The sequence below is a fragment of the Sorghum bicolor genome, chromosome 3 (assembly GCF_000003195.3).
Source record: "Sorghum bicolor cultivar BTx623 chromosome 3, Sorghum_bicolor_NCBIv3, whole genome shotgun sequence".
Lineage (NCBI taxonomy): Eukaryota > Viridiplantae > Streptophyta > Magnoliopsida > Poales > Poaceae > Sorghum > Sorghum bicolor.
The window spans coordinates 47,344,723-47,416,811 of NC_012872.2; the positions used below are offsets into that span (position 1 = coordinate 47,344,723).

Here is a 72,089-nt window from a genome sequence, read left to right on the forward strand (position 1 = left end):
AACCCGAGCATTAGCCATTTCTTCCAGTTCTTCCTGGTCCCTGGGAAAATATCCAACACGATCGCCAAGCCTGTCGTGCACACTGAGTCTGCCCCCCAGCCGATCATGGACAGATGCTCTCCCTCTAATCGGCCCATTGAAACGCCGATCATTATCACGATAGTGCCGATCGGACCTGTCGTATCGGTCATAACCGTTACACTCAGGACAATCTCTGATAGTTGGAAGCTTGATATTCTCCTCCCAGCAATGGATGAAGAACGGAAAATTCCAGTGATCCCTATGCCGATTCCACTCCTGTCGGCATCTTTCTTCTTCCCGACGATAATCTTCCTGCTGGCGCCGATATCGGTCCTCACATTGCTGCCAAGTTTCCCGAGGTCTCCTGTGAGTTATCACAATACCAGACCGGGGAGGCCTTCCTAAGTTAGTTCTTTCCTGGATCAAACCTCTTCCTTTGGCATCGGCAGTAGTGACCTGGTGCTGAGGATCCACCGATGCACTTCTTTCAGCTGCTTCCGATGTCAAGACCTTGGCCTTTCCCTTAGCATCCAACATGTTCATTGGGAAAAGATGTTGATCAATCTTCATCGGCTTCTGGGTCTTGGAACTGTTAAACTTGATTCTCCCAGATTCTATAGCCGATTGCAGCTGCTGTCTGAAAACCTTGCACTCATTGGTGTCGTGAGAAGTTGCATTGTGCCACTTGCAATATTTCATCCTCTTCAATTCTTCGGCCGATGGGATCACATGATTAGGGGACAGCTTAATCTGACCTTCCTGAAGTAGAAAGTCAAATATCCTATCGACCTTGGTGGTGTCGAATGTGAACTTTTTTGGTTCTTTGTGCCCAAAAGGGCAAGACATCGGCTTCTTATTCTTCACCCATTCTGCCAAGCCGATGACTGGTTCCTCATCAGAATCTGAGCTTGTTGCTTCATCCACGAATGATACCTTCTTGTTCCATGCTCTCTTGGGCTCAAAAGGCTTGATATCTTGATCAGAAATTCTCTGCACCAAATGACTTAAGCTTTCAAACTCCTGAGAAGCATACTTGTCCCTGATGTGTGGCAACAAACCTTGGAAAGCTAAATCGGCTAGCTGCCGATCATCCAGAACCAGACTATAGCATTTATTCTTAACCTCCCGTATCCTCTGCACAAAACTCTCAACCGATTCATCATTGCGTTGCTTCAACTTGACCAAATCGGTGATCTTCTTCTCATGGACTCCAGAAAAGAAATACTTGTGAAATTGCTTCTCCAGATCGGCCCATGTAATCACTGAGTTGGGAGGTAACGATATAAACCAAGTGAAAGCCAATCCCGACAATGATGATGAGAATAAACGAACCCTTAACTCATCCCTATTACCAGCTTCCCCGCATTGGATGATGAATCTGTTGACGTGCTCCATGGTTGACGTGTCATCCTGCCCAGAAAACTTGGTAAAATCTGGTACCTTGTACCGGTTTGGAAGCGGGATCAAATCATACGCGGGAGGATACTGTGTCCGATAAGAGTAAGTATTGACTTTGGGTTTTATCCCAAATTGGTCTCTCATTACTTCAGCGATCTTATCAGCCCAGTAAGCATCGGCATCCTGCCGATGAGGTAGTTGCAGATCCGGCATTTGCTAGTAAGCTTCCTCGTGTCTACGTGGCGCACGATCTGCATGAAACATCGGGTTAATCATTTGGCCCCCAATCTGCGGACCACCAAGCTGCTGCCCACCAATGTGCTGTCCGCCGACCTGCTGCCCAAGATTCATTGGCTGGTTGGGAATCTCTTGATTCTAGAACCCGGAATAGATTTGTCCTTGCTGGAACCCTGTAGCCTGATGATTCAGTTGGGGCGTTTGTGGAAAGACTTGCTGCCCAAGCCATCCACTATTAGCGTTCATCGGCATAGGCCCTGCCGATGACTGGTAATTGGGCATTATCATTGAGTTGACATACCCTGGTTGAATCATAGACCTCTGTTGCATCAGCATTGAGTCTGCCGATGCGTTAGGCATCTGAAACGTTGGAGCTTGAGAATTCCCAGTGTAAGGTCTTGCGGTAGTAGTTATGATATACTGGGGACTCTGATTCATCGGCATGCTTGGGGGTGCCGATGCCATAGGAGTCTTGCCTCTCAGATCGGTTGTCTGCGACGTACCCGGCGTTAACTCTGGAGGCATGCCATAACCCCACCAGTTAAGAGGAGGAGTCAATCCTGACATTGCCGATGCCAACAGATCTGTAGCGAGTTTAATCTACCCATCCAAAGTCGGTGGATTGGTTGTCATCGGCGTAGATTGTGCATTGGTGACTCCTAACGTGCTCGGAGGAACGGCAGTCTGTGCTCCCGCAGCGGCTGTAGCAGCCGATGGAGCTGTAACCACTGGTGACTCCGGCTGGTGATAAGTAGGGCCCACATAATCTAGAGGCAACTGTCCTTCCTTGAAAGTTCTTGCCACGGCATTGAAAACCGTATTAGACAGTACGCCAGCTTGGTTGATCAAAGCACGGTTGATAGCGCTGTCAACCATCTCTTGAAGTTTGCTAGGATTGGCTTCAAAAGTAACCTGCCGAGGTGCCGGCAGTGCATCCTTCTGGATCACCTTGCCACTCCTGTTCATGCTGAAGGACCTTAGGCATTGCTGCTTATAATCCTCCATGGCCTTAGCAATAGCTTGCTTCTGCTCATCCTTGAGATTGGCTTCCGTCACGGGGATGACGTTCTCTTGATCAAACTCAGAAGTCGACATGTCGATCTTGATCTTGAATCTGTCCCACCGGGCGTGCCAAAAGATGTGTTGGTGCAAAAGCTGATCTGCAAACACAAAGGGCTAATACCCGATTCAAACGTTAAGGCGTGCCAGCCGATTTGACCTTACTATCGGCAAAGGTGGTAACTTGAATACTTTGGTCCTGACAACAGCGATGTGCCCGGATGTCACGGCCAAGAGGTACTCACGCGGAACTCGAGAATACGCCGAGCTTAAGTCGACGAATTCCTAAGAACTCGTAATGAAAAGGAAAAAGTATGACGAAGTCGTCGAAAGGTAGATGCTAGAATATGAGTAAAAACTTGTGTTTGATTGATTGATAGATGTCTCATTACAAGGCCCTAGGGTCTATATTTATACCCAGCTCAGAGCTACAACCAGACACGACTAGAACTCGAATTCCAAATTACACAGAATCCGTATACAAAATGATTTAAATAACTAAGGAAAACATAAAACTATCCCCCCGTGACAAACTGGAACACCTCCATAGACGGATCGGCAGCTTCCAGACTCTCTCTCTATATCATCGGCATACTCCCTTGTCATAGTCATCGACAGACTTCCTTGTCGTAGCCATCGGCACAGACACATCACCACTTATGGACTTAGTCACGTTCAACCCCTCCTCCATCGGCAACCATCCTCATCGGCAACTCATCCTGTAGATTAAACACCGCTGTCTTATCTTGCCGGCCTATACTTCACCAAACATGGACACGTGCCCAAAAACGGCGTCAACAACAGTCAATTCTATGACCCAAGTATCCACAATAGTTCTATCGCAAGCATCAAGTTATGGGCCATCTAACCCACCTATCTGGTCTAGACCTTCTTGCTAGGACTGCAATATATATATATATATATATATATATATATATATATATATGAAACACATTGGTTAATAACTGAATTGAAACACTAGTTCACAATTGGAAGTGAAGCACTACTTATTGCAATAATTTTGGTGCAATGGTGGGCGAACCTCATTTCTTCCTGCCCCTTCTTCGGCTTGGGTTGGATATTGACAAAAGCACTACATGTACATGAGTTGTGTTTTCTCATTCTTTTATACTTTTACTAACATATATAATTAAAAAATAAATATATGGGTCTTAGGTTACAAAATACTCACTCATGTGTCATAGATTTCAAAGAGCACAAATCAGTTGTCTGCTTGCCTCTATTGTAGTCATGGTACAACACCTTCTTACTCTTGGGAACGATGATAACAGCAAGCCAGTGCCCTCTTGGGCTATGCAAAGAAATCACAAATTTATTGCTGACATATTTCTTTAGGCAAAACTATACATATGTCACTATAGTCTTTATCAAGGCTCATGGTCTTTATTGACAATGGTTCTAGATCAAGAAGGACAACTGATAAATACTTCATCCTACCTTCTATAATCATGCATCTAGAAATAAAGAAGCATACAAAGGCATTTAGCAAGAAAAATGTAGGAATAACACATCCCTAGGTATCAGTGAATGAGTCTAGAATAGCAGAAATTGTACTTACAGTGTCAAGCAGCGAAAGATGCCGATATGCAATGCATGGAATCTTAAGAGGCCAAACAACTCATCTAATCCCACCTATAAAGGCTCAACTTCTGATTCACACCAAAAATCATGTCGCTTGATCAATATAGTTAACCCCACCTTTCTACGCTCTTCAACTCGTTTCATGTAGTAGGCATGAAGAACAACACAACTACTAGGTCGTGCATTCTCAAGCTCTCTAGGTGATAGCATTGGTTATCCAAAGTTAAACATGTTGTTGCCTCGTGTCTATATACAATGCTTAGGGCCAGTCTTACCTAATTTGGTGGGTCTCTGTTGATGGTAGATAACTCCTAATTTTAACCATCAACTAAACATGAAAATGGACCTATTTGCAAACACCTAGTAGATATAGGGTTATCACTAACAGGATTCTACGAGTTTTGGTGAATGTTTTTGCAGGGTGTCAGCTAAAAACAACCAAAGATGGTCGACATGTTGGATTTACATAGAGAGAATACCACGAACAACAAGTCAAGAATAATCTAGAAGACTCGAGGAGTTGACCCTGCAAAGCTAGGGCCACCTGGCAGCTGGCCAGGGGTGCCCGCCCCTATACCTCACCCAATGAGGCTCCACCTTGTGATAGCTCCTCCATACTCTCAATTATAGTGATAGCGCTGGATGCAATCTCTGCACATCATCATCATATAGTTCCTTATTACCAAAGGGTGCTTCGTCATTGCCAAAGGGTGGTGCTTTCCTCGTTGCCACTGGCATGAAGTCCTTGCTCACCATCTCCATTATTAATACCTTCTTCTCCATGTTTGTTACAACATATGTAGTACTCTATAAATCCTCAAAGAATTAGATAGCGATGTGATGACTGTTGACGGTCCTTAAGTATCAAATTTAATTATCAAATAAACAAAGAAAAGGATCCAAATGAAATCAACATCCAGACTTAGGGTTTTATCTGACAGAATTCCACGAGTTTTGGTGTTTGTCTATTTCTGTAGCGGGTTATCAGGAATTATGGAAGAAAGGCCTACACGTCGGGTTTACATAGAGATATTAACGTTCCGCGCAATTATCTTACATCTAGAAGACTCCAGAAGCCACGGGAACGAAGTGGAGGCAGAACGGGGCCTGGCCCAGGGCGCCCGCCCTAGAGACCAGGGCGCCCGCCCCCCTCTGGTGTCCAATCAAGACCCGTCTCGCGGATTACGCTCCACCGACCTAAAGGATCAAGGATAACCATTCAATCAATGTCGGTTTGATCCAGTGACCCATATTAACTTGGAGGGACTATATAACCAGACCCCCTGGCCCCTAGAGGAGAGCACCTCTCAACCCTAATTCATTATTCATAAGGGAGAAGAAGCCTCTGATCAAGCCCTAGAGCCACCACATCAATTAGATCCCTAGATTAGCATAGGTACATAGGATAGAACTAGAAGGAGTCAATCTTCGATTGGTTTCCGGATCTGTCAAGAGGATTCTTGGTAATTCTCTATTGTTCTTCAATTGTTCATCTTTGTTCTTTGATATTATGAATATGACTTTGTTCTACTTCAATATATTGATTATGACTTTGCTCTACTTGTTTATATTCACAATTATATTGCTCTTAGTTTATCATAGTTATATACTTGGCTTAGTTAGATTGGAATTATATACATGTTTAGGATCGTATAGCGTTTATCCATCGGATCCATGGGTAAATGATAGATATTGTGTAGGCGTGGTGCTTATGCCGTATTTATCTGCGATTGTACCCTATATGCCAGATCGCGGGGTAGTTCGTGGTAGTGACAGCTCCATTGATTCTTATATAGTCCCCCTCTCGTGTATAGGGCTGGCAGAGCAACATTATTAAAGGGGAGTGATTGCGATGTTTCTCATATTCCTTGATAATATCACTATGCATGGGTATAGTCCTGTCTCACAATGATTGCTAAGTATAATTGCACTAACTATGATATGCTAGACTGTATAGTTAAGAATAACTTAGGAAATATTCTTGTAGTTCATCCTAATTCCATGCTAATGACTTGCTAGAATATCTAATTGAGGTGCTTATCATATTTATATGTGGCTAATTTATGCTGATCAAATTAATTATCTTTGTCACCATTCATTACTTTATATATATTTTTTATGTGACACTTATTCCTGTATGAAAGAGATAGATAGATGCTTTCAATTATACATGCAATGATAGATACTCAATTCTATATTCCATTCTATAATCAATATTGATGTTTAGCAATCCCTTCCTAGTGGTAAAAATATGAATAACGATACCTGGAATACTTCCCGGTTAAAATGCTACATCGGTATTAATCTGTGCGCTTGCAGATCCCATTTGTTATTTATTTAGATGAGCAATTGCATATTTCAATACCGCGTCTCTTATGTCATGCTGGGGATGACAACTTGGCTTAAGTGACATGAGGGATAGGTTTTGCATTTTTGGCACCGTTATCAGAATTAGAAAACTAAGTCTAGTTTTGGTAGTGACGTTAAGAATGCCCAACAAGCATTTTTGGCACCGTTGTCGGGGGAGGTTGATTACTAATCAGGAATGAATATAGAATTTTGAGTCATCATTCGCATCACTAATATGATTGAGATTATGAATTCTCTCATACAGTTTTACTCCGATATTTTTCTATTTTATCTTATGCAGGGTAATGTATGAATAGAAGACATCTTGCAGGAAATTTTGTTGACAATCCCAAAGCGTTATTTAGAAAAACAAGAGCCAAGCTCAAGAAGATATTATCAACACTTCAGCACGAAACTTCATCCAATCAAGAAGATCACCGAAGTTTCACCCGGAACTTGTCTTCAGTGTTCGAAGTCATGGCGAACAAATCGATCTGTGAGTTCTCAGCTCCCACTACGGACAACATCCGCACCGGACCTGCTGTAGAGATCGACGGCAACTTTGAGCTCAAGCCTGGACTTATCAACATGGTGCAATCCAACCAGTTCTGTGGGAAGGCACATGAAGATGCTAGTGCTCATCTCCAACACTTTCTGGAGATTTGCAGCACATTCACCATATCAGGAGTCCCCAGAGATGCTATACTACTTCGTCTCTTTCCATTCTCACTGTTAGGGAGAGTGAAGCAGTGGTTCTACGCTACAAAGGAGCAGAATACTACGTGGGCACTCTGCTCCATGAACTTTCTAGCTAAGTTCTTTCCCATGGGCAAGACCAATGCTCTCCATGGAAAAATTACAAGTTTTCAGCAACAACATGACGAATCTGTTCCAGAAGCATGGGAGAGCTTCCAAGACTACATTCTAGAATGTCCCCATCATGGAATGGAGAGCTGGCGACGTTTTATCATGGGCTCGGCAACAGTGCCCGAGAGACCAAGGATGCTGCAGCTGGAGGAGCATTCCTATCACTCACCATATCACAAGCTACAGCTTTTGTGGAGAAGATGGCGTCCAACCAAGGCTGGAATGAAGAGAGGACCCAGACATGCAAGAAAGGTGGAGGTATGCATCAGCTCAAGGAGGTAGACATGCTGTCTGCAAAGCTAGACCTGCTCATTGAGAAGCTCAATGATAGAGTTGGAGATAAGAAAGAAGTTATGCACATCTATGACTTTCACATGACTTGTGAGGAGTGTGGAGATACTGGACACTCAGGCAATCACTGCCCTGAGATGCTTGAGGATGTGAACTACATCAACAACAACAACTACTACTACTACTACAACCGTCCTCAACAAAATCAAGGTTGGAATCAACAAAGGCCTAACTACTCAGGTAATTATCAAGGTAACAATTCTTACAACAATAATGATAATTTTCCACCTCTGAGAGAGTTAGTGTCTAATCAAGGAAAGCTAATGGATAACCTATCTAAGAAATTGGCATCTAATGATAAAATGCTAGAAAATATAAATAATAGAATGGATAATTTCTCTACTGCCATCAAGAATCAAATTAGCTTTAATAAAATGATTGAATCTCAGTTAAATCAAATAGCTGCTGCTGTTCCTGCTACTAACCCCGGTATACCATCACAACCGGAAGGATTAGAATCTGCAAATCTTGTAGACAAGTTTGATGCAGGTAACTACTGGAGTAACCCCGTCACTAAAGTTACTACTGACCTTCTGTCGGTCAAGAGAGGCGATCTAGGACGCCCCGTCATCTCGATCTCCATCGGCATGGTGGACTTCCCAAAAGCACTCTGCGACTTTGGCTCCAGCGTCAACATTATGTCCAGGGTACTCTATGAAAAATTCTTTACATATCTTTATTATAAACAACCATGTGTTTGCAGTTTGCAGATCAGATGTTAAGTCTCCCAAAGGGAATATTGAAGAACCTCTACGTCCGAGTTTGTACCTTGTACGCCCCAGCAGACTTCATGGTGATAGAGACCGGTAATGATGAGAGGGCACCTATCATCTTAGGGAGGCCATTCTTAAACAGCTCGGGAGCTGTCATCTACGCTAGTGCTGCCAAGATCAGTTTCTACATCAAAGGGAGGAAGGAGACGTTTTCCTTCAAGAACAAGACTACACAAATCCCAGAGCAATCTCGACATGAACCAAGGAAGAGGACCAACAGGAGGAACAGGAACAAGCAAGTGTGGACCGAGTCAGCTAAGATGGTCACTGCAGTTCATGGAGGTCAAGATCATCGACTTAAGTCACCGTTTGTGACCAAGAAGGACGACCCAGGAATGCCAAGCATCTTTTGCTCCATAAATGGATACAACTTCTACAAGACGTTTTGCGACACCGGATCGGGCGTCAACATAATGGCCGCAGTCACCTATCAGCTCTTGTTCGGAACCATGTCCCTAAAACCAACATACATTCAGCTCCAGATGGCAGATCAGACATTTCGAGAGGTTAAAGGTATAGTAATTGATGTCCCTGTCAAAATAGACGATCATTTTGTCTACACAGTCTTCAGGTTATTGACATGGGAGAAGACGAATACGATCCACTCGTCATCCTTGGAAGACCGTTCCTCAGCACCGTTAAAGAAATCATCTACATTGGAACTAGAGAAGTCTATATGCACTTCCCCTCAGAGAAGGTACGCCGCTATTTTACTGACCCTAATTATATAGTTGAAGACTTTAAGCAGGTCGGGACAAGAAGAAGACGACGCAACCGCAACCAGAGGAGGGAAATCATCAAGGACGGATGGGCAGACTATGAAGGAGAAGTGATAAGATCTGAGGACATACAGCTTGAACAAGATTATCCTGAGGAGACCGTAGCACCGAGTCAGGTGTGGAAAGAGAAGATAACTATACACGAAGAGGAGGCGCCACTGGAAGCGCCGACTGCGCCACTCAACGAATCCTAGGACGACTGAGAAAACGGAGAGTCCCGTTCGGAGGACTTAAAAACAGCGAACGCCTTGCCAAGAGGTAAACTTGGTAGTTATCCTTTCTCTTTTAATTATTTAAAATAGTTTACTTAGTTAATTATGTTTATACTATCTTAAAAGGAAAATAAAAATGTTAAAAAAATAGTAAGCCCCATGTGAGTATATGAGTGGCATAAAACCCATAAGTACATTCACTGTGGTGGCATAAAAATAAAATAAATATTTCTTCTCTGCTTTATAAAACGATAGAGAGTAAGGAGGCTCAACATGATAAAGGCTAGATATTTATGCTAACACCTAATCAGTTCCACAAAGCTTTTTTGTCTATTTGAGCGCCACAGAATTTAAGAATCAAGAAGACTAGCACACGTAGGACATTCTAATCGCTGTCAGGATACTTTCAAATACACCTCTACCATCAGAAGAAATTACGTCAAAATTCAGCTTGGGGGAGAGCACCCCCATTTATCCCGCTAAGTATTTCTATTTATCTTTATACTTATACTATATTAAAATACAAATATACATAACCATGAAAAACCAAATAAAGATTTTGTGCTTATACATATATATATATGTTTCTGCTTAGTGTGCTTAATAAATAAATACAGTGGCTATGCTAAACTGAATCTTAATAATAAAACTCTAGCATGGATGTGATGAATAGTTGCTTTGCCTAATTTTCAAATTTGAGTTCTTTCTCAAGTTTAGACATAACTGTTATAATTTAAAGCTTACTCTAAACCTGAACTTGTGGGAAGAGAACTTGATCTGAAGTCTAAGTTGTTAACGGATATGATATGGGAAGGTTGAGCTGCTGTTTATCTGTTCCTATAGATACTAGAATTCTGGAGAATTTTTATCTTTTAAAATCTTTAAAATATCACATGATGAGTTCCTGTATGACGAGAGTTTAAATTCCTACCACAGCCATATATACATGCTTGCTAGACTTTGAACCACACATTTATTACTTTTTACTGCTTATGAGCATTGAGTGTGGTCAAGCTGTGTAGACCCTTAGGATCTTATCATGTGGTTAAATCAAGATTCACTTGCACGTTCACTCATACATGCTACTTCTACTCCGGAAGTACGCATCCACATATATTCCCTCATTTTCATCTCCAGAACCACCCAAAAATATTCTACTCCTAATCCGGAAGAGAATAGCTAAAAATATTTCTGTTTTTTCCTGTGAAATAAATGCTCAAGTTATCTTGGTTACCACCACTTGCTATATTGTTTCAAGAGATGAGTGTTCTACTTAAAAAAATACGAGAAAATAAAAATGGGCAAGTGCCCGGAACCTCGAAAGAAAAGAAAAAGTGAGACGAGAGGTAAAAATGGACAAGTGTCTGACAGTAGAATTAGGGGCACAAGATACCCACCTGAGAGGAAAGAAAAAGAAAATGTAGAGCATCTCATTCTCCTCAAAGTTTCAAAGTTTCAAAAAGCAAGAAAGGTATGTATCCCCTCAAAAGAGCACAAGTAGAATTAGACTTTCACTATTGTTATCACCATCATCACCATACACCATTCATTCGCCACGCATGCACATCTTGATTTGACTTATTGACTTGTTTTTTGGATCTATGGTTTGACTATGCAATGTCTTGTAAGTATGTATACTTTATCTCCCACCTATGAGCTCCAGATATTAAAAGCCTTATTAGAATAGGGTGAGAGAGAAGGCAATGTCACTATGCCTTATACCACAAATACTACATATTTTGAGAGAAGACATATACCATCACTGCCTTCGTAAGGATCCAGAAATACCACAAAAGAGAGATCTGAGAGAATCATACAAGGAATCTCTGAGTTTTATTTGAAAATCTCCAAAAACTCCAGAGCTATAGCTGATCAAGAATAAGAGATATAGCGCTTGACTAGACTGTTCTATCTTTTAACTACTCAACACAGAAGTGACGGTTACAAGTCCCATGGTAAAAGGTAAAATGAATAAGTTTTAAATCTTGACAGTTTACTCTAACTCAGAGATGAGACCTCATTTAGAAGCATGTGTACCTTCAGTTTTCAAAGGTATTTCAGCAACTTCTGATCCATCGCTGAGATTATCCTTGCTCAGGGACGAGCAAGAGGTAAGCTTGGGGGAGTTCGCTGACGGTCCTTAAGTATCAAATTTAATTATCAAATAAACAAAGAAAATGATCCAAATGAAATCAATATCCAGACTTAGGGTTTTATCTGACAGAATTCCACGAGTTTTGGTGTTTGTCTATTTCTGTAGGGGGTTATCAGGAATTATGGAAGAAAGGCCTACACGTCGGGTTTACATAGAGATATTAACATGCCGCACAATTATCTTACATCTAGAAGACTCCAGAAGCCACAGGAACGAAGCGGAGGCAGAACGGGGCCTGGCCCTGGGCGCCCGCCCTAGAGACCAGGGCGCCCGCCCCCCTCTGGTGTCCAATTAGGACCCGTCTCGCGGATTATGCTCCACCGACCTAAAGGATCAAGGATAACCGTTCAATCAATGTCTGTTTGATCCGACGACCCATATTCACTTGGAGGGACTATATAACCAGACCCCCTGGCCCCTGGAAGAGAGCACCTCTCAACCCTAATTCATTATTCATTAGGGAGAAGAAGCCTCTGATAAAGCCCTAGAGCCGCCACATCAATTAGATCTCTAGATTAGCATAGCTACATAGGATTAGAACTAGAAGGAGTCAATCTTCGATTGGTTTTCGGATCTGTCAAGAGGATTCATGGTAATTCTCTATTGTTCTTCAATTGTTCATCTTTGTTCTTTGATATTATGAATATGACTTTGTTCTACTTCAATATATTGATTATGACTTTGCTCTATTTGTTTATATTCACAATTATATTATTCTTAGCTTATCTTAGTTATATACTTGGCTTAGTTAGATTGGAATTATATACATGTTTAGGATCGTATAACGTTTATCCATCGGATCCATGGGTAAATGATAGATATTGTGTAGGCATGGTGCTTATCCCGTATTTATCTGCGATTGTACCCTATATGCCAGATCGCGAGGTAGTTCGTGGTAGTGACAACTCCATTGATTCTTATATAGTCCCCCTCTCGTGTATAGGGCTGGTAGAGCAACATTATTACAGGAGAGTATTGCGATGTTTCTCATATTCCTTGATAATATCACTATACATGGGTGTAGTCCTGTCTCATAATGATTGCTAAGTATAATTGCATTAACTATGATATGCTAGACTGTATAGTTAAGAATAACTTAGGAAATATTCTTGTAGTTCATCCTAATTCCATGCTAACGACTTGCTAGAATATCTAATTGAGGTGCTTATCATATTTATATGTGGCTAAGTTATGCTGATCAGATTAATTATCTTTATCACTATTCATTACTTTATATATATTTTTTATGTGACACTTATTTCTGTATGAAAGAGATAGATAGATGCTCTCAATTCTACATGCAATGATATATACTCAATTCTATATTCCATTCTATAATCAACATTGATGTTTAGCAATCCCTTCCCAGTGGTAAAAATATAAATAACGATATCTGGAATACTTCCCGGTTAAAATGCTACATCGGTATTAATCTGTGCGCTTGCAGATCCTATTTGTTATTTATTTAGATGAGCAATTGCATATTTCAATACCGCGTCTCTTATGTCATGCTGGGGATGACAACTTGTCTTAAGTGACATGAGGGATAGGTTTGGTATTTTTGGCGCCGTTATCAGAATTAGAAAACTAAGTCTACTTTTGGTAGAGACGTTAAGAATGCCCAACAATGACCACTTATTCGGGTATTGCTTCTCATTCTTATAGTCAAAACATGGGCACAACATAGATGTCTTATCTCCATTCATCATGTCTGCCTCTGCAACAACTAGGAAATTATTGAATCCTTCTAAGTACTCATCAGAAGTACGGTTTTTATTACATCCAGTGGCTTCGATTCTCCATAGTCTACAAAAAATGAAAATGGAAGAATAAACAAAATTCATCAATGTCTTAGTAATAAAAATCACATTGTTCTCACTAGACTTAGTTCACATTGAAGTCATTCATCATAAATTCACACAAGGTCACCACTGTTCATAGAGAGTTAGCACATGACAGAGAATAGGAGGCCAAAGACGAGAGCAGAGAGGAGAGCTAAGAACGCCACCAATGATCCCCTGCAACTGCTTGAGAGATGGTGACGCAAGTTCGAAGCACAAGATCAAGGATATTGCAGAGAGGAACAAGTTAGTGTTAGACTTGAGCTTACCTACATACAACTGTTCCGGCAAAGAAGAGGGAAAGAGAGGAGTGCTGGCAGCTCAAGAGCATACCTATGCGGTGAAAGAGCATGGCCTGGCCACCGGCATTCTGGACAACAACAATGCACGCCTTGCCATACTAGCACGCCCCTCTGGTCTACGCTGCAGTAGCAAGACACTCTGGTCCATCGCCCACCATAGAAATGCCCTCTTCGTCGGCCGCCACCTGTGCACCATGCATCTGCCTCGCCCGACATGCGTGCTACGCAACTACTTCACCTACCAACTTCGCCTGCGAGGCTCAAAGCTAGAGGCCCGTGCCGCGAGCGATGACGGTAGGTGCCGCCGCCATGAGAGCCGTGTAAGAGCTTGTTGAGAAATTCAATACACGTGAATAGCCTTGCTCTTCCCGCGCATGAGAAGGCCAGCTAAAGTACCCAGGATACTACAAACGCGTGTATGGAACTCATGTCTGCAAGTATCAATACGTCTTCAATAAGACACACTACTGCAGACTCGTGTCGGTAGACTTTGCTCCCGCTATCTTGTACTCGGAAATCACACCACACGTATGTATTAACTACTGCATATACAGACGTCTTTCACGAATACACATGTGAAGCTATATCTCAGACGAGTTGTGTCAATACGCGTCTATAGTACACATATACTACATATGCGTATTGATCTCGTCGGGCCCGCGACCTCGCTGGCGACTTACTATAGGCACACGTCACTATAACACGTATGTAGTAGTGCTACGGCAGATGTGCGTACGTCGTAGAGTCTGTAGAGGGGGTGTAGATTTAATGCTTTTTCACATAATGCTATGTTATGTGTAAGCGCCGGCTTAGCATACCACGTCAGCTAACGAGTCAGGTAAACGTCTGAAATGAGACTTAATAAACTAATTTTAGATACCACAAGACGCTACTATATAAAATATTTATCGAGGCGGGTAAAATTGATTAATCGAGGAGCTTATCACAACCGCCCTGGACGAAAGGTAACAGTAAATAGGACCTTTTCCGAGGCGGTTATTTGCCCGCCTCGGTTAATTGCATAGAAAAAAACAAAAAAAAAAGAAAACACATGGATAAGCCCGCTAAGCCCATCCACAGGTCCGCAGAGCCCATCCATGGACCGCCGCCATCATTTCTAGCTGGAGGAGCGTTGTTGGCCTCACCCGTTAGATCCGCCTCCCGGCCACCAGATCCAGCAGCCTCGCCGCTGGATCTGGCTTGGCCTGCTGTGCATCTGCCACAGGTAAGTGGCCTCACTAGAGATCGGGCCACCCTCCATTGGATCCGGCCACCAGCAGCATGGATCCGGCCACCACGTATGTAGTCGGAGGAGGAGATGGGGGAGCAGGGCACACGTTGCTGGTGGAGGAGCACCAGGGAAGGAAGGAGCCCGCTGGGGAGTAGGGCGCGCGCTGCCACTGGATCACGCCCGCGCCTGCGCTGCTCGCTGTGTCCGCCTCGCCTCGCCCGCAAATTGTGCCAGCATCACCTCACCTCGCTTGTGCCGCCTCGCCTTGCCCGCGACCACGCTGGCGCTATGGCCTGCAACCGTTGGCCTAGGAGCGCCTCTCACCGCGTGTTGAGGGAGGTGCGGGTGAGGGAGAGAAGGGGAGTGCAGCCGGGATGAGTGGGAGAAAGCAGCGTGAGGCCGAGCTAGGGGAGCGGCCTGTGGAGGAGAGGTGCGGCGCGTTGGTAGGAGAGGGAAAGGAGAAGTGTGTGACTGAATGAGAGGAGAGTTAGGGTTTGTATCATTATCGGGCTTTGTCTAGGCTGGTTGGGCCTCGAGAATATTAACCGAGGCGGGTCTTATAAGGCGCCGGCCTCGTTTAATAAAGCTATTTCTGGAGGCGGTCCCATTTATAATAATCGCCTCCATTAATGGATTTTACGATACGGTTTCTTATAACGCGTCTAAGTTAATAAAGAACGACCGCCTCGGTTAATGCGACATTAACCGAGGCAGTTTATATCTCTGTCCGCCTCGGAGGTGGTTTTGAAAAGATCATGGTAAATAATTTTTGTAGGAGTGGGAAATACATTTTGAGACCCCATCTCTTCGTATCATCTGCATTTAGTTCTCCCCCTTCTCTGACTTTGGCCATAGTACTACGGAAACTGCCTGTAACCGTCCCCGAGAGCACCAATCGGGGCCTCAAATATCCCGAATCCCTGACGACGGCACAGCGGATTGGTTGCGATTGGGGCTGTGGGGATCGCGCCCGGCCCGCCCGTCGGGTACATACGCCGGCTCTGGTCTGGACCGCGCGCGCATAAACAAAGCCGCACTACTACTATATATACAATACCTATTCGAGAGTCCAGGAGCCCGCCAAGGTACAACCACGCCGCAGGCTCGCTCCTTCCGCCGTCATCCCTGGTGTGTTCTTTGTTCCTATGTTTTTTTATTTGTCTTTCTTAATTTGTTTCAAGTTCGATGCGTTCAGGACTTCAGGTGAGGTCTGCAAGTGTTGGATTTCGGATGGGTTCTGTTTGCTTTGGTTTTTGGTGCATCTTTGTGCAGTTTTATTTTAGGCAGTAACACACATGGTAGTGCTACGGTTTGTACTTCATTATTGATTGAAATATATATGTGGACCTTAATTTACACAATGTAAATATATAGTCGCCACTTTTATTTGGCAGAAAGAGAAAGTACAGGGTGTATAGACGATTGACAAAGTATAGTAATGAACAATTATATATGACCTGTTCTGGGAAGATAACAATCTAGATAGCAAGATACTTAATTGACAGATATTGAAGTTTACACTGTTTATTAGTCTACTAGAACTTTGGATTCCACGTTTTACCATGAACTGTTGTCTGTCTCATGCTTCTGCTGGCTCTCGATCTCTTCCGAGGGCTGAGGGCTGGTTTGTTCTTGTTCCTGTTTTTTTATTTTTCCTTCTTTAATTTCTTTCAAGTTCGATGCATTCAGGTGTAAGTCTGCAAGTGCTGGATTTCGGATGAGTTCAGTTTGCTTTGGTCTCTGGTGCATCTTTGTGCGGTTTTATTTTAGGCAGCAACACAGCAGAATCTGATTTGAGTTGATGAAACGACAACGCACATGGTAGTGCTACGGTCTATACTTTATTATTGATTGAAATATATATATGGACCTTAATTTACAATGTAAATATTTAGTCGCCACTTTTATTTGGCAGAAACTTAGAGAAAGTACAGGGTGTAGACGATTCACAAAGTATAGCAATATGTGAATAATTGTGACCTGTTGTAGGAAGATATATATCAATCTAGATAGCAAAGGATACTTGACAGAAATTGAAGTTTACACAGTTTAGTTTGGAACTTTTGATTCCAGAGTTTTCCTTGAACTATTAAATATTGTTTGTCTTATGATTCTGCTGCACTTGAATGTCTCTTACACCAAAGAATCTCATAGTGTGTTATGAAACTGAAGTTTCTTTCCTTTCAGCTTGTTGTACTATTGCTCAAGTCATACGTTATTTAGATGCTTTATCTGTACATGTTAGTTTATTTTTCAGTACGTGTTATAGAAGGCTGATTCTTTTGATGTCCTCACCCTTCTGTACTTCAGTTCAATTGCCACTTGCTTGGTTTGTACTCCTATTGCCAACATATCTAATTGGAGTTGCTTTGCAATACTCATGCAGCGAGGCTCACTAAATGGAGTCTCATCATGGCGAGATTCAAGAGTTGGCACGTCCAACTTCACCACCTCCTCCTCAAAACATTGGCGATGAGCCTCCTAAAACTGAGGAAACAAAGAAGGACTACCACAAGGGGTGCCCCGGTTGTCAGCTGGAAGAGGCGAATGAGATCAGAACAGGCATCCCATACCTCAACTTTTTCTACATCTGCATCATCGGCCTCACCTCCAGTAAATATCTGGCATCCGCTTTTTGTTTCTCTTGGTTCTTGAAAAATACTATGTTGTACATGTTCTAGGCATGGCAGAACAGATGCCCTCTGTTTGGTGCTACTCCTACAAGCAATGAACCAAAAATCTTGTCAAAATTTTGAAACTTTGATGGTTCATATATTTCAAAGCATTTAGTTTTGAAACATTAGAACTATATATGTAGATTTTTTTCTTAATTAAAAACAATTTTTTTGATTATCTCATAATTAGTATAACTATAGGGTAACAAGAAAAACAGTGGTAAAAATGCTATTAACACTCAAAAACTATAAAAATAGTGGCGTGACCATATATATATATATATATATATAATATTATCAATATCAGTGTATTATCATTTCCTACATATAGCTAGATCAAACGCATGCATGTGACATGGACATATAGGTACGTATCAAGTTCTGTCTACCACTCTTTGTGAGGAAGAAGCGCTTCAGGTGCATATTAAGCTAATGGGCTATGGGTAGTTATGGATACGGCCTTGCTCAGTTGTTGACTTGGGCCAAAATCAGGCCTGCAATCACACTCTCTCGCCTTGAATCCTCCTAGCTTAGTAGCCAAGGATATATGGTGGCCATGGAGACACAGGATTGCGGCATGCCAGGGCGCAGGGCGGTATGCGGTTCAGTGGCTTAAGACTCGAAGAAGGCTTGCCATCTATTATGTTTGATGGACCATAGTTGTGCTTAAATTGTTCGAAATGCTGATGGGTGGTTTTCAAAGTCCATGCCATTACTTGGTCTTGTCAACAGTTCTTACAGATATTGCAATAGAAAAGTTACAAGAGAAAATTAGTTGCATTAGTGCAAGTTGTACAAAGTAGTAGTACAAATTAGCATTCAGCCCTTACTTTTGAATAATTGATATCCTCTATCAACACATGTTCCAGAATATGAGAAAAATTAGTCGCTTGGAGTACAAATTTTTTTGTATGTCTCAATATTTATGTCCTTTTTTCTTGGAAAATTTTACATCACAGTATTGCTGTAGAAAAATAAATTGTATACTACAAAATTGGATTGGCTTCTGACCTCGTTAAATAACTTTGAGATCACAACTATCTATAAAATGTAGAGGTTATAGCACTATACTTGTCCAAGACATATTTACAATTACAATGATGTTATTTACTTTATTATACCTTACGTAAATTTTTCTATTTCCAAATCAATCATATCATATTTGTTTTATCTGTTGATGTATAACATCTCATTTTTGTCCATCCCAGCTCTGCCAATCCAATCATTGTTCCCTTATCTATACTTCATGGTATGTATATGGTTCAGAGAAGAGACTTGATTGCATTATGAAATTTATTGATTAATGACTCTGTACTACTGTTGTAATACAACAGATTAGGGACATGAATATTGCAAAGCAAGAGGAAGACATCGGGTTTTACGCTGGATTTGTTGGTGAGTAATGTCTCTTTGAGGTTTTCAGAACTTGTCTTGTATATGTTTATACTCTTAATCTTAATCAGGTTGCATGTGCATTTTACTTAAATAATATGGAGAGTTGGAGACCCTAGTTATTGACTTATTGTCCCAATTCGATGATACTGCCATCACTAGCTACAGTCAAGCTAACTATATTCTCTTTTAGGGGCATCTTATTTCTTCGCTAGAATCTTCAGTTCGGTGCCATGGGGCATATTTGCTGACAAGTATGGAAGGAAGCCATGCATCGTGATTAGTATGCTCTCAGTGTAGGAAATAATCGGCCACATTGTGCGATCTTACTCAGCAGTTACTATGCCATCATCACATGGGAGTAAACCAAGTTTTGATTTTCAGGATTGTTTTCAACACATTATTTGGTCTTAGCACAAGATACTGGATGGCAATTGTATCTAGGGGATTGCTTGGGATGCTTTGTGGTATATTGGGACCAATTAAGGTAGCTTATTGTCTTTGCTTGCCCCAATTAGCAACTGAGAGTAGGCATTAGATGCTCATGGATACATATGTAGGCATATGCTACAGAAGTCTGCAGGAAAGAGCACCAAGCTCTAGGAATGTCTCTTGTAAGAACAATCCTTAATTTTATCTTTTGCATTTAAAACCTTCATCTTATTCAACAAATCTTTAGATTGTGATGATGTCCATATTTACTTGTATCTAACTTAAGTCTAACATGACATCCTAGGTTACATCATCACGAGCAATAGCTTTTGTTGTTGGACCAGCTATTGGAGGGTTTCTTGCACAGGTGAAAATAATAGCTGCACTTTAATTGTATAATAAAATAATAAATGCAAAAGTGTATGACTAACATCGTCTATCCTGTATCATGTATTAGCCTGCAGAAAAGTACCCACATATTTTCTCAAAAGAATCCATATTTGGAAGGTGAATTGCTACTCATACTATTTTTGTTATATGATTTTTTATCATTTTATGCACATGACAAACCTTTGGAATTTGCTTCTATCTCCAGGTTTCCATACTTTCTCCCATGCTTTACCATATCAATACTAGCAATGGGATCATGCATCGCGTGCATTTGGCTTCCCGTATGAAACATCTTGCCCTTTATGATTCTTTCCTTCAAAAATACAACTTATTAGGTCCCTTCAAAATACAATAAATGTATCAGGATTGTTAGGCTACCATTAGCACAAAGTTTGACTACATATCCACACACATGTAAAGAACATTCTTCTAAAAAAATCATAAGATTTATAGAAAGATGCTTAGTATATATCCGATTTTCTCAGGAAACCCTACACTTTCACAATGATGGAAAGGTAGGAAGTGCTGATGAAGAGGCACAAATTTCTGAGGAAGTGGAAGCACAAGTTGGTCTCTCAAACATAGAAGCTGGAGTATCTAGTGACACATCTTTGAAGAACCTGTTAATGAACTGGCAATTTGTGTCATCAGTAATCATCTACTGTACTTTTTCTCTCCATGATGTAGCTTACCTTGAGGTGATTTTTTTCTTATATATATGAACATGAGGGTAACTTTTGTAGTAGCAGTTCAATATGCAAGGATGCCAATAATATTGTTGTGGCCCCTGAGATTGATGATAATCTGTATGTGTCCAATCCTAATATGTTCTCTCTTACTATTATCTTCAGTCATTTTCATTCTGGGCTGCGAGCAAAAGAAAATTTGGGGGCCTCAGTTTGACATCGCAGGATTTGGCTATTGTGCTAACCATCTCAGGTATATAGTATTTTTTCCAAACTTTTATGCAAATAATTATTGCATATAATAAGATAATTTCCTTGGAAAAAAAGAGAAATAATGATCTGCAAAGTGAATTAAAGTAACATGGAAATAATTTTTGCATTTAACAATTCCGGTAGTGTTGCCATCAAATTATTTACCTTACAACAACTTCATTTGATCCTTGTAGGTGCTGGTGTTCTGGTATATCAATTTGTTGTTTATCCTTTCATTGTCAAATATTTTGGACCAATCAGGCCATTACGTCCTGCTGCGGTATGTGAGAAATACAACTTTGTGAGATTTGCTTCAGTATTCTACTTGTAAAAAGAAAATCAAGGATCTGAAACAATGTAGTCTAATGTTAAGTGGGAAACAAATATGCATCAACCTAGTAAAATAAATCAAAGTGAAGCTATAGATTTGAATATTAGATGGGGAATAATATTTGACTTCTTTCTAGAAAAACATTGAGGTGTGCAAGATGAGTTCTTTCTATAAAAACAATGAGGTGGCAATGACAATTTCTAAAAGCGGTGTCTTGATTCAAATCCCTATTTTTGTTTAAATGCTTGCTTAACTTCTTTTATCTTTTGAAGAACCATGCTGAACATGCTGTTTGATTTGTAGATCTTGTCCATACTTCTCCTCACAACGTATCCCTTCATGCACAACTTACAAGGGCTAGAGCTCAAAGTATTAATCAACATAGCTTCAATTTTGAAGAATGTATTGTCGGTGGGCCAACTTCTTTTCAAATGCATAGAACCTTCTTAAAGAAAATAAATTTAACCATTTCATTTTTTTTAAATTTTTAATTTTGATCTATATTTCAACAAACAGGCTACAACAACTACTGCATGCAACATTCTACAAAACACAGCAGTGGTAACCGTTAAGGGCTCATTTTTCTAATACATTCTATCGTTGTTTTAGATTGTGACTTATCCTATGGTACAAGTGCAGCCACAAAAACAAAGAGGTGCTGCAAATGGCATCTCCGTGACTGTACTGTCATTGTTCAAAGGTGTAGGTCCAGCAGGAGCCGGAACTTTGTAAGTACTACTTTTTATTGTCTAGGAAAAAAATAACAATTTTTTGTTTTTTCTGATTGATGAACTTCTTTTCTTGCTGTTTTCAAGGTTTTCATGGACTCAAAAGCATGTGACAGGGTTGTTCTTACCAGGTATATAAATAAACAACATGTAAATGCAGCCTTATCAATGGTGGCAGGTAGCTAAAACACAACAAATTACTGAGTGAATATTCTTGTTTGACTTATGAAAAATGCAGGTGACCAGATCCTATTTCTAGTGATAAGCATGGTTGCAGTAGTAGGGCTATTTATGACATTCAAGCCATTTTTCTCCATGTCAAATGCGTTGGGCCGTTCATAAACATGCACTGTACATTTAGGCTTCATTTGTGGGTTAAAAATCATGGGAACAATTCGATTGCAGGCCTCAGGTTTAAAACTCCTAAGTTTCAGGTATGATATCAGCCCATAATTATATATGTAATAATAAATAGCCCATTTCTAGTAAGTAAATGTGAGATAAGTGTAAAAGCTTTGTAATATTCTAACTATGTGCACTTGCAAAGGCCGGTAATGCTACATTCTCTAATAATATTGGCCCATAACTTTAACCTTGTGTTCAGATGTGTAATCAGTGTAAAGATGATCTTCAATGTTTTTGGTGTAAACTTTGGATCACCAGATGTTGCATCAATATAGGTCATGAAGTGTTTAGATCGGTCTTCTTGTCTATTATCTCCTAATTTCCCAACCTGTTCGATAACTTCACCAGCTCTGAGAAAGATAACAGAGCACTAACATAGGCCATGGCAACTCATTGATTGTGTGCACGACCAAAAACTAAAGATAACAGAGCACTAACATAGGCCATGGCAATTGATTGTGTGCACGACCAAAAACTAATTTTGAATAGTAAGTCTGATCTGATTTCAACTGGTTGATCGACCATACATGCTGGATCTCTATAGATCCAACAGAAAGAATCCATTGATCATGCTTCAATACAGCAGCGGAGGCTTTGGTACGGTGGTGAGACCACTAGTGTGAGCAAGAACAGATAGAAATCAGTGCTACTACCTTGGTAGAGAAGGACGGGTTGCTTCTGACCTGAGTTCATCTTAGTTTCTTAAATGTCTTCCACAAAATAAAAGTTCAGAAAATTGGATATTTGCCATTTTTTCACGAGGTTCCACAGTCTGCACATTCGCTGCTCCACAAAATTGCTACATACATTTATTTACTATATATATGCCATACATTAGCTTCTCTTCTATTCATTTTTTCCTTTTCAGCGTATAACAGGCTAGTGAAAGGACCAAACCAAAGTATGGCCCTTCTCTACTGGAGGCTTGTAACCTTTTTTGATTGAGACTTTTTATTTTTTTGAACCGGTGGCATCATCCCCCATTAATTTCCATTAAAGCTAATGGAAATATAGCTGTTATCAGACTGAGAAGAACAGAAAGAAGAAAAGCCAGCAGACTTACGACTACAACCTATACTAGTATAGTGCCCAAACACCACGGTTTTAATTTCAAAAATACATTTAAAAAGAACCAAATGACAATACTTTTCCATAGTTCAACTTTGACACAATTGCACATAACCATGTATAGAAAATACTTATGCATAACTTGGTATAACAAAGTTATGTCTTGCCTTAACCATCTAATGTACAATCTGCCTAAGACCCTAAGTTAAAACATTCATTTGCATGACTCTTAGTGAAGTTGATAGTTGTGTATGACAAATATATAATAAGTTAACTCTTATTACTGCCTATGTTTATGAGATACTATATACTGTAAATCCCCTCTAGCTCTACTTCTCGTCCCTCTCCTCTCTTCTCTGTCTTTCCAGCTCCCCTCATTTGCCCAAAAATGCAATGGGGTGCAAGCACCGCTTGGCTCAACAGAATCAGCTAGGTAGTCATTATTGTTGTCTGCTCTGCTGCCGCCATCTTGATGAGGACTTGGCATACCACTAAAACCCTCAGATGGCATTGCCACTAGTACAGAGAGATACTATACTGGCGGTTCGCAACCCCTTTGTACAGGCGGATTGACGAACCGCCAGTAGCTATAGGCCTCTGTGGAAATAAAAGTTTCCACAGACGGTTAACTGAGAACCGCCTGTAGAAACCGATTTCTACACGCGGTTCAGTTATGAGATCCGCCTGTGGAAATCAGTTTCTACAGGCGGTTCTTTTATGTAAACCACCTGTAGAAATAAAAGTTTCCACAGGCGGTTAACTAAGAACCGCCTGTAGAAACTGATTTCTACCGCGGTTCAGTTATGAGATCCGCCTGTGGAAATCAGTTTCTACAGGCAGGCGGTTCTCATAACAGAACCGCCTGTGGTAAGATTTTCCAATTTAACCCTATTTTCCAGCAAACCCTATTTTTAATATTATATATATATATATATATTATATACATTAATATTGAAACTATGTTAGACTAGAAGATTCAACCAATGCAATATGCAATATATTTATATATACCATTACTTTGTACATAAAATTATATTAATTACAAACATCACACATCAAAGGTTTTTGTTTACAGACATACGAGGTTTCACATCTGAAACCTCTGCTCTAATAATCCGATCGAGATAGCTTTAGCTTACTAATATCTCTTAGCGCTCTAAACTCAGGATTTGCTAGGACGCTGGTCGGGTCGTGATATTTCCCTTCGGTGGGAATGACTTCTCTCAAGAGAAAAGTGCAGAGGTCCTCAACTATGTTGTATAGAACAGCTTGAGTCACGCTCTTCGCCTTTTTCAACTCATGTTGCTGCATAGGAAGTTAGAAACATCATAAATTTATAGTTCATATAACACATGCTTAGCAACAAAAAATGATACAATTATATAAACGACTATTAGAGCAATACCTTAGAAGGGTTAATTACATATCTTCCGATCTCTTTCATGAACTCGCAGACGTAGAATCCACAGTGGACCGATCCGACTGGTTGCTTATGGCACTGATGTATGACAAAAATATGGATATTTATTAGTTGCAACATCGTCATATGCATATTATATTTATAAAAGATATCTTGTGATATTTTGGTACGTACCGGCCATTTATAAAATAATCTCGATGGCTGCCCAGGTTCTGATGAATCGCACCTTCTACCTTTGATCTTATAATACCTATAGGCCCTATAGTATCGAATACACAATCCTCAAGTTATTCTGAAACTCTTATAAAAGTAGGTATGAATATTAATGTACTCAGCTTACCGTTCCAAGTGTGTAATGAATTTTGCATAACTTGAAGAATCATAGTCTGCAGGTCTAGGACTAGCACACGTCCTAGACTATGATTAATGAGGAGGCAGATCCAGTGGTCTCTGAGAGAATCGAATTTATGATGCAAGTGCTCATTGAAATTACTAATACGACGATGAATACAAACTGACACTTACCCAAAGTTGTATGGGGCAACAACACATTCTCGATCTTGATACTTGAGCAGTGCCAAGGCTATGTAGAGGTCATATGTACATTCATAATCTAGTCAACTTTCATCTATTATCTTCTTACGCTCAGTGGGATCCAAACCTAGAGGAGTCGTGTTTGTCTCCGATTCTGAAGTTGTGCTGCTCCTCGCATATCTTCATCGGGCTCAGATACGCAACCCTTTTACTGGCAGACCTATCCGGATCCGAACCGTACCGCATCTCTTGTTGTTCAAAATTCATTCTGCAAGGAGCAATTGTATGTTAGATGTTGAAAATTGATGCAACTCATGAATAATAACACAAGCATCATTTTTATACCAACTGCTCTCATATACTAGTCATGCATCCTTTTTATACCAATTGAGATCTTTTTGAGTTTGTTCCAACTAAGTAGTGGTCTGCCTGGCTCATATTTAGTAGGGACAAATTTGTAATCATCCTTCGTTGGTGGCCTGATATTGACAATACACGTTTCAAAGCTTTTTGACCCCTCCTTCTCATGCTCTGCCAAGTCAACAAGTTTTGAAGTGCGGCTCCTTGCAATTCTGGACAAAAATAGGGCCGTACCAGCGGCCTTCTTCTTTGGCTCATACGGGGAAACCAATTTGGGGACCGAGAATTTTGTTTTCTTTGGTTGCGGTGGTGTCTTATCATCATTTTTGGGTGCCGGTGGTGTGGAAGATTGCGGTGTTGAAGCATGGGGTTTAGGTGATGGTGGTGAAGCCTGGGGTTTAGATGATGGTGGGGGAGTGGCTTTTGATGGTGGCGGGGATGGTGGTTGAGGAATTATTGGTGGTGGTGGTGGTGGGCATTGTGGATGCAAGATTGGAGAGGTTGGTGGAGTGGGAAGAGATGTCGGATGGGACGACTCCTGAGTCTATGGCACTTCTCGGGGTGATGGTTCTGGTAGCTGAGACAGTAGGACGTCCTGTCGAGGCCAAAGAATAAAATTCTTGATAGCTTGTCCCAATTTCTCAATGCCCTCGGGACCGAGAATGTCTAGCATGTCGTCCTCATATCCTTGGACAACTGTCAACACTTCCACCCTGCAGTAGTCCTCAGGGATCTCACTACCATGGAATTGACGCCCCGGGATCGCAAGTCCTGTACTACTTCCCTTGTACGGTTATTGTTAAAACCATACCTTATGACTAGGGAGCAAGGCACAAGACTATCGATCTCATCAACTAGATAGCGGACCTTGTCTCTGGTAGACGCAATACTGCTTGGGACGACCGGAGCTTGTTCTGTTGTTGTCGGGGCGACGACTAGCTGCATTTGAGGAGGCTGCTGGCCACTTAATTGGCTAGACATTGCGGTCGCCAATCGCTGCATCAACTCAGGAGGAGGATTGGAGAGGATTTTAGACACCACCTCTTCAACTTCTCTCTTAGCCTCCTCCTTAAAATAATTAGACATTTCTTTCTTGTAGCGATCCTGTTTCCTATACATTGCTTCCCACTCTGGTCTGAATCCTTCTTTCCATCCTTCTTTTGATGAGATGCCTCGTACACGACCAGGATAACCCAGAGCAACAGTAAGAGCGAGCACAAATCATACTCAACAAGAACAATTAGAGGTTCATGAGGCTCAAATAATTGACACTAGTTTGACTGTATTTTGCTTTATATATTATGTTTATCAAGTAGTAGCTGTTGGAGCAAAAAATCGCTTCTCGTATAACACACTCGATGGCTCTGAGAGGATGTGTAGAAGTTAGAGTTCTGGACCTCCTGAGCCTCAACACACGAGCTTAGCTTGGTGACTTGAATCCGTGGCGTGCCAGTCAATTTGACCTAAAATTGACAAGGAAGAGAAATAGACATTAAATTATAGAATCTGCCGGGGTTCCTGCCAGACAATGTATGGCTCAAAGTAGCCGTTAATTTACAGAAAGTGACTAAAAAGTCAACTCCTAATGATAATCTAATGATGATGTGTCATGACATTTCTTATTCAATAATTTCATATGGATTAAGTAATCAGTTTCTAATAAAAGTAACTAGATCGACTATTTCGTCGATACAATATTCGTGTAAAAGAGATAGTTTACGCATGTTTATTCTTTTATTCAATAGGTAGCGTATCCGTGCGTTGCTACGACATAGCTAATATTTTATACTTAAAATACAGGGTTCGCATGATAAGATAAGGATTCTATAAAATTAAATACTAACGCTAAGATGACATTTAATCAAAAAACAAAATAATACTTGGCCGTCTCAACACGTGCTGAAGTGAACGCAATTTGATCAACAGACACTCACATAGATCAACAACCATCGACTCCCGACTATACGCTTTGGAGTGTGAAAAATAATACTGTGATAATTTATTGTTACAGAAAAATGATATAATTTTATCAACATTTTATTTAGCCAATCATCACTGTTACATGAAAACCATAAAGAGTAAGCATCAATTTTACCATTTGAGCTTAAGAAATTTCAACATGAAGAGCATCAAGAAATTGACATTTTGTCACCAGACACACTAAATCTACTTTATCTTAGCAAAATGTTGTTTTGATCCAATAGCTTAAAGATGAGCATCAATTTTACATCACAAGGATATTCAAACAAAAAATTCACATAATTCAAGTACATAGTTCAAAATAAAGATCGCAGGTGAGCTAACGCCACTACAAAGATCAGTATAAGAAAGGTATCTGCAAAACAATAATAATTACAATTAGTTACTACAAACACACATTCACTCTTTAAGCTATTACCATGAGTAATGGTAATTTAAGATTGCTATAGACAGAGCATATAGCAAATCTCCACATTGAAATAAAATATCTAAAATATCATTAGAATACTTTGATTGCATTATAAGGAAGTAAGATACGTATGAAAACAACTATCTAGCTCAGAAGAGACAAACCACCTTTTTTTACAAAAGTGAATATATGAGAAAATAATAATGTTCCATAGTATTTTAGAGTGAAAGTACTATAGTGTTTCAAATATAATTTACACATTTTTTAAAATAATCAACTCCATGTTCTTATCAGACCACAAGACCCGGTTCTAAAACAAATGGCATGACAAGCAATTAACAAACTGTACCATTCAAAAAATCAATAAGAAATGCTCTCACTGGAGAAATGAAAATGAAAGTAAGTAGTTCTCTTTAGTATGCTAAGCATCACCAGTAACATCTAAGGAAAACACCAAACATACAAGGAGAAAAAATGAGCTCCTTTTGATCATGTACACACAAATTGCAGTTTGTTTCATCATCCATGTGTATATTCAAGTAAATATTTTCATCCTCCCTTTAGATATTAATAAAGACATAAGACATAATAATAAAAAACTGAAGACATCATTAGTTTGTAGCTAGTTGCCTACACTGTATACATGTCGCTGACACTTAACTTCTAAGGTCTCCAGTGATGTTTGATCCTGAATCAGAGGTTTTTTCAGGTTTTCAGCAACCGAAGTGAAAATCCATATGCAATTTATCAAATGACAAATGACCTATGCAATTTGTCAATGTTCCAGTGTTGTATTTATTTCCTAAGCACAAATTCAATGGAAAACAAAGATGCTCCAGAGAAAATATTGTCCATGGCAGACCTACACTCCAAAGATTATTCAAAGAGCAAACATACAAGACCTGAAATGCCTTGATTAATGTCTAAGGTTGCAAGCAAATATAGTACTTGATGACTTATGGCACCAAAATGATCAAAGAAATGAATTTACCTGCAAAGGCACTCAATATAATCATTGTTACTCAGATACCATGTTACTTTTGTTCAGCGGAGGTTAGTTCAAACAGAATACTATAAGAATGCACTTAACAAAACCCCCCAAAAACAAATAGGACAAATGACCTATGCAATTAATTTATCAGTCTTCCAGTGTTGTATTTATTTCATGAGCACAAATTCAGTGCAAAAGAAAGCTGCTCCAAAGCAAATGTTGTACTCATTCCCATATAGTATTGACATGGCCAACTAACTATGTCTTAAATAAATAAAATGTAGTTCATGAAGAGCAAGAGTAAACCTTTAGTGTGGCCTCCCTTCTCTTCTTTTCTTCCTTAGATATTAGCAATGTCAAGCCATCTCTATTATCTAGCATAATGGAAATTTAGTAAATTTTACCAGAAGATTATAACGTTTCCAACAATAACAAGCTAAAATAATTTGAACCACATCAAAAGTGAACAACCTGGAAAGAGTGTCACATCCGCTTTTAAAGAACAAAACCAGACTAGCCATATGTGTGCCCAGGAAGTCCACACATACAACAACAGAAAGAAACAGTATCAGAAAGAATGTTATATAGCGGAAACATACTTATAATTAACACTTACACCAGAGAATCACGGAATGGTAACTAATCTTCGGGCTCAATCTTCACAGGGACGGTTGACTGGGGGTAACATATGCTTAGCATTTCTTGTATCCTATGAACGTCCTTCGTAACTCCATCGCTCTTCTGATAACTCTTACTAGTAAACTGGAGTGGTGGGAAATAGCAAGGGTGAGCACATGTCGTACTCAACAAGTAAAACCAGGGGTTCATGAGGCTCAATTAGCTGACACTAGTTTGACTGCAATTAGCTTTTGTAGGTGTAGAGCATGTACATATTTAGATAGGAAATTTGAAGGTAGCATAGTAAATCCCATAACCACATGTTGATGCAAAAGTGGATCTGCAAACACAAAGGGCTAAGACCCAGTCCGATATCCAAAGCGTGCCAGTCGATTTGACCCGTTAATCGACAAGGATGATAACTTGAGTACTTTGGTCCTAACAACAACGATACGCCCGAAAGCCACAACCAAGAGGTACTCACACGGAACTCAAGGATCGTCGAAGGTCGCACTGAAGCGATGTAGCTCGTCAAATCGATGAGAACTCGTAAAGAGAAAATATGCAAATTGACGAAGTCGCCGAAAAGTAAGTAGATATAAATAAGATTAAAAATTGATTTGATATTGATTGATGATTTTTTACATTGTCCCTTGGTCAATATTTATACCCTGATCCATGAAGTATAGACACGACCAGAACATTGAGTCCATACCTAAGGAAAAGCATGACTCTTACAGAGTCATACTCTAACAAATACAGAAAAGGAAAACGACACCTATCTACTTCCTTGTCCGCCTTAATTACAATGAAACCTTCATCGACTTCTGCTCCCTCCGCATGCTTTCCATTATCATAAACTTTATCAGCAGTAGTCTTCAGATCTTCCTTCATCGACATCGGCAATGACGCTTCATCGGCAGTAGTCTTCAGATCTTCCTTCATCGACATCGGCAGTGACAGCCCCGATCTTGCCAGCAACGCTTCCGAGTCTAAGTCAAACGACAACCTTTCCATTGGTCACCACCACTCATCGGCAACAATCCTCACAAGCTGATCTTCATCGGCACCCTTTTACCAACGTAATACAATAACTTTCCTTCTGCCGATCAGCCCAGTCTGATCATTTTTGACATGTGCAAAAAACAATGTCAACACATGCCCCCAATTACGGAGTATAAAATTATTAATGCTCTGAAATTTACTCCAGATAATGATTGCCTTCACCTAATTATCTAGCTCATCCTCCAAGCATGGTATAATATGTTGCCAAATCCAACCGAATCTAGCCTTTATTCACGCACCTCAGTAAATATTGCACGAATCTTCAATCACCCTTGTTCCGATTATGGTCAAGACATAAAAGCAACAGTCCATCGGCAAGAACCTAACACAATGTCATGTTGCCGATCTGGGAATCAAAATATCCTGTACACCAAGATTTATTCTGAATCATGATTGCTTGCCACCAAACCAACTACACAATCCCTTGATTATCGTGCGAACAGTTACCATATGCATCTGAATAACCTCGACCTACACGCGCACGCTAGAGAGATAAGTCCAGAATGCCCCTACCCCAATCGGCCTAGAAATACATCTCTCCCAAACGCTCGTCTTCTACCCTCAGACTCCAACCTTCAACATCTCCTCTCTCCGGCGGCGACCCCGACAAGCAACCGTGCGACCACAATCAGCAAGAATCTTCCCCATAAGCAGCCTTGAGTCTTTAGCTACGTTTGCGTCCTCTTCAAGAAAATGGCGATCAACTTCGACGTCCCTGCGGTTTGCTTCGCCTTCATCCCCTTTTACTGCAATTCCTTTTGCCCTTGCAAGTTCATATAGTTAGTGATTTTCTTTTTCTTTTCCTCTGTCCTTTTGATCTTCCAAATTTAGGAACTATGCAACAAGTTAGTCATTCCAACCGATCAGCCGCACATCCAATGTTTAGGTCCAATGGGTGACTTAGATCCAACCGATTTGATCAACGCAGAGATCAATAGAATTCCCTTTAGAGCCCAGAACTTTTCTTTAGATTTGTGGAAGGATACCTATCGATCTTGGCCAAAAACCACCAAGGTGTGGAAAGATTGGTACCTGAGAGTAATCGGGTCGATGCAAGTGTATTGGGCAGAGCGGAAATTAGACCAATGCATCATACTGTCGATTGCCGATATGCAAAAGAATGAGTCGATGATGATTGCTGCCACTTATTTCTGGTCAGATACAATAAATGCTTTCATGTTTGGACACGGCCCAACTAGCCCCACTCTTGCCGATGTATGTATACTTACCGGCTTAGATATTTCAACTACCGATGATGTCATCGTTTTTAATAGGAAGCCTAAGCACAAAGTGAATACCCATAACATCGGTGGTTGGATAGTGTATATCCAAGAATACAGGAAGACTGGGGCAGTTGGTCAGAGGGAACACGCCACATTCTTAAACACGTGGTTACAAAAAATCATTTTCTGTGGCAGATCGGTAGGGCCAACCAATGTTTACCTCCCCGCAGCTGAGCTGCTAGCCAACGTTGTAAGGCTCCCTCTTGGTCGATATCTTCTGAGCTCCACTTATCACCTATTACATCAAGTGTCTTAGAGGCTTCTACTTGGTGAACCCATCGGCAACTTAGGAGATCTGTGGTGGTTTGTTAACATGTGGTTGAGTGCCCACATGCACAAACGCTTGCAATGGGATTTCTTTGCTCAACAATTCCCACGAGATATCACGGAAGACCATGAACTTGAGAATGAAGAATCGGCAACACGCCCACCCCTTAACTTTGGTGAGGCCATAATAGTACTCCCTGGGACAGAGGCCAACAAAGACCAGATCAGCCGATTCTTCGAAAGCTTTTACAATGGCATCTCCCGTGATCATCGGGCATGGATGCCCTACATCGATGAAGAAGCCAGATTCATTCTCTCCTTTTCAAACTTGTTGATGAGGCTTTGAACAAGGATGATGAACTTATGATGGCCATCATCACTCCCAGGCAATCCCAGTAAATATATTTAGCAGTGGGAAGAACACCAGCATTACCTATGAATTCTACAATCCACCGGCAGTATCACGTCAATTGGCCTTTGGACAGCTACCGATCAAGCTCTGCTTTGCCGATGTAATCAAGCCAAGAGAAACAATCACCAACAGATTGGACTCGGACAAGATAGTGCAACTCCCCCTGATGTCAATACTACAAATTTTGATCTATCCACCTAGGTGCCAACTTCCTTCATCACTGAGTCATACAAGTTATGGTGGCAAGAGTGGAAGGGACAATTATTTGCAGCATCTTCCCGTACGTATCGGCATCAGATCGACTCTGAGCACATCGTCCCTGATGATGCAGTAAGTTTCTTTTAACACTAGTTTTTTATTCACTTTTAATTTCATCGGCAACTAATTTTCTCATGACAGATCGATGACCCAGCACCAACCACGAGCATGAGTGGGAAAATCTTTGACGTTCGACTCATATCTCTGATATCACCGTTTGGCTATAATGCTTCCACCTTGGTTACTCTGACTCATTAGGGAGCCCGCGCCAAGAAAGTCATCACCAAACTAAAATCAGCTAAGGCTAAGGTCACTCTATCGGCTGTCGCTGCGACTCTGGTAGAAGCGTTCAAGGTAACAACCCTATTAATTCCAATCCATGCCGATTTCAAACCCTACTAACACTAATTTCCAGGACGCAAGAACTGCAACTGGATCATCATCGGCAATTCCTCTTGCATCATACACCACCATCCCCGACAAGCCTTCAGAGGTATTCCTTCAACTTTACATTATCCTATCGTACACCTGTCTTGCAGCAACAAACGAGTACATCGGCAAATGTCCCAGATGCCCAACTTTTACAACCAACAAGTGTCGATGCCCCCAGCTCGCCGTTGCAAAGCGCAAAGCTCCAATAGGTACTAAAGCATAGTCAAAACGGTAGAAGTCCATACCGATCCCAACACCTGAACCAGCACCTCCGAGCCAGCCAGAACCGGCTGATGCACCTGGGCAAGCAGTTGATCTATCTGTGCAAGGCGCATCATCGACCGTTGTACCCCAAGAACCAACTGCCGATGAGACTATAGAGGAATTACCATCAGTCTCGGCACCAATTAACCCTATAGCTGAAGACATCTCATCGGCAGGCACAACCAATCCCTCACATGGCATACTCCAAATTGCTTCCTCCAGTCAAAGGCAAGAGATTGCCTTGAAGCAAGTCAGCCGACTGACTTAGCCGATTTATAATATTCATATTTGTCTTCAACTGACCCCTTTTTCTTCTTTCAGGAATAAGACTCCCCAGACAGTTTATTCTCCTTCCCCATCGACGTTTCTCACGATGAGGGGGAGGAAACAAGCTCTGCACTCGCATTCAGGACAGTATTGTTAGAAGTCAAGTCCAAGTTGGAGGCTCTACTAAATCTGCTGCAGCAAGACAACGCTCAGTTGGTACATGATTCAGACCCTGCAAAAGCAATTTTTGAAACAGTCCGTGGCCAAGTCCCTGCCAACATCAAGGAGGAACTCTTCCCGACTGCCCACTTAGAAAGCCCACAACTCCAATATCACAGGGCTGTCCAACGCATTACCGACAGAGCTGCTCAGACCCAACTTAAAGAAGAAATGCTACAATTGAAGCAGACCACCGATGAGAAGCACAAGAACATCGACAATTTGAAGACCTCAGGCGTTGAACTTAATAGAAAATCTTGGACTTATTGGCAAAGAGAACAGCCCTACTAGCTGAGCTCAAGGATGTCGAGGCAGCTCTTACTCATGCCGAGCAGGAAGAAAGCTAGTTACCCGATGCTATCAAGGCCCTCCAGTAAGAAAGAGATATGCAAGCTCACAAAGCTCTAGCGGTGAAGAAAAAGCTCAAGCCAGTGGAGGGTTCTGCTGATGAAGATATCAACGAGATAGAGGAAGCCGATCAGATTCGCCTACGTTCGATATCAGCTATCCGGTCTTTATTAAATTTGTAAATCTTGTTCATCGGCAGTGCATTGCATCAATACGTTAAGAAACATCGATACTCTTGTCTGATTTTGGTTGACAGAACTGTTATCGGCATTTATACTTTTATGCATCCATCCAGATACTAGGGTAATATTTCTTTAAATATTTTTCAGTCAATGCTCTAGGAAAGACAACCTCTTCGAGGGTTTCTAGAATGTATGTGTTACCAGGAGCAGATCGATTTATCCGATAAGGACCCTCCCAATTAGGAGACCACTTGCCAAACTTTGAACTTTTAGTCCTAATCGGTAAAATCAATTACCAAACCAAATCTCCATCGGCAAACACTTTTATCTTCACCCTCTTTTCATACCATCTGGCTACCCTCTTCTTATTTTCCTCGATGCTAACCAAAGCCCTCGACCGATGACCTGCCAAATCTTCTGACTTGACTCATCTTTCATAAGAGTATCATAGTCACCGACTGCTAGTTGATCCTGAGAAAATACCCGTCTAGAGCCAGTTTTAATTTTCCAAGGCAGTACTATATTATGCCCGTATACCAACGGATAAGGCGATACTTTGGTTGTACCATGACATGCCATCCGATATGACCACAGAGCCTCATTTAATACTATATGCCACCGCCTAGGATTTTCCTCAATTTTGCATTTAATGAGTTTGATGATTCCTTTGTTAGAAGCCTCGGCCTGACCATTATCTTGAGCATAATAAGGACAAGAATTCAACACTTTAATCCCCATACCGATAGCAAACTCATCAAATTCTCCCAATGTAAGCATAGTACCATGATCGGTAGTGATAGTTTGAGGAATACCAAATCGGTAAACAATATGCTCTTTCACAAAATCGATCATATTGGCCGATGTCACCTTTTTCAAAGGAATTGCTTCAACCCACTTTGTGAAATAATCGGTAGCAACAAGTATAAATTTATGCCCTTTGCTCGATGGTGGATAAATCTGAACGATGATATCGATAGCCCATCTTCGGAACGGCCAAGGTTTAATTATAGGATTCATAGCCGATGCAGGCGCTCTTTGAATTTTGCCGAATTTTTGACACCCCTAACATCCTTTAAAATATTTAAAGAAATCTTCAAGAATAGTTGGCCAATAGTATTCATTCCTTCTGATCATCCATTTCATCTTGAAAGCCGATTGATGTGCCCCACACACTCCTTCATGAATTTCACCAATTAAGCTTTTCGATTCATCACCGCTAAGACATCTGAGTAAAACACCATAATTAGTTTGATAATATAATTCATCATCGAGGAGCACATACTTAGTGGCTTGAAATCTTATATGCCTTTCAACCTTCTTGGATGGATCCCTAAGTAATCGGTAATCTCCGTTCTCCAATCATTGGCATCAACTGCCGATGTCAGCACCTGCTGGATAAGCTGATACCCTGAAGCATGCTGAGCTAGCTGATTAGCTTCTTCATTATGCAATCAAGGAATATGTTCAAGATGAAAATCTTTAAACTCTTTCAACAATTGCAAACATCTCTCATAATATGAGATCAATACTTCACTTCGGCATTCATAAATCCCAACCAATTGATTTATAACCAGCATAGAGTCACCAAAAATCTCAACAGCATCGGCATGTATCTCTCTAATTAACTCTAACCCTTTTATCAAAGCTTGATACTCATCTTGATTGTTTGTCGATGTAGCAACAACTGGCAATGAAAACTCATACTTCCTTCCTTGAGGTGAAATCAACATAATGTCGATACCTGCTCCTTCACCACAGGTAGATCCATCGAAGAAAAGTGTCCAAAGAGCAATTTCCAGAGAATCCACTATGTTGCAATGCTGAGTGACAAAATTGGCCATAACCTATCCTTTAACTGCCTTAGCCGATTCGTAACGAGAATCCACTTGCCGATCCTGCAATTTAATATTGGCATCGACAACATATATTTGACCACGTCATCCTTGCATACAACAGTGTATTTGGCCGATAACAAATAATGACTCAATTTAATACAAGAAAAGTATAAACATAAGTATAGTTTCTCGATGGCCGAATATCTTGTCTCAGCATCCACCAATCTTCTGCTCAAATAATAAATAACATGTTCTTTTCCTTCAAGTTCTTGAATAAGAGCTGAACTGATAACAGTATCATCAGTCGACAAATACAACCTGAAGGGTTTACCATGTTGAGGTGGAACTAGCACTCGAGGGTTTGTTAAGTATTTCTTAATTTCATCTAGGGCCAACTGCTGCTCAGCTCCCCATACAAATTCCTAATCGGCCTTCATTTTAAGCAACGAACTAAAAGCATTGATATTGCCTCATAGATTAGATATGAACCTTCTGATGAATTAATCTTGCCGATTGTTGACACCATTTTTTGACACGTATCCGGACAGATAGTGGAACCTAGATCGGCAGGCGAAAAAGTGATGGCTATTGACAAAGGGAATTGTCGATAGCTTATGATGCCGATGATAAAGCAGCAGGATATGATTGAATCCAAAGATAGTGGTTGATCTCTGCCGATGGTTGATGCTGGCAGTTGCCGATGCCGATGGGGTTAATATGCCGATGATGATGAAAGAAGGCGTGGAATCATCGGGTAGATGATGGTGGTGTGCTGATTGCCTAAAATAGATAAATGTTTTCCATAATTGTTAGAATTTGTTTTGTATACGGATTCCGTTTAGTTTGGAATTAGAATCCTGGTCATACTTGATTGTAACTCTTTTAGACAGAGTATAAATATAAGCCTAGTAGCGATGTAAGAAAATATACACAATCAATCAAACATAAGTTTTTACATCTATTCCAGCATCTACTTTTCGACGACTTCGTCAACTTGCTTATTTTTCCTTTTACTTATGAGTTCTTAGGAATTCATCGAGTCAAACTCGGCGAGTTCTCAAGTTCTGTGTGAATACCTCTTGGCCGTGGCATCCGGGCGTAGCTCTGTTGTCGAGACCAAAGTATTCGAGTTATCACCTTTGTTGGTTGCGAGGTCAAATCGGCTGGCACGCCTTAACAACAAATCGGGTATTAGCCCTTTGTGTTTGCAGATCTACTTTTGCATCAACACATCTTTTGGCACGCCCGGTGGGATCCAGATTCATCATCAAGATCAACATGTCGAATACTGATTTCGATACAGAGAACATCATTATCGTAACTGAAGCCAATCTCAGAGATGAGCAGAAGCAAGCTATGGCAAAAGCTATGGAGGAATACAAGCAGCTATGTTTGAAGTCCTTCAGTATCAACAGGAGTGGCAAGGTGATCCAAAAGGAAGCATTGTCGATGCCTCGGCAAATCACTTTTGAAGCCAATCCTGGTAAATTGCAAGAGATGGTTGACAATGCTATTAATCGTGCTTTAATCAACCAATCCAGTGTGCTGTCCAATACTGTTTTCAATGCTGTGGCTAGAACCTTCAAAGAGGGACAGATACCACCATCTTATGTGGGCCCGGCCTATCATCAGCTAGGATCATCATTGGTTACGACTCCATCGGCTCCTCTAGCCGCTGCGGGTACAAAAGTTACTTCTCCTCTAAGCACATTAGGGATGACTAATGGGCAATCTACACCGATGAGGACTAATCCAAGAACATCAGAAGGACAAATTCAACTTGCTATAGATCTATTGGCATCGGCAATGTCAGGATCTGTATTCCAAAATTATCAGGTTCCTCCCAACTGGTGGGGATATGGTATGCCCCCAGACTTTGTTGCAAATAGTTCTAGGACATCTCAAGTGGCTGACGTGATAGGCAAGGCTCCTATGACATCGGCACCTCCAGTGTCACCGATGACTCTGAATCCCCAGTATTCTACAACCACTACTGCGAGACCTCTTACTAGAAATTTTCAAATGCCGACATTCCAGATGCCTAACGCATCGGTGGATCCACTGCCGACGCATCAAAGGTTTATCACTCAGACGGCTCTCTAAGTGGGCAGCCTAGAAAAGGACTTCTTCTACATTGGCTGGGATCTGACCACGAAGAGTCTTGAATAAAGCCTTGGCTGGATCGGAATCATCTACCAGCTGGGCGGTATCTTGGTGCAGCAGAGCCAATAAATCCTCCAATTTAGCTTTGATTTCTACCGATCAGATCCCAATTGCTTGAGAAGAACTCGCTTCTTCGCCTTCATCATCGGAGATTTCAATGGCAAATGAGAACAGACTGTCTGGGGAGTCTTGTTCCTATACAAGAAAGGACATAAGTCACTCAGAGTCAGGTATTAGTAAGAAAAAGTCTGAAAATCAGATAACTTACTTGCTTCAGGGTGATTTCCCGTATCTGGCGAGGAGATGCAGCTGGTACTATGGGTTGATCGGCTAGAGTTGCCGATGGAATGACTTCAACTGAGAAATTACAAGGATGATTATAATTTGCAAAATAAAATTCATCGGTGATAATTCTGTGATCGATACTTTACCTTGATGAGGTATGGTGATCGTTTGTTCTGGAAGGATGGCCGATGATGTACTCAGATCAGCCGGATCGACAACCTGTTCAGCAACATCGGCCGGTGCTTCTTGCTACTGGGGTACTTGTCGGGGAGGAGAAAGTGCTTCTTGTGTCTGGGCCTTCGGTGAAGAAAGGGATGATGCTACATGGATCGGTGATGTTGGACGAGGAGGAGAAGATGGTGCTGTCCTCTGGCGCTTCGGTTGCGACTTGGTGTTTTTGGGGCCTTTTCTCTTAGCTTGACTGGGCTGGGGGGCATCGGCACTTGACGTTTGAGTGCTTCTGGTCTTAGCCGATTTGCCAGTTTGCTGTTACAACAACTAGAATTTCATGAATAGGGATATAAAAAAATACCGATGGAATTTAGCTGAAAGATAAAACTTACCGATGAAGTTCCTGTTGCAATCGATGTGCCCTAAAAGGATGAAGTGAGTATGGGATAAATTCGGTATAAAATTATTATTAAGAGTTTTACCTTGAAGGCTTGTGCTAGGGTGGCAGCAACAACCGGTGGGGATACTTTCGATCACTTGGTAGTCTTCTTAAAGCGCACGTTCCGATGCATCAGTACCGCTAGGCTTGGTGCATTATGGCCGATCAGAGAGATTGGGCCTGACGGAAGGAGTTCGATCGGCCTTCCACTCTTGCTAACTGTCGGTGCTGGGTTATCGACCTGTTGAAATAAACAGAAAACAAATAAGTTGCCAATAGGATCAGAAATAATAGGAGGATCGAAATATCGGTAAGAGACTTAAAATGACATCGGGGACTTTATAGTCAGGGTCGATCATGCCGCGGTACGTGTGGGCCGATGCGCTGAATAGGTGCTCCTTCCATTCCTCCCACGAATGTTTGTACAGCTGAGTAATAAAAAGATTTGGCACCCAGGCCGATAGATCGATGTCTATCGCATCGGCATTTGGCAGAAGCTGGGCTATCCTTATCCATTCAAGCCCACTGGTTATTATCTCCCTTGGCTTCACCACCTCAGCATAACAGAGTCTGATTGGCAGTTGGCCAAAGGCTAGTTGGCGAGCTAATGCCGATGGGTTGTAAAACTCATAGGTGGGGCTGGTGTTTTTCCCACTGCCAAAGGTGTTCACTGGGATGGCCCTCGGAGTGATGATTGCCATCATTAAGTCATTATCCTTATTGAGAGCATCGTCGAAAGGATGGAAGGTGAGCGGGAATCTAGTTTCTGGATCATCGTAAGGCATCCATTCTCGCTGATCCTTAGTAAGGCCATCGTACAAGGTTTGGAAGAATCGGCCAATTTGGTTTTCGTTATAGCCGGTGTCAGGTAGAACTATAGCAGCCTCGCCATAATTGAGGGGCGGGCGAGTTGCCGATTCATCGTCGGCCAATTCATAATCTTCGGCAATGTCTCTGGGAATTGCTGTGCAAAGAAACTGAACCGAAGACGTTTGTGCATGTGAACATTAAGCCACATGTTGATGAACCACCAGGGGCCCCCTAAGTTGCTGATGGGTTCACCTAACAGGTGCTTCTCAGTCACTTGGTGGAGGAGGTGATAAGCAGAACCTAGCAGGTATCGACCAAGAGGGAATCGGCCGCCATCGGCTAACCTTTCTGCTGCCGATAAGTAGACGGAGGTTGGTCCTACCGATCGGCCACAGAAGACGAATTTGTCTAGCCACATGTTCAGGAAAATGGCGTGTTCCTTTTGCCCAAATGGTCCTGTTCTCTCGTACTTCTAGATATATCCTGACCAACCGCCGATGTTGCGGGTTTCTACCTTGCGTTCAGCTTTACAGTCAAACAGATGGCCATCATCGGTGTTGACGGTCCTTAATGCTCACATTTAACCGTCAACTAATCATGGAAAAGGATCCAAATGCAACTGACACCCAGACTTAGGGTTTTACCTGACAGAATTCCATGAGTTTTGGTGTTTGTCTATTTCTGCAGGGGGTTATCAGGAAATACGAAGGAAAGGCCCACACGTCGGGTTTACATAGAGACATTAACGTGCCGTGCAATTTTGTATCATCTAGAAGACTCCAGAAGCCACGGGAACGAAGCGGAGGCAGAACGGGGCCTAGCCTAGGGCGCCCGCCCTAGAGACCAGGGCGCCCACCCACCTTCTGTGCCCAATCAGAGTCCTTTTCGGGGATCATGCTCCACCGACCTAAAGGATCAAGGATAACCGTTCAATCAATGTCGGTTTGATCCGACGGCCCAAATTCATCTGAAAAGACTATATAAGCAAGCCCCCCTGGCCCCTGGAGAGCATACATCTTCTACAGAATCAAAGCTAGGGTTTCAATTATTCATCCAAGTAGAGAGGATCCCTCTAGTTCATCTAGTTCTAGTTCTAGTTCCTCTAGTTCTAGTTCTAGTTAGTTCTAGTTGTAATCTAGAAAATAGAGAGAGAGAAGAGGAGAGCGGAGGAGGAGCCGGATGTGTCGGATCTTCCTCAACATTATACTTTTGCTGCAACTGGTTCGTTCTTCATCGTTCTTCAAGTTTTTCAATTCATAATTCCTGAGTTCTTTAATTACTTTTATTTACATTCAAGTTATTTATTGGATTCCCGCTTGCATCAAGTGCTCTAGTCTTTATAACGCTAGAGTCGTAATTAATAGATTAGATGTTGTGTTTAGTCTTGCAATTACATGGAATTGCACCCAATCCTGTGGATTGTTGTGGTAGCCGTTGGGTAGTGACAGCCCTAACGGTCGACGTATTCCACCTCGTTCGGATCGGTGTTTGTAGGACCGTAGTCAGAGCTTCCAAGCTCCCTTCTCATCTCTTTCTGTGGTTAGTGTTCTGATGTCTCGAAATAAATAATCTTTGAAGTAATTCTTGATTCTTAGATCAACTAGAGAACTCTCAGGAAACTTCCTCTCTTCCCACCAAAAATAATTATATAGTTATCCTTGGGCGATCTTGATTCTTAATTAGTACACTCACGTTCCCTGTGGAAAATCGATACTCTGGAATACTCCCGGGTGAAAGCTACATCAGTATCCGTGCGCTTGCGGATTTTTCTGTTTGCGTTTAAAATACCCAACAAGCTTTCTGGCGCCGTTGCCAGGGAATGGTAGCTGTGCTAGTTTCGAACCAAGTCGTCCGTGTATCCTTTTTCTTTTCCCTTTTTACCACAGTCACCTTACCATTTTCACCATACCACATGGATTTCACTCTGAACATTAATGAGCATGGAATTTATTTCATAGCCACTTCATTTACTCCATGCTCATATGTAAAATCTTCCCAATCCATTGGTCTCTCCAACATCACCACATTCGAGATCTCCAACCCCCTCTTCATTTCCCAATGCATATCTTGTTGAGTTGATCTTGATATAGGTCAGCGTTGGAGGGGAAACCACTTCAATGACATAAATTGATGGTTTCCCAAGGACAAGCTTAGTGTCCTAAAATAAGCACTGATCAGATCGTAACATGAGCTTTTAATTATTTGCAACATTACCTTGTGTGTTGAGCATATAAGGATAAATGTGAAAAAAATTCCTTCGGGTATTCTTGTCACTAACCTTTCCAGGATTGGAGCAAGAAGATCGGATTAATGACAAGCACAAGGTATGTCCAACCAATCATCATACAACATTGAATTAAATTCATCCAAACTTGAATTTTGCAAAATTCAAGCTTAGGGGAGTACTTTACATAAAAACATCCTTTGCAATGTTGCTATGTTGGTTGTCCCTACCTTTGAGACATGCTCAATTTGTTAAAAACTAATCACACTACTTCATCTCCACTTGAGTAGATCTCTATAAATGCTCTCATGCTACCTTTATTTGCTTTAGTATATGTCTAGGTTTGGAGTAGTTTCATTTATCTCTTAATTAAGCATGGTGCTTAGTTTAGGAATGATGATCTTACTTCCAAGGGATTTTAAATTAAGCATGGTGCTTAGGTTAAAATGCCCTCCTAAATCAAATTAGACATGGTGTCTAGGTTGATCTTTGAGCCGATAGTATGCTATAGTGGATATTGGATATTTTGTTGGACTAACCCCTGCAGGAAAACTTTCAATATCGACCTGGGAAGTCCTGAGATAAACTCACATTGGAGACAAAGAGAGAGACACATGAAGTTTAACAATTTACACAAGGAAGGCATAGCTCACAAGAGATGATCCATGGAGGGTGCCACAAACACGATGCACAACCGCTAAGAAAGGAAAGCGTCCACAAGGTGATACTGTACCATCACTCTCCAAGTAAGGTAACATCTTAAGGTACTTGACCATCACTTTTATAAGCTTTTCCTTGGTTCTGGCGTTCACATGAATAAAAAAGACAAACATGTATGATTTACAACTCTAGATTAACCAACCCAGTCGATTCAATATGTTTAGTCCTTCCACCTTTGTGATCCCACACTCCTAATCATATGAGCTAAAATGTTGCACACGCAATCTTTGGAAGATATATATAAAAACATAAGTATAGATAGATTATCTTTCCATTAGGTTGAGCGATTTGATCTGACAAATGCTTTAAATGCTATACTCATGACCTTATTATCCATCAACTTTGTCTTGCTCACTATGCTTAAGGTTAGAGAAGAACAAATACACTTTTGGTTCTACTAGTGTTTTCCACCAACAGGGCCCATGCACTTGATCTCTGCCTTGTCTCTATGAGCAGGTACACTTCGAGCAAAATATGAAGGAGTTTTACAACTCCCAGACTCCACCAAGTGAAGAACCTGGATCTACGAGCACAAACACACTAGAGATACTGGACACTATGGCAATCACTGCCCTAAGATGCTTGAGGACGTAAGCTACATCAACAACAATAACAACTACTACTACTACAACCGTCCTCAACAAAATTAAGGTTGGAATCAACAGAGGCCTAACTACTCAGGTAATTATCAAGGTAATAATTCTTACAATAATAATAATAATTTTCTACATGTGACAGAGTTATTGTCCAATCAAGGAAAGCTAATGGATAACCTATCTAAGAAATTGGCATCTAATGATAAAATGTTAGAAAATATAAATAATAAAATGGATAATTTCTCTTCTGCCATCAAGAATCAAATTAGCTTTAATAAAATGATTGAATCTCAGTTAAATCAAATAGGTGCTGCTATTCCTGCTACTAACCCCGGTATACCATCACAACCGGAAGGATTAGAATCTGCAAATCTTGTAGACATGTTTGATGCAGGTAACTAGGAGAGTAACCCTGTTGTGGAAGTAATTACTGACCTTCTGCGGTCAAGAAAGGCGATCCATGACGCCCCGTCATCCCGATCTCCATCAGCATAGTGGACTTCTCAGAAGCACTCTGCGACCTTGGCTCCAGCGTCAACATTATGCCAAGGGTACTCTATGAAAAATTCTTTACACATCCTTTACGAGAAACAACCATGCATTTGCAGCCTGCAGATCAGACACTAAGTTTCCCAAAGGGAATATTGAAGAACCTCTGCGTCCAAGGAGGCCATTCCTGAACACCTCAGGAGCTGTCATCTACGCTAGTGCTGCCAAGATCAGTTTCTACATCAAGGGGAGGAAGGAGACGTTTTCCTTCAAGAACAAAATTACACAAATCTCAGAGCAATCCCGACATGAACCAAGGAAGAGGACCAACAGGAGGAACAGGAACAAGCAAATGTGGACCGAGTCAGCTAAGATGGTCACTATAGTTCAAGGAGGTCAAGATCGTCGACTTAAGTCACCGTTCCTGATCAAAAAGGATGACCCAGGCATGCCAAACATCCAGTGCTCCATTAATGGATACAACTTCCAGAAGACGCTTTGCGCCACCGGGTCTAGCGGCAACATAATGGCGCAGTCACCTATCAGCTCCTGTTCGGAACCATGCCCCTAAAACCAACATACATTCAGCTCCAGATGGCAAATCAGACATTCCGAAAGATTTTCAGGTTATTGACAAGGGAGAAGACAAGTACGATCCACCCATCATCCTTGGGAGACCGTTCCTTAGCACCGTTAAAGCAATTATCTACATTGGAACCGGAGAAGTCCACATGCACTTCCCCTCTGAGAAGGTACACCGCTATTTTACTGACCATAACTATATAGTTGAAGACTGTAAGCAGGTCAGGACAAGAAGAAGACGACGTAACCGCAATCAGAGAAGGCAAATCATCAAGGACGGATGGGCAGACTACGAAGGAGAAGTGGTAAGGTCTGAAGACATACAACTTGAACATAACTGTCCTGAGGAGACCGTAGCACCGAGTCAGGTGTGTAGAGAGAAGATAGTTATACATGAAGAGCAGGCGCCGCCGGAACCACCGACTACACCATCCAACGAATCCTAGGACGATTGAGAAAACGGAGAGTCCCGTTCGGAGGACTTAAAAACATCGAATGCCTTGCCAAGAGGTAATATTTTTCCTTTCAATTATTTAAAATAGTTTCCTTAGTTAATCAGGTTCATATCATCTTGAAAAGAAAATAAAAATGTTAAAAATAGTAAGCCCCATGTGAATATGCTCGTGGCATAAAACCCATAAGTACATTCACTGTGGTGGCATAAAAATAAAATAAATATATTCCTGTCCTATAAATATGAAAATATAAAAATAAATTTATGATCCTACCAAAGAGAGTCGTCTTTGATGATTTGCCTCCTCTGGTTGCGGTTGCGTCGCTTTCTGACCTGCTTAGATTCTTCAACGATGTAGTTAGGGTCAGTAAAATAGCGGCGTACCTTTTCTGAGGGGAAGTGCATATGGACTTCTCCAGTTCCAATGTAGATGATTGCTTTAACGGTGCTGAGGAACGGTCTTCCAAGGATGATGGGTGGATCGTATTCGTCTTCTCCCATGTCAATAACCTGAAAGTCTGTGTAGACAAAATGATCGTCTATCTTGATAGGGACATCAGTTACTGTTCCTTTAACTTCTCGAAATGTCTGATCTGCCATCTGGAGCTGAATGTATGCCGGTTATAGGGGCATAGTCCCGAACAAGAGCCGATAGGTGACTGCGGTCATTATGTTGACGCCCGATCCTGTGTCGCAAGTCGTCTTGTAGAAGTTGTATCCATTTATGGAGCAATAGATGCTTGGCATTCCTGGGTCATCCTTCTTGGTCAAAAATGGTGACTTAAGTTGATGATCTTGACCTCCATGAACTACAGTGACCATCTTAGCTGACTCGGTCCACACTTGCTTATTCTTGTTCCTCCTGTTGGTCCTCTTCCTTGATTCACGTCTGGATTGATCTGGAATTTGTGTAATCTTGTTCTTGAAGGAAAATGTCTCCTTCCTCTCTTTGATGTAGAAACTGATCTTAGCAGCACTGGCGTAGATGATAGCTCCCGAGGTGTTTAAGAATGGCCTCCCTAAGATGATGGGTGCTCTCTCATCATTACCGGTCTCTATCACTACGAAGTCTGCTAGGACGTACAAGGTACCAACTCGGACACAAAGGTTCTTCAATATTCCTTTTGGAAAACTTTTCGTCTGATCTGCAAACTGCAAACACATGGTTGTCTCTAATAAAGGATATGTAAAGAATTTTTCATAGAGTACTCTGGGTATAATGTTGACACTAGAGCCAAAGTCGCAGAGTGCTTCTGGGACGTCCACCATGACGATGGAGATCGGGATGACGGGGCGTCCTGGATCGCCTCTCTTGATCGGCAGAAGGTCGGTAGTGAATTCAGTGATGGGGTTACTCTAGTTACCTGCATCAAACATGTCTACAAGATTTGCAGATTCTAATCCTTCCGGTTGTGATGGTATACCGGGGTTTGTAGCTGGAACAACAGCAGCTATTTGATTTAACTGAGATTCAATCATTTTATTAAAGCTAATTTGATTCTTTATGGCAGTAGAGAAATTATCTATTCTATTATTTATATTTTCTAGCGTTTTATCATTAGATGCCAATTTTTTAGATAGGTTATCCATTAGCTTTCCTTGATTAGACACTAACTCTCTCAGAGGTGGAAAATTATTATTATTATTGTAAGAATTGTTACCTTGATAATTACCTGAGTAGTTAGGCCTCTGTTGATTCCAACCTTGATTTTGTTGAGGACGGTTGTAGTAGTAGTTGTTGTTATTGTTGATGTAGTTCACATCCTCAAGCATCTCAGGGCAGTGATTGCCTGAGTGTCCAGTATCTCCACACTCCTCACAAGTCATGTGAGAGTCGTAGATGTGCATAACTTCCTTCTTATCTCTAGCTCTATCATCGAGTTTCTTCATGAGCAGGTCGAGCTTTGCAGACAGCATGTCTACCTCCTTGAGCTGATGCATACCTCCACCTTTCTTGCGTGTCTGGGTCCTCTCTTCATTCCAGCTTTGGTTGGACGCTATCTTCTCCATAAGGGTTGTGGCTTGTGGTATGGTGAGTGATAGGAATGCTCCTCCAGCTGCAGCATCCATGGTCTCTCGGGCACTGTTGCCGAGCCCATGATAAAACGTCTGCATCAGTAGCCAACTCTCCATTCCATGATGGGGACATTCTAGGATGTAGTCATGGAAGCGCTCCCATGCTTCTGGAACAGATTCATCATGTTGTTGCTGAAAACTTATAATCTTCCCACGGAGAGCTTTGGTTTTGCCCATGGGAAAGAACTTAGTCAGGAAGTTTGTTGAGCAGAGTGCCCACGTAGTATTCTTCTCCTTTGTAGCGTAGAACCACTGCTTCGCTCTTCCTAACAGTGAGAATGGGAAGAGGCGAAGTAGTATAGCATCTCTGGGGACTCCTGATATGGTAAATGTGCTGCAAATCTCCAGAAAGTGTTGGAGATGAGCACTAGCATCTTCGTGTGCCTTCCCACAGAATTGGTTGGATTGCACCATGTTGATAAGTCCAGGCTTGAGCTCAAAGTTGCCATTGATCTCTACAGCAGGTCCAGTGCGGATGTTGTCCGTAGTCGGAGCTGAGAACTCACGGATCGATTTGTTCGCCATGGCTTCGAACTCTGAAGACAAGTTCCGGTGATCTTCTTGATTGGATGAAGCTTCTTGCTGAAGTGTTGATGATCTCTTCTTGAGCTTGGCTCTTGTTTTTCTGAATAATGCTTCGGGATTGTCAACAAAATTTCCTGGAAGATGTCTTCTATTCATACATTCCCCTGCATAAGATAAAATAGAAAAATATCGGGGTAAAACTGTATGAGAGAATTAATAAGATCAATCACATTAGTGAAGCGAATGATAACTCAAAATCTATATCCATTCTTGATTAGTAATCAACCTTTCCCGGCAACGGCGCCAAAAATGCTTGTTGGGTATTCTTAACATCACTACCAAAAGTAGACTTAGTTTTCTAATTCTAGTAACGGTGCCAAAAATGCCAAACCTATCCCTCATACCACTTAAGCCAAGTTGTCATCCCCAGCATGACATGAGAGACGCAGTATTGAAATATGCAATTGCTCTTCTAAATAAATAACAATGGGATCTGCAAGCGCACAGATTAATACCGATGTAGCATTTTAACCGGAAAGTATTCTAGGTATCGTTATTTATATTTTTACCACTGGGAAGGGATTAGCAACCATCAATATTAATTACAGAATAGAATATGAGATTGAGTATCTATCATTGCATGTATAATTGAGAACATTTATCTAACTCTTTCATGCAGGGATAAGTGTCACATAAAAGATATATGAAGTAATGAATAGTAACAAAGATAATTAATCTGATCAGCATAACTTAGCCACATATAAATATGATAAGCACCTCAATTAGATACTCTAGAAAGTCATTAGCATGGTATTAGAATAAACTATAAGAATATTTCCTAAGTTATTCTCAACTATATAGTCTAGCATTATCATAGTTAGTGCAAGCATACTTAGCAATCATTGCGAGACAAGACTACGCCCATGCATAGTGATATTAGCAAGGTAAATGAGAAACATAGCAATCACTCCCCTGTAATAATGTTGCTCTGCCAGCCCAATACACGAGAGGGGGACTATATAAGAATCAATGAAGCTGTCACTATCACGAACTACCCCACGATCTGGCATATTGGGTACAATCGCAGATAAATACGGTATAAGCACCACGCCTACACAATATCTATCATTTACCCATGGATCCGATGGATAAACGCTATACGATCCTAAACATGTATATAGATCCAATCTAACTAAGCCAAGTACATAACTATGATAAACTAAGAACAATATAATCTTGAATATAAACAAGTAGAGCAAAGTCATAAGCAATATAATGAAGTAGAACAAAGTCATATTCATAATATTGAAGAACAAAGATGATTAGAAGAACAATTAGAAGAACAATTAGAGCATTACCAAGAATCCTCTTGACAGATCTGGAAACCAATCGAAGATTGACTCCTTCTAGTTCTAATCCTATATAGCTATGCTAATCTAGATATCTAATTGATGTGGTGGCACTAATCTTGATCAGAGGGTTCTTCTCCCTTGAGAATAATGAATTAGGGTTGAGAGGCTCTCTCCTCCAGGGGCCAGGGGGTCTGGTTTTATAGTCCCTTCAAGTGAATATGGGCCGTCGGATCAAACCGACATTGATTGAAAGGTTATCCTTGATCCTTTAGGTCGGTGGAGATCTTCCCCGAAAGAGAGTCCTGATTGGACTCCAGAGGTGGGCGGGCGCCCAAGTCAACTGGGCGGGCGCCCAGTGACTGGCCCCGTTCAGCCTCTGCTTCCTTCCCGTAGCTTCAGGAGTCTTCTAGATGTAAGATAATTGCGCGGCACGTTGATATCTCTTTGTAATCCCGACGTGTGGGCCTTTCTTCCATATTTCCTGATAACCCCCTGCAGAAATAGACAAACACCAAAACTCGTGGAATTTTGTCAGATAAAACCCTAAGTCTAGATGTTGATTTCATTTGGATCCTTTTCTTTGTTTATTTGTTAATTAAATTTGATACTTAAGGACCGTCAACAGTTACGTAGTAGTCAATGTAGCATATTGAGGTTTCCTGAGTCATCGGCAAAACTGGAGCAGCCGTTGATATGGGAGCTTTTCCTGCTGCATCAAACACTTGAGGCAACCCAGAACTGATGGTAAACAACTCCGGAGGCATATCGTATCCCCACCAATTAGAAGGAATTTGGTTGTTCTGGGACATAGGCTCTGACATAGCTGATGCCGATAGATCCATATTAAGCTTAACTCGTCCTCCTAAAGCACTGGATCTGGTCTTATTGGTGTAGATTGATCATTAGGTGGACCTGCCAAAACTGGAGGAGATGTAACTTCTGTACCTGCAACGGCTGAAGGAGCCGATAGAGCATTGAGAAATGCCAGTCCTGGTTGGTGATAAGGTGGCCCAACATAAAGTGGTGGTGTTTGTCCATTAAAAGTTCAAACCACAACATTGTAAACAGTATTGGCCAACACATTGGAGTGGTTAATCAAAGCATGATTTATTGTAGAATTAACCATCTCTTGAAGTTTATGAGGATTAGAGTCAAAAGTAACCTATTGAGGCAACGGTAGATCTTGCTTCTAGATGACTTCTCCGCTCCTGTTCAAGGTGAATTATTTCAGGCAGAGCTGCCTGTAATCCTCCGTGGCCTTTTTCATAGCCTGCTTCTGCTCTTCTTTGAGATCTGCCTCTGATACTGTGATAACGTTCTCCGTGTCAATCTCAGAATTCACCATGTTGATCCTGTTGATTTGTCCCACTAGGCGTGCCAAAAGATGTGTTAATGCAAAAATAGATCTGCAAACACAAAGGGCTAATACCCTGTCCGATATCCAAAGTGTGCTAGTCGATTTGACCCGTTAATCGATAAGGATGATAACTTGAGTAGTTTGGTCCTGATAATAGCGATACGCCCGGAAGCCACGGCCAAGAGGTACTTACACGAAACTCGAGGATCGTCGAAGGTTGCACTGAAGTGATGCAGCTCATCGAATCGATGAGAACTCGTAAAGAGAAAATATGCAAATTGACGAAGTCGCCGAAAAGTAAGTAGATGCAAATAAGAGTAAAAATTGATTTGATATTGATTGATGATTTTTTTACATTGTCCCTTGGTCCATATTTATACCCTGATCCAAAGAAATATAACCAGACATGACCAGAACACTGAGTCCATACCTAAGGAAAAACAAGACTCTTACACGAGTCATACTCTAACAAATACAGAAAGGAAAACGACACCTATCTACTTTCTTGTCCGCCTTAATTATGATGAAACCTTCACCGGCTTTCGCTCCATCATCATGCTTTCCGTTACCATAATCTTCATCGGCAGTAGTCTTCAGATCTTCCTTCATCGACATCGGCAATCACGCTTCATTGGCAGTAGTCTTCAGATCTTCCTTCATCGACATCAGCAGTGACATCCCCAATCTTGCCAGCAACGCTTCTGAGTCTAAGTCAAATGAAAACCTTTCCATCGGTCACCACCACTCATCGGCAACAATCCTCAGAATCTGATCTTCATCAGGACCCTTTTACCAGTGTAATACAATAACTTTCCTTTTGCCGATCAGCCCACTCTGATCATTTTTGACATGTGCCAAAAATGGTGTCAACACCACATGATCAATGTATACAAGAATTAAGAATAACACATATAAACAACATAATAAACCATCATTTATCATCATTAATCATGTTCATCAGAGTTCATCTATTCCGTCAGTTTTCTAGGCCGCCTGTATCTGTGGGCACGGCTAGTATACCAGATTTAACACTTTGCAGAGGTTGTACATCTTTGCCGATGAGTCATGATTTACCTGTTCGCTCGAGGTTGCAAGTCTCTTAACCCCTTTCTAGGGAGGTTGGCAGGGATCACTATGAAGCCTTTCAAAAGTTTGTCTAGCATGTTAGGACCGCAAGGTTTCCTGGGCATGCAAATGTAGAGCCCCCTTCCAAAGGGCACAATGACACGCAGCTTATACACATAAGGACAGAGGCTGCACTATACCCAAAACGGCAAGCCCCCTATAGTGCTCTTTCGGGTAACCTCTAACAAGCTAGAAAAGGTCTTCATACTGAGATAAAGCCAGAGCGATATAGCCCTCATGGTTACACGTGTTGTCCCAGCTTTTGCTAAGGGATAAGTCCTTGTGGAGGGTCAAGATAAATCTAGCAGAAGCTAGAGTTCTTTCCACCCTTTATATTCAAGTTACTAGAAAGCTTATTTTATTGTTTATTGTATATCCAAATATTCATGTTACAAGATCATGGATTATAATCAAGAACTAGCAAGAACTACCCAAATGCATTTCCAAATAGGTATCAAGAAATCCAAGATAACAATCATCTATAATTTTACTAGCATTGTCAAGATGGATGTAATAACCGATTTTAAGGACAAAACCAGATATACACCATATGTGAGTCTTGAAAGCCAAATCTCACATATAGCTACAAATAAGGTGTAATATCAAAAGACAATGCATAAGTTATATAACGTACATAATAAATTAGAGATAACCTTAGGCAGCATATAATAGAAGATAACTCCAACTTCAGGTATTAACTCCACTCCACAGGATCCAAACTGACTGGTTGATCACAAGCCTAACACTCCACCTAAAGTATGGGGAAAATAGCAAGAGTGAGTTCATGTCGAACTCCATAAGTATAGCAACTAGATTGTATAGATCCTACAATCTTATGATCAATGTGACATAAATAATGTAAAGCATTAAACAATAAGCAATGAGTATCTTAACACAACAAGAATCATCACCCTTAGTGTAAGAATCCCCAAGGCTGCTCTTGATCGTGAGCACGACTAGCATACCAGTTTTAACACTCTGTAGATGTTGTATATCTTTACCCATGAGTCATGATTTACCCTTTCGTCCGACGTAGCTCATCTCTTAACCCCCTTCCTAGGGAGATCGGCAGAGATCACTGTGAAGTCTTTCAAAGGTTCTGTTGTAAAACAAACGGACTTTGGAATATAGAAAGAGGAGAAGGAGGAATCCTAATCCTAGTCCGTTTGCTATGTGGGCACTTACCAAACTCTAGGACATATTCGGGATATATATTCGTGGGAGATCCTTCATTGTAATTATCAATATCCAGAAAGCAATAAAGAATAGTCCCACAATTATTCTCTTGTGTTCGTCTGTGTATTTGTGTTACTTTTGAGAGCGATAGCCGATCCGACGTCAACGACGTGTTTTATAACACGTTATCAGCACGATTGCTCTATATCGACATCGCCGAAGTTGACGACAAGCCTGCAAACGTACATCTACGGAGGCTAGTCTTCTTCGACGACACCGACAACCTCGACGTCGTTGGCGAACTGATCTGCATCGACTCATCATCACGCCGGTCGGTCCCCACGGCCTAGCCGAACTGTCCTACGCGACAGCTTTCGCTTCTCAAACTCAAGAATCGAAGGTACAAAAAGAATTTTCTTCAGTAGATTAGATTGAATACGTTCTAATCTACTAGATGAGAAAATATATGAGAAAATAAATCGTAGCCCCACTGCTAATCTTGAAGGCTAAATCCGATCATGGTTAGATCTAGAGAAGAAGAAAATCCACTAGCATGAAGACCAACGGATTGATAGGGTACATATCGCTAGCTCGAAGTCTGACGACCGTAAATCAGCATGCAAGCTGATTAATCGAAATCAAACAAACCCTAATCAGACCAGCAGTATGATTAACTCAGATCTAGATCTACTAGAAGTAGCAGACTTACCATTGTAAAATTAAATCGACAAACTTTTATGGACACCATGGATTTGTTGCCTACATGTGATCCTCCGCCGCCTGAACGCGAGCAGCTGCCGTCATCTGAACGCGCACGACCTTCGCCCCTTGAACAACCACCAGGTCGCCCGCATGCGAACCATCACGGTCTCAGCCGCACTGAGCCACATCTAGCCGGTTGTCCGCATGCGATTCTTCTTGAGGACGCTTGCACACACCTCAAATCTCAGCCACCAGCATGTGCGCTGCTGCCCAGTCTAAAGCTGCGCTGCTGAACAGAGAAAGAGGAAAAGGGGAAAGAGTCAATAGGAAAGGTGGATAGGTGGATAGGTTCCTGGAAGACCTCACGGACATGGTGTTTATGACGAATAAAAGTGGGCCAGCCCAGCTAGTTGAGAATCGTTTTAAAATTTATGTAGATCACGTAATGGCCTGTCCAGTTTTGAATTAATTAGTATATGAGTTCTCAATTTTGAACCCCCACGAGATTCATATTTGGTGAATAATTCTGAAAACTGTATAGACAATTAATTCCTGAAGATGTTTTAATTTATATTACTAAGATTTTTTTCCCAACCACGTTATTTTTGTATACTATATGTTTACTAGTAGTAAACTTATATGCACATTATTTTTACCATGTAGACATGTCTGACCTTGTGAAGCGAGAGATCACTGAGCTGGCCCCGAATGGCAGCAACTATCTCTCTTGGTCCTTGGATGCTGAGATTGTCTTAGATGAGAAGAATCTCTTGCATGCTATCAAACCCGACAAAGACAAGAATGCAACAAGTGCTGAAAGAGCACAAGCTCTACACTTCCTCAGGCATCACATAAGCTCATCACTGAAGAATGAGTATATGACTAAACGTGATCCTCAAGTCTTGTGGAATGCATTGCATGAACGCTTTGAAAAAATGGAGACTGTACTTCTCCCACGTGTGAAACGCGAATGGCAGAATCTTCGCTACCAAGACTACAAGACTGTTGAGGATTACAATGCCAAACTCTATGGGATTGTCACACGCATGAAGCTATGTGGCACTACTCTGACTGAATCAGATCTCATAGAGAAAACCCTCTCAACCTTCCACCCTAAACTCACGTACTTAAGTCGTCAGTATAAGAAAGAAAAGTACAAGAAGTACATTGACCTTAGTAATGCTTTACAGCAAGACCAAGGTGAAGATGAAGAGTTGATGCAGAATCATCTAACTCGTCCTACTAGCAGCTTAAGTAAGCCTGAAGCACATGCAGTTTCCTCATCTCAGAAGAATGAAGGAAAAGGAAAGGGGCCACAGAAGGCACCATGGAAGGGAAAGAGCCAGAAGGTTCAAAACTTCAAGAAGAAGGGAGAGTGGAAATCAAAGAAGATTCCACCAGGGGGAGAATATGGCAAACAGGACCAAGAATGCTATAGGTGTGGGATGAAAGGCCATTGGTCTAGAATTTGTCGCACTCCTAAACATATAGTGAAACTCTATCAAGAATTGAAAGCTCAGCTCAAGAATAATCAGCATGAAGCTCATTTTGTCTCTACCAAGAAGCTAGGAATTGGAGAATGTTCCAAGTCTAAGGACAAGGAAGAATCTTCTAAACCTGAAGAAAAAGAAGAGGTTGAAGCTCTAAAGAAGATTGAAGATGTGCCTGCAGCCATCACATCCAATGTTAGTTGGGACGTTATTATGAAAAACCTTGAAGGCATGCGTACAGACATGGAAACTGATGAAATAGAGGAAGATGTGCAGGAGACTCTATTTGAGCTCTTATTTAGCTATCCAGTAGTATAGTAATAAATAATAGTATACATTAAGTATTTTTATTCTTGCATGAATATTGTGGTTTGGAGTCGGCTCATGTAGAGCCTAATAATGTAATAAGAGTCTTGCAGACGATTTTTCAGTTAAACAAATTCTTAGTTATATTGTTGTTCTATTTTAAAGCTTATTTTTAGTTGCATACTAAATAAATTAAATTGCTTTATTATAGAATCCGTGGAGTACAAATGGCTATGGAAGAGGAATTATGTTTAATTGATAGTTGCACAACTGATACAATCCTTAGGGACACAATATATTTTCAGACTATTAGAAAGTATGATGAAAATATTACTACTATCACTGGAAGTGATACACATATAGTTGGCGTTGGAAGAGCCACTATAATTCTCCCTAATGGAACAGAACTAGTAATCCAAGAAGCATTACTTTATCCAGAATCAACTAGAATGTTGCTTTCATTCAAGGATATACGTGCAAATAATTTTCATTTAGAAACAAATGATGATGGCGAGGAACGCTTAATCATGATTAAGTCAATGGGAGACAACAAGAAGTTTGTCGAAATTTTTCCTTCCATGCGCCAAGCATTGTACTACACATATATCACTAGTAGAAAGAGGGTCATTGCTGGCGCCCCCTTTTTATACCACAGGCGGTTCCAGTTACGACGCGCCTGTGGTATAAATCGGGCGGTGTCAGAGATTTTCGGCCGCCTGTGGAGACGTTTATCACAGGCGGTTGACTTAAGCCAACCGCCAGTGTAAATAGAGCATTTACACTGGCGGTTGGCTTAAGTCAACCTCCTGTGGAAACACTCTGTATAAATACCCCTTCTTCCTCCCCGACCAGAACACAGTATCTCGCACCCACCTTCCATTGGGGGCGATTTTGGAGTTCCAGATTTCTCAAAATACAAGGGGGGAGGTTTTGATCTTCATTTCTAGGAAGGAGGTTGCTAAAAGAGGTTAGTTTATGTCCCTATTGCCTCAATTTGCTCATTCTAGCTCAATTTGAGCCACTTTTTGGATCTAGGGTTTCACCATGAGTGAGAGAGAAGAATTGCTAGCTTTTTGTCTTGATTTGTTGATATGGTTAGATGGGGTTGTTTAATATGGTTGGATAATGTCTCTCAACATGTTTGCTTCTCAATTTAGCTAGTTTTTACAAGATTAAACCAATGGTGTGTTCTTGTATATTTATGTAGAGAGATAATTGTTGATTTTTTTTAATTATATGATAGTTAGATTTTTTATTGTCACCTTCCACATCATCTATCTATTTATAATGAATGATGTATTTATATAGTTATGCTATACTTAGGTTTTCTATTTTATGTCTCTCTCTCTTTATAAATTTTTCAATTTATTTATCAACGTGTATGTATGTTTTATGAGTGAGAGAGAAGAATAGCTAGCTTCTTGTCTTTATTTGTTGATATGGTTAGATGGGGTTGCTTAATATGGTTGGATAATGCCTCTCAACATGTTTGCTTCTTAATTTAGATAGTTTTTACAAGATTAAACCAATGGTGTGTTCTTTGTATATTTATGTAGAGAGATAATTGTGGATTTTTTTAATTATATGGTAGTTAGGTTTTTTATTATCACCTTCCACATCTATCTATTTATAATGAATGATGTATTTATATAGTTACGCTATACTTAGATTATTTTTTAATTATGTAACTTAGGTTTTTTCCTTTAATCTCAAGCTTAACCATAAACCCTAGCTAATAAACCCTAGATAAATCCTTTGTAAACCCTTAGATCATATGAATGGTGTTTTACAGGTAGTGATGGAGAGGTCATTCTGGATGTATAATTTATCAAGTCTAGATCCATCATACATAACTGAGGTCCAGAGGTTTATTGATGCTGCTCAAAACCATGCTTCAAGAACAAGAAAGACGCACATACATTGTCCATGCATGGATTGTAGAAATCTTGTTGTATCTGATGACAATCAACAAATCCTTACTCATCTGGTCCGTCGAGGATTTATGAAAGATTACTTGATTTGGACAAAGCATGGAGAGGGTAGCTCTGCGCCTTATACAACTGGAATTGTTGATGGGTTTGAGTTCGTACACGAGACACAACAACCTAATACCGATGGTCTAGCCACTGAACATGTTGTGCCAAATGTTCCTGATCATGGTTTTATTGGAGGAAATGAAGATGGCACCGAAACTAACATGGCTGCGGAAGATGCAGAATTTCTAGAGGCAATGTTGCGTCGTCATGCGGAAGATCCATTAGTGTTCTTCATGAAAGGTATGGAGGCCCTAATGAAGGCAGCAGAAGAGCCTTTGTATGATGAGTCCAAGGGTTGCACCAAAGAGTTCACGACGCTGCGGTCTGTGCTAAAATTGTTGGTGTGCAAAGCTAGATATGGTCTTTCTGATGCTGGCTTTGATGCGTTCTTAAGCATTATCGCAGACATGCTTCCTAAGGATAACAAAGTGCCTGCTAACACATATTATGCAAAGAAGCTAATCAGCCCACTCACAATGGGTGTTGAGAAGATCCACGCTTGTAGAATTCATTGTATCCTCTATCGAGGCGATGATTATAGAGACTTGGACAGCTGTCCCAAGTGTGGTGCAAGTAGGTACAAGACAAATAAAGACTACATAGAGGAAGAGTGTGTTGCCTCTGTGCCTAAGGGCAAAAAATGAAAGAAGGCCCAACAAAAGACCCAGAAGAGTAGTTCGAAACCCACCGGCAAAGAAAAGGAAGAAGTAGACTATTATGCGCAGAAAAAGATTCCTGCTTTGGTGATGTGGTACCTTCTTGTGATCGATCGATTGAGGTGCTTGTTTGCTAACCCAGAGGATGCCCAACTTATGAGCTGGCATGCTTCTGATGAGCACAAAGACGATGGGAAGCTTCGGCACCCAGCCGATGGCCAGCAGTGGAAAGATTTCAATGAAAACCACAAGGACTTTGCTAATGAACCAAGGAATGTTAGGTTCGCACTGAGTACTGATGGAATGAATCCATTTGCTGAGAGGAGCAGCAAGCACAGCACATGGCCAGTGATCCTCACCATCTACAACCTCCCTCCATGGTTGATGCAGAAGCGAAAGTACCTTTTACTAACCATCCTTATCTCTGGACCTACACAACCTGGAGTTGATATGGATGTTTTCTTGGAGCCCTTAATGCAAGACATGAAGATACTATGGGAAACAGGTGTTCAAATATTCGACGAGTACCGCAAAGAATCATTCACACTGAGAGCAATTATCTTTGTTACGATCAATGACTACCCAGCTCTCTTTACATTATCAGGGCAGTTCAAGGGAAAGTTTGGTTGTGTGGTATGCATAGATGACACCGCTTACGTGTCCCTAACTGCATCTAAGAAGATAGTGTACATGAGGCACAGACGCTTCTTATCAAAAGGACACAGGTACCGGCTGAAAAAGATGGATAAGTACTTTGACAATAATAGTGAACTACAGACTACTGCTCCATTAGGTAACAGTAAAGGCCAAAGAGTTTTCACCATAGTCAGCAAACTCAAATTTGTTTTTGGGAAGAAGACAAAAGATGGAAAACCAAGAAAGAATGTCAAGCCAGCTCCAGGGGCTACATTCAAGAAGAAGTCAATTTTCTTCAAGTATTTGGAATACTGGCCAGAGTTAGACGTCCGCCATGCGATCGATGGTATGCACATTCAGAAGAACGTGTTTGAAAGCGTAATTGGCACCTTGTTGGACATGAAGGGCAAGACAAAGGAAGGATTAAATTCACGCTTGGACATGGTACAGTTAGGCATAAAAAAAGAACTTCACCCTGTTAGGCTAGAAAATGGGAAGTACCACCTCCCGGCAGCAAGCTACAACCTCAACAATGAAGAGAAACATGAGATGTGTGTGTGGTTGAAGAAATTGAAAGTCCCATCTGGATTCTGCTCTAGCATACGGAGTATTGTGTCAATGAAAGACCTTTCACTCACCAACTACAACTCACATGATTGTCATGTCATATTGACTACTTTTCTCCCTATTGCCATTAGGGCTATAAACCCAGTGTGGATAAAGGTTGTAGTTACACGGTTGTGCTACTTCTTCAACAGGATCTCACAGAAGGTGATTGAACGTGATGAGTTGGCGTCTCTTAAGGAATTCGCAGTGGAGACAGTTTCACAGTTTGAGATGTGTTTCCCCCTAGCATTCTTCGATGTGATGGTTCACCTTGTGGTGCACTTGGTTTCACAAATAGAGGCATTGGGTCCCATGTATTTACAAGAGATGTGGACATATGAACGCTTCATGTCAATACTAAATGGCTATGTATCAACTCGTGCTCGTCCAGAGGCGTCTATGGTAGAGGGGTACTTAACCGAAGAGGCCATTGAGTCTGGAGGTCCATTCCGCAATAGGGTCCTAAAAGACCAGGTTGCAATAGGTTTGCCTCCGTCACGACACGAGGGTAGGCTGAATGGAAGAGGTAGGATGGGAAAGAAATCATACGTCCCAAAAGATTACAATTCAGTCCTCGAAGCACATCACAGCGTCCTGCATCAGCTCTCGATAATGGAGCCTTTGATCAATCTACACATTGAAGAGCTTCAAAAACATAATCATGGGCACACAGATGAATGGATCATGAAGGAACATAAGAATCAGTTCACCTCATGGCTAAGGGAGAAGGACATTCCACATGGAGAAACTGTAACAGAACCGACCAAATTATAAGAGATTAAGCCTAATAGTGACTATTTGCATAGTCGAACCATCACGCTTAAGCCCATATAATCCCGGTAGTCCGTGAAATCTCGATGGATTTCAAACCACACATCGCATATAGCCAAGATCGTAATAAGTTTAGCGGCCCCATCCATAAGTACATCCAAATTACAACATTCATGAAACACATCGGAGTACTTAAGTTATTACAAACCAAGTTCTTCAAGTAGCGGAAGTTTCATAGTTCGAAATTACAACACACACGATAAGTCTGATACAGTGCCATAGTTTGGTCATTCCCACAAAAGCAAAGGAAGAGACGGAGTGACCATCGCCCTTGGTCTAGTCATCACCCATAGCTGGGTACAGACAGAGGATGCAATAACCATAGTACAATTGACCATCTGCAAAACAACATGGGAATAGAACCCTGAGTACGAGAAGGTACTCAGCTAGACTTACCCGTCATAAACTTAAAATAGAGACTCATCAAGGATCATGAAGGCTATTTGGTGGGGTAGCTGACAACCATTTTGCAAAGACCGCAAGGTTTTATTACCCTAACCTACCTAAATCTTTTCTTTCTTTAATTTGCTCAAGTTGAAAGTATCATTACCTATTATCTAGGTTTGCTCCTGTGCTATTACAAGCAATATGAAACTATGATAGTACCTCATCATAGCATTTCCTAAACCATTCATCATTATAACCCAAGTGTTTCATAGTCCTTACTACGAGGACGAAGCTCATGTCAAGTGCTCACTATCCAGGAGCGATGGCGATTCGAATCGATTTCTAACCAGCTGGCGAGGTATTCCCCACACAAACCACACTCACTGATCAAGTGAGCTACAGATCACCGTATTACACTATCCAGGACCAATTCGCGGGTTCGGCAGGCACCGCCAGTACCCGAGGACCGTTCCGGCGACCGAGGTATCCAAGGTATACCAAGGTTGTGCGCCGCGCCCTCGTCGTTCTCCTCAACCATCACCAATACAGCGCATGGCGGCTCGATTCCCGGCCCGGATAGTGTTCAGGCTTCGCGGTCGGAACGACTTATCCTTCCAGCTAAGTGTGGGGCATGCGTTCAACATGACAAGAGGGCCGTCAACGATCGGTCCTTAATCGACACAGGCAGGGGCACCATGGTCAACCCACCATAAGACCCCGCCCGGTCTCCAAATTCATTCCACACTTGGTTATTCTTTTCCCCGAGCAACCAATGCTTAATCAAGCAGGTATCCACCTATATCTCGCAGGTGACAGGGAATCACCCGACTTCTACCGAACTAAGCAAGCTAAGCATAGACTCTGTGCCTATCTACATAGGACAAGGTAGTTGAATGAGTAGGAATAACAAGGAGTACTCATGCAGCAACGGTATCAGGCAACTCCTATCACTTAATATGCAATACAGTAGAACAAGTATAGCACTTTATATAAGTTAGCGAGAATAGGGAGACTTAGAATGCTCCGGGGCTTGCCTTTCTCAAACGTGCTGGGTCGGTGATCCGGACACTCCTGCAGTTCCTCTCCGGGTTCCGGTGCTTCCGGAGGTTCCTGCTCCTGAATCTCCTCTGGCTCCTCGGGTCCCACCTCGTTCTCCTGCGAGCCTGTATGATGCATATATGCTCATGAGTGGAGTGTGAGATGCCCGAGTGGATGCTTGTAAGAGAGAGTGTCAAAGGAGTCATGTTATGATGCATAGGTGATGCACTTGGTCATGCTTATTACAAGGTAGTCAACATCATCCGGGAACAATAACTAAATTAAGCATCTGTTGCATTCTCTTTTACAGATATTTTTCAAATGCAACCAGCAACCCCCATGATGCTTCAAAGATACACCAAACCCAACTTATTCCATTCAACCTATATATATACACCTTTTATGGTTTTCTTTATTGATTTCTAAGCCCATTAAAAATCACATGCAATTCTGTTCATCAATAAATTCCAGAAAAATTACAGGAGACTACTAGCTAATCATAAAGTCTACTGTAAATTTTTCATAATTTTTGGTTACTTATTTTGAGCCACAAAAATCACAAGATTAATTGATAAGGCAAGTATAATCACCCTACTGTAATATAAGTGTCAAACAACAGATTTCGTATTTTTACAATTTATCTAATATCATAAGAAACACCCACAAAATTTTCCAGATTTAATGCATGACCCATTTAATTATTAAAAATCATAAAGCACTGCCATGCAAGCATTTAAATTACCATAAATTCATTTATACACCAAATAATATGTAAAAATATTTTCTCAGTGGTTAAACACACATGCAGAGCCAGCAAAACAAGTTTTACATTTTTCTGAACCCTATTTTATTTACTATGCATTTTCCAAGTTTAGGAAAAACATGGATTAATTATATTCTTACAGGAAAGTTACTCAAACATGACATGCAATCATACTAGGCTATAGATCTGGAAATAAGGAACACACCAAAATTTATTTCACCATTTTTGGAGCTATATTCATCAAGATATGGATTTTTGAACATTTAAATCATTTCCTGGAAAAACTTTTAAAACGGAAAGTCACCCAAAACGCTAAACGCACCCGGATTCAAAACCCTCGGAGTCACTGACAGGCGGGACACGCGAGTCAGGGGACCCCACCTGTCATCCACCCCGTGACCCCGCGGCCAAAGATCGGCCGGAATCTCGCCGCCGGTGAGGTTTCCGGCGACACCGTGAGCACCTACGGCTTCGCGCGAACGAGACGAGTCCAGCCGTACCCTCTTTGGCACCGGACGAGCACCGGAACTACCTCGCCGTCGTGAATGGCGGACGCGGCGGCGCTGCTCGCCGTGGTCCGGCCGTTTCACGGCTGTAGAGCGTGAGCTAGTGACGGGAAAAGGTGCGCGAGGTCAAGGCGGACCCAAAGCACCTATGAACGCGAGCAGAGACAGAGAGGAGAGGGAGAACCGTGCGAGCCGAGAGGTCACCGGAGCTCTGACTCACTCCGGTGAGCTCTAGCGGGCACGCAGGGCTTACCGAGCGCGGAAGAGCGCAAGCACGAGACGCGGAAGGACGAGGCGGAGCCGTTGGTGGTCGCGAAGGGGAAGGAGAGGGCCGGAGCTGGCCGGGAGGGAAGCTCCGAGCCGTCGGCGGCTATGGCGTGCGGCGGAGCGGCGAGCGCTGCGCGAGGGCGAGCAGAGAGGCGAGAGCGAGCGGTGGAGGGCGCAAATGGGAGCGGGGGCTTCGGCGGGCGCGTCCAGGGGCTCCTGGTGGCCGACCAGGGCGTCTCCATGCCGCCGCATGCCCGCCACGCGGCGGCCAGGCTCTGCCGGCGCGCCACGGCGGCACGGCGAGGCCGTCCGCGCGCGCGGACGCGGGCGCGAGCGCGAGGAGGGAGAAGGGGAAGGCGCGGGCGGGCCAGGCCGGCTTCGGCCAGCGGGCCAGAAGCGAGGCCGCGGCCTGCTAGCGCCCCCTTTCCCTTTTCTATTTTTTTTTGAATTTCTTTTCTCAAATTCTCCCATAAATTCATTTTGGCCATTTTCAAATCATTTTCACCACTTTCTCCCAAAAGCAAAGTGGTGCCAAACTAAAAACTCTACAACTTTGCTTTAATAGGTAAGACCAAATTCTAAATAGAATTTGAATTACAAATTAAAACTTAGTTCTAGGTTTTTAAATAAAGTTATTTTGGATATTTTGTATAAATTCCATTTCTCAATTTCCATAGCTCCAAAAATTGCACAAAAATGTTCTTAATTCTTCTTACACATAAAGCAACCTAATTTGAATGTTTCACAATTTTAGAAGCAAGCATCCTATTTTTAACATATTTAAAACACATGAAATGATGCACATAAAATCATACTTGAAGAGAATGACATGCTCATGATGCTTATGATTGATGAGGATGCTTATGCATTGCTTTGCCAAGGCTAAGTGCATGCTTAACACCTAGGGTGTTACAGCCCTTCCCCCCTTAGGGAAATCTCGTCCCGAGATTTTGGGTTACTAATCATTTCTTGTGAAATTTTGGATAAACTGTTTTTAAGTAATCCTCTGTTTCCCAAGTGGCATCCCTATCGTCATGATGACTCCACACCACCTTGTATATTCGAACAACTCTGTTTCGGGTTACTCGCTCCTTGGTATCCACAATTCCCACTGGCTGCTCTTTATACTCCAGGTCTGCTTTTATCTTGATTCCTCGAGGTTCGATTCTTTGCTCCGGCACTTTCAAACATTTCCGTAGTTGCGACACATGGAAGACCGGAAAGATCGAGCTCATCTCCTCAGGTAACTGAACCTTGTAGGCTACTGGACCTTTCCTTTCTAGCACTTGGTATGGTCCCACATATCTGGGTGCAAGCTTGCTTCGAACTCAGAAACGTTGAACTTTCTTCATTGGCGTAACCTTGAGATACACATAGTCGCCTACTTTGAACTCAAGCGGCCTTCTCCTCTTGTCAGCATAACTCTTCTGCCGTGATTGCGCTGCTTGCATATGTTGCTGTATAATCTGCACCTTTTTCTCGGCATCATTCACAAAGTCGATACCATAGTATCTTCTTTCCCCAGGTTCCACCCAGTTTAACGGAGTTCTACATCTTCGACCATACAAAGCTTCGAACGGGGCCATCTTGATGCTCTCTTGATAACTATTATTGTAGGAGAACTCAGCCAAAGGTAACCACGATTCCCACGATCCTTTGGATGATAACACACAGGCCCTCAGCATATCTTCTAACACTTGATTTAGCCTTTTAGTTTGGCCTGAAGTCTGGGGATGGTATGCCGTGCTTCTTATCAGACTGGTCCCCAAACTCTTATGCATGCGCTCCCAGAAGTGAGCGGTGAACTGCGGTCCTCTATCCGATATGATGGTTTTGGGGATACCATGCAACTTGACGATCTCAGCCATATATATATCAGCATACTCGGGAGGTCTGTATGTGTTCTTGACTGGAATGAAATGAGCCGACTTGGTTAATCGATCTATGATTACCCAAATCGAGTCATTCCCCTTCCTGGTTGTCGGTAAGCCGGTGATAAAGTCCATACTGACCTCTTCCCATTTCCACTCCGGAACTGATAACGGTTGTAACAGACCTGCAGGTTTCATATGGATGGCCTTAACTCTGCAACACGTGTCACAACGGGCCACATAAGCGGCTATTTCTTTCTTCATCTTGGTCCACCAAAAGTGGGGCCTTAGATCTTGATACATTTTGCTACTGCCAGGATGAATAGAAAGCTTAGAGAGATGGGCTTCATCCATGATGCGATTCTTCAACTCCCGATCTTTCGGGACCACTAACCGCTGTTGAAACCACAGTACCCCCTTCTCATCAACCCGAAACTGAGTCTTTGGGTCATCTTTGATCTTCTCTTTGATGTGGAAAATACCCTTGTCTGTTTTCTGACCTTCAATGACTTGACTCTCGAGTGAACAACTGAGTTGTATATGACATAAGACCTCAGGATGCATAAGATTGAACCCATCTTCAAACAACGGTTGAACCATTTGATAGTGTGGTTTGCGACTCAAAGCATCTGCGACCACATTAGCTTTGCTTGGATGATAGTGAACTTCCAGGTCATAATCCTTGATTAGCTCTAACCACCTTCGTTGCCTCATATTCAGCTCGGACTGGGTGAAGATGTACTTCAAACTCTTGTGATCGGTGTAAATGTGACACTTATTTCCTAGCAGATAATGTCTCCAGATCTTCAAAGCATGTACCACTGCTGCTAACTCAAGGTCGTGCGTTGGATAGTTGACTTCATGCTTTCTCAACTGTCGGGAAGCATAAGCAATCACCCTGCCATCTTGCATCAACACACACCTCAGGCCACTCTTCGATGCGTCACAAAACACATCAAAAGGCTTCTCTATATTAGGTTGTGCCAGAACGGGAGCAGTGGTTAGCAACTTTCGCAAGGTGCGGAAGGCTAACTCACACCCTTCCGTCCAGACAAACTTATGGTCCTTTTGTAGCAAACTTGTCATTGGCTTAGCAATCTTGGAGAAGTCAGGTATAAAACGACGATAATACCCGGCCAGACCAAGAAAACTTCTAACTTCCGAGACCGAAGTTGGTGCCTTCCAGTCCATGACTTCCTGCACTTTTGATGGATCCACAGCAATTCCTTCTTCAGACAGAATGTGCCCTAGGAAAGGAACTTTCTTTAACCAGAACTCACACTTGCTGAACTTGGCATATAACTGATGCTCTCGTAACCGTGTCAGCACGATTCTCAGATGCTCGGCGTGATCTTGCTCATTTTCTGAATACACCAGGATATCATCGATAAACACTACAACAAACTTATCCAATTCAGGCATAAAGACTGAATTTATCAGATACATAAAGTATGCAGGAGCATTTGTCAACCCAAAGGACATGACAAGATACTCATACAACCCATATCTGGTGGAAAAAGTAGTCTTCGGGATATCTTGCGGACGAATCTTGATTTGGTGATACCCAGATCTCAAATCTATCTTAGAAAACACTCTTGCCTTGGATAACTGATCAAACAGGATATCAATCCTTGGCAAGGGATACTTATTTTTGATTGTCACTGCATTGAGTGGACAATAGTCCACGCACATGCGCAACGATTGATCCTTCTTTTTCACAAACAACGCTGGACAACCCCATTCCGACGAGCTGGGCCGGATGAACCCTTTTTCTAGTAACTCCTTCAGTTGTTTCTTCAACTCTGCGAGTTCGTTTGGTGGCATCCGGTACGGCCTTCTAGATATTGGTGCTGTACCTGGTATCAACTCGATTGCAAACTCTACCTCCCTATCTGGGGGAAGTCCTGGTAACTCCTCGGGAAACACATCGGGGAACTCACAGACTACTGGGATCTGTGGTAAAGGGACCACGTGCGTAGCACAGGAGATGCTAGCAAAGTCAAGACGACGGGGCAGAGGTACTTGAAAAGAGTTACTGCCCTGTGGTTCTCTGAGAGATAACATCCTCTTTCCAGTATCTATGACCGCATCCCATTCTCTCATCCAGTTCATGCCCATGATAACATCCAAAACTAACCCAGGCATGACCACTAGATTTACCCGAAAAAGTCAGCCACTTATCTCCAGGGTTGCCCCTCGGACCACTCTATTGGTCAACACATCTGCCCCTGCTGAGCTGATGCGGTAGCCATAGCCCAGATCTGTAACTGGTTGATTATGCTTTTGTGCAAATGCTTGGCTCATGAATGAATGCGATGATCCAGAATCAAACAAAACAACTGCAAGATGTTGGTTGACGGAAAACATACCAGTTGTTACCGGTTCTCCTTCCGGGATTTCCTCAATCGAGGTATGATGCACACGAGCTGGATAGGTTGGCTGCTGCCTTTTGGGGTAGGGACATTCCTTAGCAAAGTGCCCCATCTTGTGGCAGTTATAGCACGGACCCTTGGGCGCATTGTTGGCGGCAGGTGCTGCGGCTTGAATTGCCTTTGGCTTGGCAGGAGCTACCGCCACCTTGTACGGCTTCTGCTGGGTTGGATGCCCGGTGTTCCTTCTCTGCGGTGGTCGGAACCTAGCACCCGGGGCAGGAGGACGATACTGCTGTCGCCCCGCCACCGGTGCCCTGGACTGGGATGATCCTGCTTCAAAAGCCCTTTTACGTGACTTGGATGCACTGTAGTTGTTGTTATTGTTCTCTTGGGTCAGACAGTCACTGATATAGGCATTGAAAGTAGCCCTGGCCCCTGTACCCATGGTCTTTAGCATCTTTGGATTCAAGCCTCTCTGGAAACTAGCAATCTTCTTAGCCTCCGTGTTCACAAACTCAGGGGCATAGCGAGCGAGATTGTTGAAAGCGTGTAGATACTCCTTCACAGACTTCGTCCCTTGGGACAGCCTCATGAACTCCCCAACCTTCATTTCAACCACACCAGGAGGAATGTAATTTCCCCGGAAAGCGGTGGTGAAGTGGTTCCAGGTGATTGGTATCCCCTCTGGGTAGGTGGTACGGTGATGGGACCACCAAATCCCAGCAGGTCCTTGCAACTGATGTGCCGCATACTCAGCCTTGAGTTCTTCTGTCATTCGGAGAAGACGAAACTTCTGCTCCATGGTGTTGATCCACTCATCTGCTTCGAGCGGTTCCAAGGCCTCCTTAAAGATTGGTGGCTTGGTATCCATGAAGTCCTTGAACGAACTGTACTGGTTGACCTCCCGGCCACCCTGATTATCTCCACGACGGGTATTGTCAGCTATGTTGCGCAAAGCTTCTTCCATGTTGCGCTGCATCTGTTCCATGTTGCGTTGGCTTCCCAGAAACTGCGCGAAAAACACATCCGCAGTGTACGGGGGAGGCGGTGGTGGGGGCGGTGTTGGTGCTCTGTCCTCATTCCGTTGAGCCCCACCTCCGGATGTACCTGCTCCAAGACCCGGATTGCTGTTACCCCCGCCACGTGTTTGCACCATCTGCATACGCCAATGATAAGCAATCGTTAGGAGTTGCCATCAACCGGTAGAAAATGTGTAAAATCGTGCCATACTGAATTTACTGAGGGAATAAATTCACACAATAAACAAAGGCACAACAACTCATCATCCACGCACAACATCACTAACAGATTACTTAACATTCACGCAACAAGGTTTGCATACATCCAACATGCCAGCATACATACACTGGACTTTCAGCATCAACTCATAAAGTCTTACACAGCCCAGATCCAAAAGTACATGACATGCCATGCAACATACATCACAAAAGAGGAAAGACTAGCTCTAGAGCCCTAGCATCTACTCGCTGTGGTCAGTGTCCATGCCGGAGCCAGGTGGTGAGGGTGGAGCTGGTTATGCAGCTGGTGGATCTCCTCATGCAAGTTCTCATTGTACTCCTCGGCATTAGCTAGCTGCTGCTCTAGCTCTAGCTGTCGGGCCCTCAAAGTGTCCTCCTCGTGCCAGGCTTCATTCCTCTGTCCAAGCACATGGACTAGCATGCGCTCGCAGTTCCTGTGAGCAGTAGTCACCCTGTCCTTCTGCTCTCGCACTGCAAGCAGGTCCCGACTCAGCTCACTGTTCTTCTGGACTGCCTGGTCTCTCTCTCTGGTCACACGAGCCAACTCTGCCTGTAGCCTCTCAACCTCAGAGTCAAACTCACGCTGCAACTGACGCTTCTCATCTTGGACGGTGAGAAGAGACCCGGACAAGCGACCCAAACAACGCTCCAGGCCTCCATAGGTCTTCATCAACGCGTACATGGCACTCATAGCTGCACTGTCACTGTGCTGGTCCTCATCCGCACTCCTCTCTAGAGCATTCACCTCGGACTGATCCCACACCGACGTGTAAGGGTCACCCCGGGGAAACACCCCAGCGAAGGCGTGGGCCAGCTCCTGTGGAAACCTCTCCATGAGGTCCCTCAAAACTGCGAAAGCTGCCCTGCTGGCACCGTGGAAAGGCGTGACACCTCGGGACTCGTACACCCAACCGCCCCAAGCAGGGTCTCCTCCACTGGTAGGGACAACTGCCTCGATCCCCACCAGGGTCTCGTCACCAAGCGGCTCCTTATCCCAATAGTAGCGAGGCTCCCTTCCTTCGGGATACCCCATCGAACTGAGCACCCTCCAAAGCAAAGTGGGCATCCCAAACTCCTCTAGGAACTTGCTCTTATGTCGCGAGCTCCTAGCTGCCAACGGACGGCGAGGGGCCCGCCCACCAGTGGACTTGCGAGCGGTGAGCCTAGTGCGTGCCATCTGCTGCAAATGGAATACCGTGGGTAAGAGCGAGGATTACCTTTATTTATTTCATTTAAAATTGGGACAGATTAAATTAAGGGGGAAAATAAGCAATGATATGAAATGCACATGATGCATGTACGAACTTACGATCTCACAAACTTAGAAAACAAAGGTTAACACTAAGCGGTATACGCGGTGGCATACAACGTTCGCTCATAACGTAACTAGCGTTCTAAGTGAGAACGTGGTTAGGGTACCTGCAGAAAACTCATTTCAGCCCACCCACAGTATGATCGTGCAAAACAAAATTTAAAACTATACACTTCACATACACAGACACCCATCCATGCATGTGACGTGTCACTACCCACATCATCGCCCTAAGGACGGCATCGCCTCTCAGGACGGAATTCCTAGCATGCGGTACTGTTCCCAAGACACACCAACATGTGTGCATGACACAGCACCTGACAACACTTCCCTAGACCGGCAGTGTATCCGATCATGCTCTCACAACTCCCACTTACCATGGCGTAGAGGAAGAATTGATCCATACATTACCACTCAAATGAATGGCACTCAAACTATTGCACGCCGTATGAGCGACGAAATAAAAATATGATGTATTAACCCCCAAGTCAGTACTTAGCTAGCCACCTTAGAGTCCTTAACTGGGCATAAAGGATATGACCATGGCACACTAGATAATTTTCCCAAAACTTAGTTTAACACCTTGATCATTATTAATTAATTAATAAAATCTTTTACTAAACCGGTTTAGATTTTTGTTTAAAACGTACTTATGAACAATAACTCGCTAAACCTTGCTCCGATGCCAGCTGTAATAGAACCGACCAAATTATAAGAGATTAAGCCTAATAGTGACTATTTGCATAGTCGAACCATCACGCTTAAGCCCATATAATCCCGGTAGTCCGTGAAATCTCGATGGATTTCAAACCACACATCGCATATAGCCAAGATCGTAATAAGTTTAGCGGCCGCCATCCATAAGTACATCCAAATTACAACATTCATGAAACACATCGGAGTACTTAAGTTATTACAAACCAAGTTCTTCAAGTAGCGGAAGTTTCATAGTTCGAAATTACAACACACACGATAAGTCTGATACAGTGCCATAGTTTGGTCATTCCCACAAAAGCAAAGGAAGAGACGGAGTGACCATCGCCCTTGGTCTAGTCATCACCCATAGCTGGGTACAGACAGAGGATGCAATAACCATAGTACAATTGACCATCTGCAAAACAATATGGGAATAGAACCCTGAGTACGAGAAGGTACTCAGCTAGACTTACCCGTCATAAACTTAAAATAGAGACTCATCAAGGATCATGAAGGCTATTTGGTGGGGTAGCTGACAACCATTTTGCAAAGACCGCAAGGTTTTATTACCCTAACCTACCTAAATCTTTTCTTTCTTTAATTTGCTCAAGTTGAAAGTATCGTTACCTATTATCTAGGTTTGCTCCTGTGCTATTACAAGCAATATGAAACTATGATAGTACCTCATCATAGCATTTCCTAAACCATTCATCATTATAACCCAAGTGTTTCATAGTCCTTACTACGAGGACGAAGCTCATGTCAAGTGCTCACTATCCAGGAGCGATGGCGATTCGAATCGATTTCTAACCAGCTGGCGAGGTATTCCCCACACAAACCACACTCACTGATCAAGTGAGCTACAGATCACCGTATTACACTATCCAGGACCAATTCGCGGGTTCGGCAGGCACCGCCAGTACCCGAGGACCGTTCCGGCGACCGAGGTATCCAAGGTATACCAAGGTTGCGCGCCGCGCCCTCATCGTTCTCCTCAACCATCACCAATACAGCGCATGGCGGCTCGATTCCCGGCCCGGATAGTGTTCAGGCTTCGCGGTCGGAACGACTTATCCTTCCAGCTAAGTGTGGGGCATGCGTTCAACATGACAAGAGGGCTGTCAACGATCG

General features: G+C 42.2%; 2 protein-coding genes and 2 long non-coding RNA genes across 8 annotated transcripts; 2 read left to right on the plus strand and 2 right to left on the minus strand.

Moving 5' to 3' along the window:
* On the plus strand, nt 16,239-23,292 carry LOC8074975 (protein ZINC INDUCED FACILITATOR 1). 4 transcript variants are annotated; one of them, XM_021457644.1, is made up of 19 exons: nt 16,240-16,305; nt 16,867-16,998; nt 17,564-17,790; nt 19,061-19,101; nt 19,187-19,247; nt 19,438-19,540; nt 19,629-19,731; nt 19,805-19,858; nt 19,981-20,043; nt 20,134-20,183; nt 20,272-20,347; nt 20,552-20,764; nt 20,918-21,005; nt 21,199-21,284; nt 21,639-21,746; nt 21,852-21,896; nt 21,975-22,063; nt 22,151-22,194; nt 22,302-23,292. In XM_021457644.1, exons 3-19 carry the CDS (start codon nt 17,577-17,579, stop codon nt 22,403-22,405), a joined length of 1,542 nt encoding a protein of 513 aa, XP_021313319.1. In that variant the 5' UTR covers nt 16,240-16,305; nt 16,867-16,998; nt 17,564-17,576; the 3' UTR covers nt 22,406-23,292. The 4 variants fall into 4 exon arrangements, with proteins under 4 accessions (XP_021313320.1, XP_021313319.1, XP_021313321.1 ...); XM_021457645.1 differs by lacking the exon at nt 16,867-16,998 and having other exon boundaries at nt 16,239-16,305; XM_021457646.1 differs by lacking the exon at nt 21,852-21,896 and having other exon boundaries at nt 21,945-22,063.
* LOC110433512 lies at nt 27,938-37,595 on the minus strand. Of its 2 annotated transcripts, none has more exons than XR_002450963.1 (3): nt 29,702-37,595; nt 29,537-29,604; nt 27,938-28,185 (listed from the first exon to the last, which is right to left on the minus strand). It is a non-coding gene; the product is annotated as an uncharacterized LOC110433512 (long non-coding RNA). The 2 variants fall into 2 exon arrangements; XR_002450962.1 differs by having other exon boundaries at nt 28,000-28,185; nt 29,537-29,597.
* On the minus strand, nt 38,366-54,298 carry LOC110433571. The gene is made up of 7 exons (XR_002451059.1): nt 53,934-54,298; nt 52,702-52,799; nt 39,782-39,979; nt 39,692-39,721; nt 39,275-39,614; nt 39,112-39,200; nt 38,366-39,038 (listed from the first exon to the last, which is right to left on the minus strand). It is a non-coding gene; the product is annotated as an uncharacterized LOC110433571 (long non-coding RNA).
* Nucleotides 54,592-55,734, plus strand: LOC8074976. The gene has a single exon (XM_002455697.2). It carries the CDS (start codon nt 54,592-54,594, stop codon nt 55,732-55,734), a length of 1,143 nt encoding a protein of 380 aa, XP_002455742.2.

Bases quoted from the DNA above. Each gene is read 5' to 3' on its own strand.
- LOC8074976 (XM_002455697.2), top strand. From the start codon at position 54,592: ATGTCTGACCTTGTGAAGCGAGAGATCACTGAGCTGGCCCCGAATGGC.
- LOC8074975 (XM_021457645.1), top strand. From the start codon at position 17,577: ATGGAGTCTCATCATGGCGAGATTCAAGAGTTGGCACGTCCAACTTCA. The intron at 19,732-19,804 runs GTAGCTTATTGT...ATACATATGTAG, and splicing joins GTATATTGGGACCAATTAAG to GCATATGCTACAGAAGTCTG. The intron at 21,747-21,851 runs GTGGGCCAACTT...TTCAACAAACAG, and splicing joins TTTTGAAGAATGTATTGTCG to GCTACAACAACTACTGCATG.